Source organism: Scomber scombrus, chromosome 19 (genome assembly GCF_963691925.1).
Source record: "Scomber scombrus chromosome 19, fScoSco1.1, whole genome shotgun sequence".
Classification (NCBI taxonomy): Eukaryota; Metazoa; Chordata; class Actinopteri; order Scombriformes; family Scombridae; genus Scomber; species Scomber scombrus.
The window spans coordinates 9,516,754-9,577,701 of NC_084988.1; the positions used below are offsets into that span (position 1 = coordinate 9,516,754).

At 38.3% G+C, this 60,948-nt stretch overlaps 4 protein-coding genes across 16 annotated transcripts; all 4 read left to right on the forward strand.

Moving 5' to 3' along the window:
* The first annotated feature begins 22,237 nt into the window (after positions 1–22,237).
* On the forward strand, positions 22,238–30,554 carry senp2 (SUMO specific peptidase 2). 3 transcript variants are annotated; one of them, XM_062440223.1, is made up of 17 exons: positions 22,238–22,538; positions 24,189–24,250; positions 24,366–24,478; positions 24,830–24,896; positions 25,044–25,125; positions 25,216–25,378; positions 25,705–25,811; positions 25,916–25,998; positions 26,270–26,318; positions 26,403–26,475; positions 27,389–27,562; positions 27,667–27,798; positions 28,419–28,646; positions 28,859–28,938; positions 29,066–29,150; positions 29,245–29,340; positions 29,443–30,554. In XM_062440223.1, the coding sequence occupies exons 1-17, from the start codon at positions 22,366–22,368 to the stop codon at positions 29,503–29,505; spliced, it is 1,830 nt and encodes a 609-aa protein (XP_062296207.1). In that variant the 5' UTR covers positions 22,238–22,365; the 3' UTR covers positions 29,506–30,554. The 3 variants fall into 3 exon arrangements, with proteins under 3 accessions (XP_062296207.1, XP_062296209.1, XP_062296208.1); XM_062440225.1 differs by having other exon boundaries at positions 29,248–29,340; XM_062440224.1 differs by having other exon boundaries at positions 27,392–27,562.
* Positions 30,555–31,737: 1,183 nt separating this feature from the next.
* On the forward strand, positions 31,738–39,228 carry tra2b (transformer 2 beta homolog). Of its 6 annotated transcripts, none has more exons than XM_062440076.1 (8): positions 31,738–34,936; positions 35,292–35,465; positions 35,561–35,720; positions 36,335–36,523; positions 36,907–37,022; positions 37,119–37,238; positions 38,321–38,391; positions 38,546–39,228. In XM_062440076.1, the coding sequence occupies exons 2-8, from the start codon at positions 35,293–35,295 to the stop codon at positions 38,554–38,556; spliced, it is 840 nt and encodes a 279-aa protein (XP_062296060.1). In that variant the 5' UTR covers positions 31,738–34,936; position 35,292; the 3' UTR covers positions 38,557–39,228. The 6 variants fall into 6 exon arrangements, with proteins under 6 accessions (XP_062296060.1, XP_062296061.1, XP_062296059.1 ...); XM_062440077.1 differs by having other exon boundaries at positions 31,738–34,888; positions 35,326–35,465; XM_062440075.1 differs by having other exon boundaries at positions 31,738–31,876; positions 34,641–35,465.
* A 4,677-nt stretch (positions 39,229–43,905) lies between these two features.
* LOC134000999 (obg-like ATPase 1) lies at positions 43,906–50,785 on the forward strand. Its single transcript, XM_062440534.1, has 11 exons — positions 43,906–43,993; positions 44,311–44,408; positions 44,534–44,677; positions 45,615–45,742; positions 46,430–46,605; positions 46,711–46,791; positions 47,057–47,154; positions 47,268–47,408; positions 48,517–48,613; positions 48,990–49,112; positions 49,235–50,785. Exons 2-11 carry the CDS (start codon positions 44,311–44,313, stop codon positions 49,334–49,336), a joined length of 1,188 nt encoding a protein of 395 aa, XP_062296518.1. The 5' UTR covers positions 43,906–43,993; the 3' UTR covers positions 49,337–50,785.
* Positions 50,786–52,168: 1,383 nt separating this feature from the next.
* Positions 52,169–60,626, forward strand: LOC134000776 (transcription factor Sp3-like). Of its 6 annotated transcripts, none has more exons than XM_062440255.1 (9): positions 52,169–52,630; positions 52,934–53,033; positions 53,589–53,916; positions 54,008–54,604; positions 55,316–55,525; positions 55,639–55,843; positions 55,934–56,123; positions 56,511–56,707; positions 58,136–60,626. In XM_062440255.1, exons 3-9 carry the CDS (start codon positions 53,695–53,697, stop codon positions 58,387–58,389), a joined length of 1,875 nt encoding a protein of 624 aa, XP_062296239.1. In that variant the 5' UTR covers positions 52,169–52,630; positions 52,934–53,033; positions 53,589–53,694; the 3' UTR covers positions 58,390–60,626. The 6 variants fall into 6 exon arrangements, with proteins under 6 accessions (XP_062296239.1, XP_062296234.1, XP_062296238.1 ...); XM_062440250.1 differs by having other exon boundaries at positions 53,686–53,916; XM_062440254.1 differs by having other exon boundaries at positions 52,169–53,033.
* Positions 60,627–60,948: the final 322 nt, after the last annotated feature.

The following is a 60,948-nucleotide window of genomic DNA, read 5'->3' on the forward strand; positions in this document are numbered from 1 at the left end:
AATCATACTACAACAGTCATTTCATAAAAAAAATAAATCTTTTTGCATATTTTTGGGGAATATTATTGTGAAAAATCGTCAATAGCGTTAATATTATGCACTGTAGGATGACCAAAATCATGATACACAACAAGGGTCACCTGATAATCATACTACAACAGTCATTTCAGGAAAAAAAACTTTTTGCATATTTTTGGGAAATTTTATTGTGAAAAATCATCAATAGCGTTAATATTATACAATGTATACTCACCAAAATCATGCTACACAACAATGGTCACCTGATAATCATACTACAACAGTCATTTCATAAAAAAAATAAATCTTTTTGCATATTTTTGGGGAATATTATTGTGAAAAATCGTCAATAGCGTTAATATTATACACTGTATACTCACCAAAATCATGCTACACAACAATGGTCACCTGATAATCATACTACAACAGTGATTTCAGGGGGAAAAAAAGTTTGCATATTTTTGGGGAATTTTATTGTGAAAAATCGTCAATAGCGTAAATATTATACACTGTAGGATGACCAAAATCATGATACACAACAAGGGTCACCTGATAATCATACTACAACAGTCATTTCAGAAAAAAAACTTTTTGCATATTTTTGGGGAATTTTATTGTGAAAAATCGTCAATAGTGTTAATATTATACACTGTATACTCACCAAAATCATGCTACACAACAATGGTCACCTGATCATCATACTACAACAGTGATTTCAGGAAAAAAAATCTTTTTGCATATTTTTGGGGAATTTTATTGTGAAAAATCGTCAATAGCGTTAATATTATACACTGTATACTCACCAAAATCATGCTACACAACAATGGTCACCTGATAATCATACTACAACAGTCATTTCAGAAAAAAAATATCTTTTTGCATATTTTTGGGGAATTTTATTATGAAAAATCGTCAATAGCGTTAATATTATACACTGTATACTCACCAAAATCATGCTACACAACAATGGTGACCTGATAATCATACTACAACAGTGATTTCATAAAAAAAATAAATCTTTTTGCATATTTTTGGGGAATATTATTGTGAAAAATCGTCAATAGCGTTAATATTATACACTGTATACTCACCAAAATCATGCTACACAACAATGGTCACCTGATAATCATACTACAACAGTGATTTCAGGGGGAAAAAAAGTTTGCATATTTTTGGGGAATTTTATTGTGAAAAATCGTCAATAGCGTTAATATTATGCACTGTAGGATGACCAAAATCATGATACACAACAATGGTCACCTGATAATCATACTACAACAGTTATTTCAGGAAAAAAAAAAATTGGAAATATCGTCAATAGCGTTAATATTATACACTGTAGGATTACCAAAATCATGATACACAACAAGGGTCACCTGATAATCATACTACAACAGTCATTTCAGAAAAAAAACTTTTTGCATATTTTTGGGGAATTTTATTGTGAAAAATCGTCAATAGCGTTAATATTATGCACTGTAGGATGACCAAAATCATGATACACAACAAGGGTCACCTGATAATCATACTACAACAGTCATTTCAGAAAAAAAACGTTTTGCATATTTTATGGGAAATTTTATTGTGAAAAATCGTCAATAGCGTTAATATTATACAATGTATACTCACCAAAATCATGCTACACAACAATGGTCACCTGATAATCATACTACAACAGTCATTTCATTAAAAAAATAAATCTTTTTGCATATTTTTGGGGAATATTATTGTGAAAAATCGTCAATAGCGTTAATATTATACACTGTATACTCACCAAAATCATGCTACACAACAATGGTCACCTGATAATCATACTACAACAGTGATTTCAGGGGGAAAAAAATTTGCATATTTTTGGGGAATTTTATTGTAAAAAATCGTCAATAGCGTTAATATTATGCACTGTAGGATGAACAAAATCATGATACACAACAAGGGTCACCTGATAATCATACTACAACAGTCATTTCAGAAAAAAAACTTTTTGCATATTTTTGGGGAATTTTATTGTGAAAAATCGTCAATAGCGTTAATATTATACACTGTATACTCACCAAAATCATGCTACACAACAATGGTCACCTGATAATCATACTACAACAGTCATTTCATTAAAAGAATAAATCTTTTTGCATATTTTTGGGGAATATTATTGTGAAAAATCGTCAATAGCGTTAATATTATACACTGTATACTCACCAAAATCATGCTACACAACAATGGTCACCTGATAATCATACTACAACAGTGATTTCAGGGGGAAAAAAAGTTTGCATATTTTTGGGGAATTTTATTGTGAAAAATCGTCAATAGCGTTAATATTATGCACTGTAGGATGACCAAAATCATGATACACAACAAGGGTCACCTGATAATCATACTACAGCAGTCATTTCAGAAAAAAAAACTTTTTGCATATTTTTGGGGAATTTTATTGTGAAAAATCGTCAATAGCGTTAATATTATACACTGTATACTCACCAAAATCATGCTACACAACAATGGTCACCTGATCATCATACTACAACAGTCATTTCAGAAAAAAAACTTTTTGCATATTTTTGGGGAATTTTATTGTGAAAAATCGTCAATAGCGTTAATATTATGCACTGTAGGATGACCAAAATCATGATACACAACAAGGGTCACCTGATAATCATACTACAACAGTCATTTCAGAAAAAAAACTTTTTGCATATTTTATGGGAAATTTTATTGTGAAAAATCGTCAATAGCGTTAATATTATACAATGTATACTCACCAAAATCATGCTACACAACAATGGTCACCTGATAATCATACTACAACAGTCATTTCATAAAAAAAATAAATCTTTTTGCATATTTTTGGGGAATATTATTGTGAAAAATCGTCAATAGCGTTAATATTATACACTGTATACTCACCAAAATCATGCTACACAACAATGGTCACCTGATAATCATACTACAACAGTCATTTCAGGGGGAAAAAAATTTGCATATTTTTGGGGAATTTTATTGTGACAAATCGTCAATAGCGTTAATATTATGCACTGTAGGATGACCAAAATCATGATACACAACAAGGGTCACCTGATAATCATACTACAACAGTCATTTCAGAAAAAAAACTTTTTGCATATTTTTGGGGAATTTTATTGTGAAAAATCGTCAATAGCGTTAATATTATACACTGTATATTCACCAAAATCATGCTACACAACAATGGTCACCTGATCATCATACTACAACAGTCATTTCAGGAAAAAAAATCTTTTTGCATATTTTTGGGGAATTTTATTGTGAAAAATCGTCAATAGCGTTAATATTATACACTGTATACTCACCAAAATCATGCTACACAACAATGGTCACCTGATAATCATACTACAACAGTCATTTCATTAAAAAAATAAATCTTTTTGCATATTTTTGGGGAATATTATTGTGAAAAATCGTCAATAGCGTTAATATTATACACTGTATACTCACCAAAATCATGCTACACAACAATGGTCACCTGATAATCATACTACAACAGTGATTTCAGGGGGGAAAAAATTGGAAATATCGTCAATAGCGTTAATATTATACACTGTAGGATGACCAAAATCATGATACACAACAAGGGTCACCTGATAATCATACTACAACAGTCATTTCAGAAAAAAAAATCTTTTTGCATATTTTTGGGGAATTTTATTGTGAAAAATCGTCAATAGCGTCAATATTATACACTGTAGGATGACCAAAATCATGATACACAACAAGGGTCACCTGATAATCATACTACAACAGTCATTTCATAAAAAAAAATTTTTTGCATATCTTTGGGGAATTTTATTTTGAAAAATCGTCAATAGCGTTAATATTATAAACTGTAGGATGACCAAAATTATTATATACAACAAGGGTCACCTGATAATCATACTACAACAGTCATTTCAGGGGAAAAAATCTTTTTGCATATTTTTGGGGAATTTTATTGTGAAAAATCGTCAATAGCGTTAATATTATACACTGTATACTCACCAAAATCATGCTACACAACAATGGTCACCTGATAATCATATTACAACAGTCATTTCATTAAAAAAATAAATCTTTTTGCATATTTTTGGGGAATATTATTGTGAAAAATCGTCAATAGCGTTAATATTATACACTGTATACTCACCAAAATCATGCTACACAACAATGGTCACCTGATAATCATACTACAACAGTGATTTCAGGGGGGAAAAAATTGGAAATATCGTCAATAGCGTTAATATTATACACTGTAGGATGACCAAAATCATGATACACAACAAGGGTCACCTGATAATCATACTACAACAGTCATTTCAGAAAAAAAATTTTTTTGCATATCTTTGGGGAATTTTATTTTGAAAAATCGTCAATAGCGTTAATATTATACACTGTAGGATGACCAAAATTATGATATACAACAAGGGTCACCTGATAATCATACTACAACAGTCATTTCAGAAAAAAATCTTTTAGCATATTTTTGGGGAATTTTATTGTGAAAAATCATCAATAGCGTTAATATTATTCACTGTATACTCACCAAAATCATGCTACACAACAATGGTCACCTGATAATCATACTACAACAGTTATTTCAGGAAAAAAAAAATTTCATATTTTTGGGGAATTTTATTTTGAAATATCGTCAATAGCATTAATATTATACACTGTAGGATGACCAAAATCATGATACACAACAATGGTCACCTGATAATCATACTACAACAGTGATTTCAGGAAAAACATTTTTTTTATATTTTTAGGGAATTTTATTTTGAAATATCATCAATAGCGTTAATATTATAAACTGTAGGATGACCAAAATTATGATACACAACAAGGGTCACCTGATAATCATACTACAACAGTCATTTCAGGGGGAAAAAAATCTTTTTGCATATTTTTGGGGAATTTTATTGTGAAAAATCGTCAATAGCGTTAATATTATACACTGCAGGATGACCAAAATCATGATACACAACAAGGGTCACCTGATAATCATATTACAACAGTCATTTCAGAAAAACATATCTTTTTGCATATTTTTGGGGAATTTTATTGTGAAAAATCGTCAATAGCGTTAATATTATACACTGTATACTCACCAAAATCATGCTACACAACAATGGTCACCTGATAATCATACTACAACAGTGATTTCAGGGGGAAAAAAAGTTTGCATATTTTTGGGGAATTTTATTGTGAAAAATCGTCAATAGCGTTAATATTATACACTGTATACTCACCAAAATCATGCTACACAACAATGGTCACCTGATAATCATACTACAACAGTCATTTCATTAAAAAAATAAATCTTTTTGCATATTTTTGGGGAATATTATTGTGAAAAATCGTCAATAGCGTTAATATTATACACTGTATACTCACCAAAATCATGCTACACAACAATGGTCACCTGATAATCATACTACAACAGTGATTTCAGGGGGAAAAAAAGTTTGCATATTTTTGGGGAATTTTATTGTGAAAAATCGTCAATAGCGTTAATATTATGCACTGTAGGATGACCAAAATCATGATACACAACAAGGGTCACCTGATAATCATACTACAACAGTTATTTCAGAAAAAAAACTTTTTGCATATTTTTGGGGAATTTTATTGTGAAAAATCGTCAATAGCGTTAATATTATACACTGTATACTCACCAAAATCATGCTACACAACAATGGTCACCTGATCATCATACTACAACAGTCATTTCAGGGAAAAAAATCTTTTTGCATATTTTTGGGGAATTTTATTGTGAAAAATCGTCAATAGCGTTAATATTATGCACTGTAGGATGACCAAAATCATGATACACAACAATGGTCACCTGATAATCATACTACAACAGTTATTTCAGGAAAAAAAAAAATTGGAAATATCGTCAATAGCGTTAATATTATGCACTGTAGGATGACCAAAATCATGATACACAACAAGGGTCACCTGATAATCATACTACAACAGTCATTTCAGAAAAAAAACTTTTTGCATATTTTTGGGGAATTTTATTGTGAAAAATCATCAATAGCGTTAATATTATGCACTGTAGGATGACCAAAATGATGATACACAACAAGGGTCACCTGATAATCATACTACAACAGTCATTTCAGAAAAAAAACTTTTTGCATATTTTATGGGAAATTTTATTGTGAAAAATCGTCAATAGCGTTAATATTATACAATGTATACTCACCAAAATCATGCTACACAACAATGGTCACCTGATAATCATACTACAACAGTCATTTCATAAAAAAAATAAATCTTTTTGCATATTTTTGGGGAATATTATTGTGAAAAATCGTCAATAGCGTTAATATTATACACTGTATACTCACCAAAATCATGCTACACAACAATGGTCACCTGATAATCATACTACAACAGTGATTTCAGGGGGAAAAAAATTTGCATATTTTTGGGGAATTTTATTGTGAAAAATCGTCAATAGCGTTAATATTATGCACTGTAGGATGACCAAAATCATGATACACAACAAGGGTCACCTGATAATCATACTACAACAGTCATTTCAGAAAAAAAACTTTTTGCATATTTTTGGGGAATTTTATTGTGAAAAATCGTCAATAGCGTTAATATTATACACTGTATACTCACCAAAATCATGCTACACAACAATGGTCACCTGATCATCATACTACAACAGTCATTTCAGGGAAAAAAATCTTTTTGCATATTTTTGGGGAATTTTATTGTGAAAAATCGTCAATAGCGTTAATATTATACACTGTATACTCACCAAAATCATGCTACACAACAATGGTCACCTGATAATCATACTACAACAGTCATTTCATTAAAAAAATAAATCTTTTTGCATATTTTTGGGGAATATTATTGTGAAAAATCGTCAATAGCGTTAATATTATACACTGTAGGATGACCAAAATCATGATACACAACAAGGGTCACCTGATAATCATACTACAACAGTCATTTCAGAAAAAAAAATCTTTTTGCATATTTTTGGGGAATTTTATTGTGAAAAATCGTCAATAGCGTCAATATTATACACTGTAGGATGACCAAAATCATGATACACAACAAGGGTCACCTGATAATCATACTACAACAGTCATTTCATTAAAAAAATAAATCTTTTTGCATATTTTTGGGGAATATTATTGTGAAAAATCGTCAATAGCGTTAATATTATACACTGTATACTCACCAAAATCATGCTACACAACAATGGTCACCTGATAATCATACTACAACAGTGATTTCAGGGGGAAAAAAAGTTTGCATATTTTTGGGGAATTTTATTGTGAAAAATCGTCAATAGCGTTAATATTATGCACTGTAGGATGACCAAAATCATGATACACAACAAGGGTCACCTGATAATCATACTACAACAGTCATTTCAGAAAAAAAACTTTTTGCATATTTTTGGGGAATTTTATTGTGAAAAATCGTCAATAGCGTTAATATTATACACTGTATACTCACCAAAATCATGCTACACAACAATGGTCACCTGATCATCATACTACAACAGTCATTTCAGGGAAAAAAATCTTTTTGCATATTTTTGGGGAATTTTATTGTGAAAAATCGTCAATAGCGTTAATATTATACACTGTATACTCACCAAAATCATGATACACAACAATGGTCACCTGATAATCATACTACAACAGTCATTTCATTAAAAAAATAAATCTTTTTGCATATTTTTGGGGAATATTATTGTGAAAAATCGTCAATAGCGTTAATATTATACACTGTATACTCACCAAAATCATGCTACACAACAATGGTCACCTGATAATCATACTACAACAGTGATTTCAGGGGGAAAAAAATTGGAAATATCGTCAATAGCGTTAATATTATACACTGTAGGATGACCAAAATCATGATACACAACAAGGGTCACCTGATAATCATACTACAACAGTCATTTCAGAAAAAAAAATCTTTTTGCATATTTTTGGGGAATTTTATTGTGAAAAATCGTCAATAGCGTCAATATTATACACTGTAGGATGACCAAAATCATGATACACAACAAGGGTCACCTGATAATCATACTACAACAGTCATTTCAGAAAAAAAATTTTTTTGCATATCTTTGGGGAATTTTATTTTGAAAAATCGTCAATAGCGTTAATATTATACACTGTAGGATGACCAAAATTATGATATACAACAAGGGTCACCTGATAATCATACTACAACAGTCATTTCAGAAAAAAATCTTTTTGCATATTTTTGGGGAATTTTATTGTGAAAAATCATCAATAGCGTTAATATTATTCACTGTATACTCACCAAAATCATGCTACACAACAATGGTCACCTGATAATCATACTACAACAGTTATTTCAGGAAAAAAAAAATTTCATATTTTTGGGGAATTTTATTTTGAAATATCGTCAATAGCATTAATATTATACACTGTAGGTTGACCAAAATCATGATACACAACAATGGTCACCTGATAATCATACTACAACAGTGATTTCAGGAAAAACATTTTTTTTATATTTTTGGGGAATTTTATTTTGAAATATCATCAATAGCGTTAATATTATACACTGTAGGATGACCAAAATTATGATACACAACAAGGGTCACCTGATAATCATACTACAACAGTCATTTCAGAAAAAAAACTTTTTGCATATTTTTGGGGAATTCTATTGTGAAAAATCGTCAATAGCGTTAATATTATACACTGTATACTCACCAAAATCATGCTACACAACAATGGTCACCTGATAATCATACTACAACAGTGATTTCAGGGGGAAAAAAAGTTTGCATATTTTTGGGGAATTTTATTGTGAAAAATCGTCAATAGCGTTAATATTATACACTGCAGGATGACCAAAATCATGATACACAACAAGGGTCACCTGATAATCATATTACAACAGTCATTTCAGAAAAACATATCTTTTTGCATATTTTTGGGGAATTTTATTGTGAAATATCGTCAATAGCGTTAATATTATACACTGTAGGATGACCAAAATCATGATACACAACAAGGGTCACCTGATAATCATACTACAACAGTCATTTCAGAAAAAAACCTTTTTGCATATTTTTGGGGAATTTTATTGTGAAAAATCGTCAATAGCGTTAATATTATACACTGTATACTCACCAAAATCATGCTACACAACAATGGTCACCTGATCTTCATACTACAACAGTCATTTCAGGAAAAAAATAAATCTTTTTGCATATTTTTGGGGAATTTTATTGTGAAAAATCGTCAATAGCGTTAATATTATACACTGTATACTCACCAAAATCATGCTACACAACAATGGTCACCTGATAATCATACTACAACAGTCATTTCATTAAAAATATAAATCTTTTTGCATATTTTTGGGGAATATTATTGTGAAAAATCGTCAATAGCGTTAATATTATACACTGTATACTCACCAAAATCATGCTACACAACAATGGTCACCTGATAATCATACTACAACAGTGATTTCAGGGGGAAAAAAAGTTTGCATATTTTTGGGGAATTTTATTGTGAAAAATCGTCAATAGCGTTAATATTATGCACTGTAGGATGACCAAAATCATGATACACAACAAGGGTCACCTGATAATCATACTACAACAGTCATTTCAGAAAAAAAACTTTTTGCATATTTTTGGGGAATTTTATTGTGAAAAATCGTCAATAGCGTTAATATTATACACTGTATACTCACCAAAATCATGCTACACAACAATGGTCACCTGATCATCATACTACAACAGTCGTTTCAGGGAAAATTATTTTTTTGCATATTTTTGGGGAATTTTATTGTGAAAAATCGTCAATAGCGTTAATATTATACACTGTATACTCACCAAAATCATGATACACAACAATGGTCACCTGATAATCATACTACAACAGTTATTTCAGGAAAAAAAAAAATTGGAAATATCGTCAATAGCGTTAATATTATGCACTGTAGGATGACCAAAATCTTGATACACAACAAGGGTCACCTGATAATCATACTACAACAGTCATTTCAGAAAAAAAACTTTTTGCATATTTTTGGGGAATTTTATTGTGAAAAATCGTCAATAGCGTTAATATTATGCACTGTAGGATGACCAAAATCATGATACACAACAAGGGTCACCTGATAATCATACTACAACAGTCATTTCAGAAAAAAAACTTTTTGCATATTTTATGGGAAATTTTATTGTGAAAAATCGTCAATAGCGTTAATATTATACACTGTATACTCACCAAAATCATGCTACACATCAATGGTCACCTGATCATCATACTACAACAGTCATTTCAGGAAAAAAAATCTTTTTGCATATTTTTGGGGAATTTTATTGTGAAAAATCGTCAATAGCGTTAATATTATACACTGTATACTCACCAAAATCATGCTACACAACAATGGTCACCTGATAATCATACTACAACAGTCATTTCATTAAAAAAATAAATCTTTTTGCATATTTTTGGGGAATATTATTGTGAAAAATCGTCAATAGCGTTAATATTATACACTGTATACTCACCAAAATCATGCTACACGACAATGGTCACCTGATAATCATACTACAACAGTGATTTCAGGGGGAAAAAAAGTTTTCATATTTTTGGGGAATTTTATTGTGAAAAATCATCAATAGCGTTAATATTATGCACTGTAGGATGACCAAAATCATGATACACAACAAGGGTCACCTGATAATCATACTACAACAGTCATTTCAGAAAAAAAACTTTTTGCATATTTTTGGGGAATTTTATTGTGAAAAATCGTCAATAGCGTTAATATTATACACTGTATACTCACCAAAATCATGCTACACAATAATGGTCACCTGATCATCATACTACAACAGTCATTTCAGGGGAAAAAATCTTTTTGCATATTTTTGGGGAATTTTATTGTGAAAAATCGTCAATAGCGTTAATATTATACACTGTATACTCACCAAAATCATGCTACACAACAATGGTCACCTGATAATCATACTACAACAGTCATTTCATTAAAAAAATAAATCTTTTTTCATATTTTTGGGGAATATTATTGTGAAAAATCGTCAATAGCGTTAATATTATACACTGTATACTCACCAAAATCATGCTACACAACAATGGTCACCTGATAATCATACTACAACAGTAATTTCAGGGGGAAAAAAAGTTTTCATATTTTTGGGGAATTTTATTGTGAAGAATCGTCAATAGCGTTAATATTATGCACTGTAGGATGACTAAAATCATGATACACAACAAGGGTCACCTGATAATCATACTACAACAGTGATTTCAGGGGGGAAAAAAGTTTGTATATTTTTGGGTAATTTTATTTTGAAATATCGTCAATAGCGTTATTATTATACACTGTAGGATGACCAAAATCATGATACACAACAAGGGTCACCTGATAATCATACTACAACAGTCATTTCAGAAAAAAAACTTTTTGCATATTTTTGGGGAATTCTATTGTGAAAAATCGTCAATAGCGTTAATATTATACACTGTATACTCACCAAAATCATGCTACACAACAATGGTCACCTGATAATCATACTACAACAGTGATTTCAGGGGGGAAAAAAGTTTGCATATTTTTGGGGAATTTTATTGTGAAAAATCGTCAATAGCGTTAATATTATACACTGCAGGATGACCAAAATCATGATACACAACAATGGTCACCTGATAATCATACTACAACAGTCATTTCAGAAAAACATATCTTTTTGCATATTTTTGGGGAATTTTATTGTGAAAAAAATTGTCAATAGCGTTAATATTATACACTGTAGGATGACCAAAATCATGATACACAACAAGGGTCACCTGATAATCATACTACAACAGTCATTTCAGGAAAAAAAACTTTTTGCATATTTTAGGGGAATTTTATTGTGAAATATCGTCAATAGCGTTAATATTATACACTGTTCACTCACCAAAATCATGCTACACAACAATGGTCACCTGATAATCATACTACAACAGTTATTTCAGGGGAAAAAAAATTGCATATTTTTTAGGGAATTTTATTTTGAAATATCGTCAATAGCGTTAATAGACGGCTTGTGTGCACAATATCCACTTACTTTGAGTTTGGGAGAGCTGGTCTACGGGCCCCTCTCTGGATTGCTGCGACTGTCTTTGCTACCCGGGCTGGTGAAAGCGTGGTGGCTTGTGACACCGGTTTGCCGGTCACACAAGAGATGTCTGGTATGATGCGGCGGGGCCGGGACCAGCCCCACAGCCAAGACCACCTCAATTAGGTTCTGCTGCTTCCAGTGATCTACGGGTCCTTTTGGAGGCCAGCCATGTGTGCTCAATCGGAGGGGCAGTGCCGCAGAGATGTGGCTCGTCTCCAGCAGCACTTATACCCCTTTTCCACTGAGCTGGAGCTAGAGCTTGCTGGGAGCTAGAGCTTGACTAAGCACCTGCTCTTTGCTTTTCTACCGCCAAAGCTCCAGGCCCGAGCCTCAGAACGGGAGCCAGAGCGAGCACCAAGTCTTTGCTGGTCTAAAGCAAGACCCGATTACGTCAGCGGACTGGGGGCGTGGTTATGTGAGCACGACTCAAGAATGAGATAAAGTCATATTTAGGCAGAAATAACCTTTCAGTAACTGTATTTGGCCTCCAATCAATTTTTGGCAGGTGAAAATGCCTTATTTTGTGTTATAATGGTCCTTTAAAAGAGTTCCAAACTGTCCTGTGAGCTCTAGTGTTTATATTATGAAGCTTATGAATGAGATCAAGTCATATTTAGGCAGAAGTCAGCTTTCAGTAACTGTATTTGGCCTTTAATCAATTTTTGGCAGGTGAAAACTGTTCGTTATTTTATAGGCGTATGTAACCCTCCCATAAATCATGTCTTTTATAGTCTTGTCTCCAAATAGTAGGCATAAACAATAATATTAGATATAAAACACATCCCAACATGGGAATCAAATACTACGTAGGGCCCAGATCAGATAAAAAAACAACGCAGAGTCACGAGGATCATTGCAAAAGTGATAATTTCTTTACTGAACACACACCCATAAATCACATTCATTATAGTCTAATTTATAATTGCGGACATACAGTTGTATGTAAATGCATATTATGACCGTTTTAGCGCTACCGCTCAACGGACTGCTGTGCGTGCTCCCGCGGCCAGAAATCAGATTCTGGCAGACGATCACTTTTTGGCGCGACACCGTTCCTGTATTTCTATGTAGGCTTGCAAACACATGAACAGCACTTGCATCGCGGCCGCAATTTCCTCCATCTTCGTCGTTTGTTTTCTTCTTCTCCTTCTTTGTTTTCTTCTTCTTCTTCTTCGTTTCCGGCGGGCTAGATGCCTTGCGGCATGTTGCTGCCTCTCACTGGTGAATCATGGAAGTGCTTCAAAGGCACACGCTGGCTACGTTATACAGTGACGTAATCGCGTGGCTCCTTGCCAGCTCCTTGCCGGTAGAAACACAACAGGTTCGTAAGAGTTGCTCGGGTTAACACCAACTGAGCACTCGCTGTAGCACCAGCTCCCAGCAAGCTCTAGCTCCAGCTCAGTGGAAAAGGGGTATGAGAGTACCTAGGCCTGCACCTCAACAGGAAGAAGAGCAGGCTCCAGCCCTCACAGTCCACGGAGTTCCTACGCATGTGTTTGGATGCCAGGGCAGGGACTCTTTACTTGACTCCTGTGAGACAGGCCGCCCTCAGGGCTTGCTTGTCCCAGTTCCGGCTTGGGGCCAGGGTGACCTGGCTATGTCTCCGCCTCTTGGGGTTAATGGCAGCCACAGTGCATGTCATACCCCTGGCTCTTCTGAACATGCACCCAGTGCAGCGCTGCCTCCTAGACCTTGGATTTTGCCCACAGAGGAATCTGCAGGCCAGCGTATTGGTGATGCGCAGACTGTGTGTGGCTCTCCGTTGGTGGCGGCGGCCGACCAACTTGGCACGTGGGACGGTACTGGGGCTTGTGTTGCGTCGCCAGTGGTGTCATCAAATGCCTTGGTAGGCTGGGGGGCTGTCCACGAAGGCAAGGGCATCAGCGGCCTTTGGCACGGACCCTGGTTAGCGCAGCACATAAATGTTTTGGAGCTGCAGGCTATCCATTTGGCTCTTCTGCACTTCCTGCCAGAGCTACAGGACTGCCATGTGCTGGTGAGAACAGACAGTACAGTAGCGGCGGCATATATCAACAGGCAAGGGGGCCTAGGTTCCCCTCCCCTGTCCAGATTGGCTCGGGCAATATGGGAGTGGGCTCATCCCCAGTTCAAGTCCCTGAGAGCCACGTACGTGCCGGGTCGGGAGAACCTTGCTGTAGATCGGCTCTCCAGGGGGGGACCCCTTCCCGGAGAGTGGCAGCTGCATCCAGAGGTTGTGAGCGGAATATGGGATCGCTACGGCACAGCCGTGGCAGATCTTTTTGCATCCAGGGAGAACACTCTTTTTCTCCATGGGGAGGGACAATCCTCCCTTAGGGACGGATGCGATGGCACATCAGTGGCCACTGGGCCTCCTGTATGCCTTCCCTCCGTTCCTCCTCCTGCACCAACTCCTACAGAGAGTCCAGCCTCATCCTGGTGGCCCCCAATTGGCCCCAGATGATTTGGTTTGCCGAGATTCCGCCCCTTCTTCAGGGACAACCGTGGGAGCTACCCATTCGCCGGGACCTCCCGTCCCAGGCCGAGGGAATTCTTTTTCATCCTTTTCCCCAGGGCCTCAGGCTTTGGGCATGGCCCCTGAGAGGGCCGAATTTCTAGCCTTGGGATTCCCCCAGTCTGTAGTGGGTACTTTGCAGGGGGCCCGGGCTCCCTCGACCAGGGTTGCTTATTCCTATCGTTGGGGGGTGTTTCAATCATGGTGTGCCTCACGACACGTGGATCCCCTCTCCTGTATGGCCCCTGGTATCCTTCAGTTCCTTCAGGAGCTGTTAGAGGCAGGCAAGTCTCCCTCGACGTTGAGGGGGACGGTGGCAGCCATAAAGGCGGCCCATGTTGGGCCTCGTAAACTGGCACAGGGTTGTTGTGACCTTATTGCTCAGTTCTTTAGTGGGGCTTGTAGGGTTGCTCCCTCTCCCAGGAGGCCGGGTGTCCCCCCATGGGATTTGGAGATGGTTTTGTCAGCCTTGCGGCATGGGCCGTTCGAGCCTCTGGAAACGGTTGAGCTGAAATGGCTTTCGCTCAAGACTACATTCTTGTTGGCTATTGTGTCGACAAAAAGGGTGGGTGAGCTACATGCCCTTTCCGTGCATGAAGAGTGCTGCCGCTTCTTGCCTGGGAATGCTGGAGTGCTGCTGCGCCCTAATCCTGCATTCCATCCTAAGGTCTGGTCTGAGTCCCACGCCAACCAATCTCTTGAGCTGCGCCCTTTCCGCCCTCCTCAGGATGGGGTATACAGTGTATAATATTAACGCTATTGACGATTTTTCACAATAAAATTACCCAAAAATAAACAAAAACACAATTTTCTGAAATAACTGTTGTAGTATGATTATCAGGTGACCCTTGTTGTGTAGCATGATTTTGGTGAGTATACAGTGTATAATATTAACGCTATTGACGATTTTTCACAATAAAATTCCCCAAAAATATGCAAAAATATTTTTTTTCTGAAATAACTGTTGTAGTTTGATTATCAGGTGACCCTTGTTGTGTGGAGTGAATATAGTGAAGACTACTGTGTATAATATTGAAGCTATTGAAGGGAAATCAATGGAACGACAGCACATGACAGTGATGATATTGAAGTATTATACACAAGCACATTTTGTAAAAATAACTGTTGTAGTGTGATTATCAGGTGACCGTTGGTGTGTGGAGTGAATTTGGTGAGACTACAGTGAATAAAAGTGGAGATATTGAATATTTTTCGCTTTGGTACTGCACTTTGTAGACGGTCCCTAAGCGCTCGCCTCTCCGCCCCCAACGCATAGAGAGCAATATATTTCCTGCAGCCTGGAGGAAGACTCGTTTTGGCGAAAATTAGTTTGTAGTCAATAGTCTACCTTACTACGATAGGAAAGAGACATTTTTTATGTTTTAACAATTTTTCGTTTGTGAGCTATTGATAGCTGAAGTTCGAATCTGCCAATCTCTTTCTAACTTTACCCAAGTATTTCAGCGATCCTGCACTATGGCCCACTAAAATGACCGAGTCTGATAGAGTAGGAGTAGGAAGAGCAGAGGAGAGGCAGTGTTGGTTAGACTTAAATTACACGTAGTTGAACTACATAGCTTAACTACAATTTGCTGTAACTTGCTGGTAGTTAAACTACATTCATATGTTGTGCTGCGTCAAGTATTTCAACTACTTTTTGGGTCATTTTTTGTAGTTTAAAAATTTAAAAATTGTCAATTTACAAACTACAATTTTGGTCAATAACATGAAATATTTTTGTTGGCATGGACGCCTTTATTTAGCAGCGTATATGGCATGTGCTCTAACCACTCGACCACCTGCACATGAAATATTTTTTATAAAAAAAAGACCTATATAATATAAATGTTATTTTAAATAAAAAAAATTAAAAAAGGCATGAATCATGTCATGACATGCCAACATTGTTGTTCAAGACACACCGATCTAGAATATGTCTGCCTCTTTGGGTTTTTTATTACATTTTTTGTAGACTGATTTACATTTCTGATTTACATGTGGGTATTGGGGTAGGATTGGGTAAGCGTATTCCGTCACTTCCTGTTACCGTCTGTGTTACTGTTTACTGTTAGCGCATTAAGTGTAGTCTGTTTGCAGTTTTGGAGGCGAGGCTTAGTGAGTTAGAAACGCGGCTCCGCACCAAGGATAGCCAGTTAGCTCCAGTTATTAGCCAGGCCCCAGTAACCGGTGCGAGCCGTCCTGCAGCCAGTGTTAGCATAACTGCTAATCCCCCGGTAGTTCTCAAGCAGCTGGGAAACCAGGGCAGGTGGGTGACTACTCGAAGGAAGCATAGCCCCAAACAGAAGCCCACGGTTCACCACCAACCACTTCATGTTTCAAACAGATTCTCCCCACTCAGCAACACACCTGCTGAGAAACAGACTCTGATCATTGGTAGCTCCATAGTCAGAAACGTGAAATTAGCGACACCAGGGACCATAGTCAAATGTATTCCTGGGGCCAGAGCGGGCGACATAGAGTCAACTTTAAAACTGCTGGCTAAGGATAAACATAGATACAGTAAGATTATCATTCATGCCGGTGGAAATGACACCCGATTACGCCAATCGGAGGTCACTAAAATTAATGTTGAGTCGGTGTGTACATTTGCTAAAACAATGTCGGACTCCGTAGTTTTCTCTGGGCCCCTGCCTAATTTGATTAGAGATGACATGTATAGCCGCATGTCATCATTTAACCGCTGGTTGTCGAGGTGGTGTCCAGATAATGATGTGGGCTTCGTTGATAATTGGCAAACTTTTTGGGGAAGACCTGGTCTGATTAGGAGAGACGGCATACATCCCACTTTGGATGGAGCTGCTCTCATATCTAGAAATATGGCCGAATTCATTGACCCAAATCCATGACAACCCAGAGTCCAGACCAGGAGACAGAACTGCAGTCTTACACGCTTCTCTGTGCTTCCACTAGAGCAGTTACCCACCCAATTACATATAGAGACTTTGTCTGTCCCCCGACCTCCTAAACCAATTAAAACAGCTTTTAATAGAAGAGCGATACATAAAAACCTGACCAAAATTGACCTGACCACTCCAGTAATGGACCATCAAAATAAGAGAGTTAAATGTGGACTCTTAAACACTAGATCTCTCTCCTCTAAAGGTGTATTAATCAATGATATAATATCAGATCATCATATTGACTTATTCTGTCTTACTGAAACCTGGCTGCGTCAGGATGAATATGTCAGTCTAAATGAATCCACTCCCCCCAGTCATATCAATACCCATATCCCTCGAGACACTGGCCGAGGAGGTGGAGTTGCAGCCATTTTTAACTCAGACCTAACAATCAACCCTAGACCTAAACTTAATTATAAATCATTTGAAAGTCTTGTTCTCAGCCTTTCTCACCCAGCCTGGAAAACTTTACAGCCTGTCTTATTTGTTGTAATCTACCGTCCTCCTGGCCCGTACGCCCAATTTTTATCTGACTTCTCAGAGCTTTTATCAAATTTAGTCCTTAGCACTGATAAAATAATTATAGTAGGTGACTTTAACATTCATGTGGATGTTGAGAATGATAGCCTTAACACTGCATTTATTGCATTATTAGATTCAATTGGCTTCTCTCAAATGTGAATGAGCCAACTCACTGTTACAACCACACCCTCGACCTTGTTCTGACATATGGTATTGAACTTGAACATTTAATAGTTTTCCCTCATAACCCTTCTTTATCAGACCACTACTTAATAACATTTGAATTTTTATTACTGGACTATACACCATTGGACAGACATGTTCTGACTAGATGTCTGTCTGATGGTGCTGTCACTAAATTTAAAGAAAAAATTCCATCAATGTTGAGCTCAATGCCATGTATCAATACAACAGAGATGACTTATTCTGATTTCAGTTCCCCCGAGATTGACCGTATTGTTGATAGCGCTGCAGACTTACTGAGAACAACTCTGGACTCCATCGCTCCTTTAAAAAAGAAGGTAATTAAACAACAGAAAACAGCTCCTTGGTATAATTAAAACAAATTTTACGAAAACTAGAAAGAATATGGCGCTCCACTAAATCAGAAGAATCTCACCTAACCTGGCAAGACAGTCTTAAAACATATAAGAAGGCCCTCCGTAACACCAGAGCTGCCTACTACTCATCACTAATAGAGGAGAATAAAAATAGTCCAAGGTTTCTTTTCAGTACTTTGGCTAAACTGACAAAGAGTCATAACACTACTGATCCATGTATTCCTTTAACTCTCAGTAGTGATGACTTCATGAGTTTCTTTAATGATAAAATCTTAACTATTAAGGACACAATTAATCACCTCCTGCCCTCAATACACACTGATTCATCCTCTAACATAGGAAACTCAGAAACTGCTGTTAAACCTGATATTTATCTAGACTGTTTCTCTCCAGTCGACCTTATAGAATTAACCTCAATGATCACTTCCTCCAAACCATCAACCTGTCTCTTAGACCCGATTCCAACTAGGCTGCTTAAGGAAGTCTTTCCCTCTGTTAGTACTTCCTTATTAGATATGATCAATCTGTCTTTAGTGACAGGATATGTACCACTGTCCTTTAAAGTAGCTGTCATTAAACCACTTCTTAAGAAGCCAACTCTTGACTCAGAGGTTTTAGCCAACTATAGGCCCATATCTAACCTCCCCTTCCTCTCTAAGATCCTCGAGAAAGCAGTTGCTAATCAGCTGTGTAACTTTCTAAATAATAACAGCTTATTTGAGGATTTTCAGTCTGGATTTAGAGCTCATCATAGTACAGAAACTGCACTGGTAAAAGTTACAAATGACCTCTTAACTTCATCAGATAATGGACTTCTCTCTGTCCTCGTCCTGTTAGATCTTAGTGCTGCCTTCGATACTATTGATCATCAAATCCTGTTAAAGAGACTTGAACATTTAATTGGTATTAAAGGAACAGCATTAAATTGGTTTAAATCCTATTTGTCAGATAGATTTCAGTTTGTAAATGTTAATGATAAATCCTCCATTCAAACAAAAGTAAAACACAGTGTTCCTCAGGGTTCAGTGCTTGGACCAATACTATTCTCCTTATATATGCTTCCTTTAGGAAACATTATTCAGAAACACTCAATAAATTTTCATTGTTATGCAGATGACACTCAATTATATCTATCAATAAAGCCTAATGAAATCAACCAGTTAACTAAACTACAAACATGTATCAAGGACATAAAGGCCTGGATGACCTGTAACTTCCTGCTGTTAAACTCAGAAAAAACTGAAGTTATTGTGCTTGGCCCTAAACACCTCAGAAACACATTATCCAATGATATAACTACTCTGGATGGCATTACTTTGGCCTCCAGTACTACTGTAAGGAACCTAGGAGTTATATTTGACCAGGATCTGTCCTTTAATTCCCACATAAAACAAATTTCAAGGTCTGCCTATTTTCATCTGCGTAACATTTCAAAAATCAGACATATTCTGTCTCAAAATGATGCTGAAAAACTAATCCATGCATTTGTTACTTCAAGGCTGGATTATTGTAATTCGTTATTATCAGGCTGTCCTAATAAATCTTTAAAGACTCTCCAACTGGTCCAGAATGCAGCTGCACGCGTTCTGACAAAAACTAGAAAGAGAGATCACATTACTCCTATTTTAGCTTCATTGCATTGGCTTCCCATAAAATCAAGAATAGAATTTAAAATCCTTCTCCTCACTTTTAAAGCTCTTAATGGTCAGGCTCCATCATACCTTAAAGAGCTTATAGTACCTTAAGTACCTACTAGAACACTGCGCTCCCAGAACGCAGGCCTACTTGTGGTACCTAGTATCTCTAAAAGTAGAATGGGAGGCAGAGCCTTCAGTTATCAGGCTCCTCTCCCGTGGAACCATCTCCCAGATTCGGTCCGGAGGGCAGACACCCTCTCTACTTTTAAGAGTAGGCTTAAAACTTTCCTTTTTGATAAAGCTTATAGTTAGCCAGCTCCTAGTTTATGCTGCTATAGGCTTAGACTGCCGGGGGACTCCTACCTCCATGATGCACTGAGCTCCTCTCTCCTCCTCTCTCTCTCTCTATCCATCCATCTATATCCAATAACATTCATGTACTATTAATGCATTCAGTAACCTACACTTCTTCCCCGGAGTTGTCTGTGCTTTCTCGTCTCACAGGCAATCTGGGCCTGTAGACGTCCGGATGACAGATCCCAGTCCCGGACCTTCTAGCTTCAATGTTTATTTTCTATGTGCTTCTCTCTCTCTCCTATTCTTGCTCTCTCTCCCCTCTACCCCAACCGGTCGAGGCAGATGGCCGCCCACTTTGAGCCTGGTTCTGCCTGAGGTTTCTTCCTGTTAAAAGGGAGTTTTTTTTCTTGCCATTGTCGCTAAGTGCTTGCTCATGTGGGAATGTTGGGTCTCTTTAAAATTAAAACCTAAAGAGTTCGGTTTAGAACCTGCTCTATGTGTAAAGTGAGATAACTTTGTTGTGATTTGGCGCTATACAAATAAAGATTGATTGATTGATTGATAAGATTTTCATTTTCTCTTTATATTACCCAACATGTCTATGGTGAACCTACAGTATGTTGACCAACATGTCAGCTTTTTTTCTTTAAAAAAATAAAACTGAGTTGAGAGGCATATTTCTGCTGGCATGTGAATTTTTTGTAGGCTATTATATTTAGTTTCATATAGACCACATGTTGATTTATTTAACGCTGAGTTAAATGAGTATAATGAGTATAAGTAGTTGCTAAAGCTACTTTTTTTAGCTGTAGTTTTACAAACTACATTTCTCCAGGGGTAGTTTGTTCAAACTACTGTCAGGCTGAACTACATGTAGTTTTACAAGGTATGCTTGCAAAGTAGCTTCCCCAACACTGAGGAGAGGAGAGGAAGAGAAGAGGAGAGGAAGAGCAAGGGAAAATGAGAAATCCGGGTGCGTGGGGGCCCATCTAAGATTATCTCTTCCCGGGCCCAGGCAAGACTGTCAGCTGGCCTGGTTATGAATATTTATAATCCAGGTCTGTGTCCAGTGTTTCTGTCCTCTGTCTTCTTAAACTGGTCTCTGTAGTAAGTGACCTGTAGTAGGTGGGATATTGACCCCTGTTATGTAACACAGTTGTTATCTGAGCAGGTTCAGCCTAGCCAATGATATTCTGATCTGCCGCTGACGCTTTTTAGCTTCTTGCCAGGGTTGGTTCGTTTCTCATATGCTTACACACCGCTTGTGACATCTTAGTTCCATCCAGTTGTACTTTAGAACTCCGCCCGCTCCGCTTTACGCAGACGTACAAAACGTTCGTACATCGTGAAACATCAACACTGAATGACGCACATCCTAGAGATAGCAGCGCGCCACACTTTTCCCCCCTAGGATGGCAACGTCATGACACGCCCTATTCTGCTCCTGATTGGCTATCCTGACGTTCTTACCCTAATTCTAGCCAATCCCAAACCGCATTCCAAAACCTAACCAACCAATCAGAGACAGGGATGGGCGGGTCACGATTTCGCCATCCTAGGAAAAAAAAGAAAAGACTTGGCCAGCAACGCAATCAGTGGTGCTAACGCTAAGCTAAGATAGCGGCAGGCTGTGTGTCGTAGATCCGTCGTCTGACGCCGTATATGCGGTGAAATCGTCCTGGCCCGTGTAGAAGACCTCGTTACAATATTCTCGTATTTGTCTGGGATGTATGGATGGATAGTTGACGGAATATCCTCGCTGTTTGAGCCCGTGACGGGGCAAAAGCCCACCGAGTGGCCCGGGAAAGGTAACATTAGCGAGGACATACCCACGGTACCTGAAGCGAAGGTACTGCCGGAGGAGAGCAGCAGCAGACCGGCTAAAAGAAACTACCAGAGGTTAGTGGCTCAATATGACGGCTAGTTTCTGTAAAAATATACACGTATGTGTTTCCAATGATGCTTCGTGTCTTTACCATCATACTCGTCTGGTTTGGTCACCAGGAAATCAATGGTTGGAGATTAAAAGTATTTCTAATAAAGCCAAATAACATTAAAACTAGTTATCTGAAATAAAGACTGATCTTATTTTATCTTAAATATCCTCTATTGTTTATCTTAATATTGGTGCGAGCTTGCTTAAATGCTCATTTTGCCACACAAGGCTGCATTGCAATCAAATACTCAAATCTCCTGAGCTCACCTTAAAATTTAAAGTCCACACTTATCGTCTGTGTTTTAGATTAAAGGACAGGTTCACTGTTTTTTTGTTTTTTTTTATGAACTGTGTCTTAAAACAATAGTCAGGTGCCCATATGAACACAGAGGTTTTCTTTGCTGTAATCATTCCTCCTGTCCATGCTGGATATTAAAAGATCCCCTTCAAATGTGCCAAGTGATGGGGCCAAAATCCACAGTGTGTCCACACAGTAATTTTGTGCAAAAATGCATTAAAAAGTTCATGTGAAGTTTATATGAGGCTTCAGCAGTCTGACTTAGTCATATCAAGTGGTTATCTGCCACATTTACAGTATTTTTAGCATCAAATTCCCTCTGTGTTTCCCTTTGAGCTGCCGTGAAAGTATAGTAATTAAAAGAGGGACTATGACACTAAAAAGACTGTAACATTGAAAGATATCAACTTGATTTGAGTCATCTGGACAACTGATCATTCATATTAGCTTCAGATTAACTTTAAAATACATTTTTGCACAGAAGGAGGCTTGTGGATTTTGTCCCTTATCACTTACATTAAAAGTGCAAATAAAAAACCTATTTCACTGTTCATTCGGACACCTGACTGTTGTTTTAAGACAGACTTGAGAAGTTGTGAACCTGTCCTTTAACACCAGTTTGCTAATATTGTTAAGGCACTAATAGTCAGCTCAGATAAATTACATATATTATCATAATCTTTCAGGTTATTATGTACACCTAGTTGATACTAATGCCGTCTAATAGAACAGCTGTGTTGTATTTCTGCCTCCATGAAGAATATAATGTTCAGTTTTTGTTAAAACTGTTTCTGTTGATTATAATTATTGTATTTAATGCTGCTATCTGCATACACAAGACACAAATCCTCAACTTAATTACATTCTTTTGTGTTTTTTTTATTGCATCTTCTTTCTCTCCTCCTTGTGTGACTATGTTTGTTTCCTGTATACACTTCAATACTGTTTATTGACCGACCGAAATAAATCGATACCAAGTAGTATCGAAATGTTGATATCGAAACTGATACTGAGCAGTGTTTATAAAAGTGAGGTTAGACTAAATTTACAGACCACTAAAACACCTCACTCAGCAACATTAGAAACTATTGCCTCCAAAATGACTGAATCAGAAGTTTATGTACAACATCAACAAGAACTGGGTATTATTACCTTCATGTATTCGACTGTACTAGTTTTAGCCGGCTGTAAATTAACAGTAAACCAAACATATCGTCACATTGTTGTTTTTACAGCATTGAGTTAAGAATACTGACATTTAATACTGTTTGTATCACCTATCTCAAATCTTGTTTTGTTGTTTTTTCCGTCACAGTGTTGATGTTGCAGACAGCTTTGGTCAGAGTGAACAGGTGGCAGTGAAAAGACGGAGACGGGGTTTGTCAACCAAAGATAAAACCTTTTTTTTTAAAAGATTGATTTTTAATTCCAAAAATCTCCCACAAATGAATATAATGATGATGGTGTTTAAATGTGGTCTCCTGTGTGTCAGATGTAGTTATAAGTTTTGTGAAGAAGACTGTGGCCGGTGTAGCGCGTCTGCTCAGGTTGCGGAATCGACTGACGCCCAGCTGTGAGAAGCACAGACAATATGAAGAGACACAGGTTAGTGCTCCGACTCCATCAGACCCATAAATTATATACTAAAACTAACCTATGAAAACAGATGTGGAAATTGTCAATTAGCCAATGTAAAACAACCCTGACAATTTTAAAAGTTATTTGTGAGGCAAGACACCAAATATAGATTATTAGTTGATGATTAGATAATTAGTATTAGTTGTATTTTATTTGGTCAGACTCCCAAATGTAAAATTGAATGTGACTGGAGAGGCAAAACCTGATGCCACATACAGTGTTACTGTAAGTTCATCTTGATGTTCCGACTGTCTGATTTACCACTTCGGATTTTTATTTTTACCTCTCAAATTACTTGCACCTCCTCTGTTGATCCAGCCTGTCACTCTGATGGGAATAGATGAGCTCCACACCTCCTGGCAGAGCTGCACTGAGTGGAGAATGGGTCAGTAAGAGCCGCTATTATTCCACCAAATGATCTGCTGACTCATTTTATCGTCACTTTGTCTCATTCACACGCTCTACTTTGTATGTTGTTGGTGTTATCATGCTAATCCTTCCTCGTCATTGTGTTGATTTTATTCTTCCACAGATAAACCAGTGGGTGGAGTAAATGAAAGGGCGGGTAAGAATCCTTTTCAGAGCTCCTCACCTCCTCTAATGAGGAAATACAGGCAAGTAACCAGATATTTGAGTTTGACTTTATTCACTCAATTCTTTTGACAAAGCTCCCTTTGTAATTTTCATTATGTCTTTGAATACAGTGGGACGGCGCTTCCTGACAGGGGGAAAGACAGGGAGAGGAGAGGCTCCCTCCAGCTGATGCCCTCCAGGCCGGCTCTGAGGGTAGGAACCCCGAACCCTGACCCAAACTGCAATAGCTTTGGACACAACCGCTGCTACAAGCCCAGTCTTACTGTGGAAGAGGTAAAATATCGTTTGGCTTAAGGAATGTATTTATACAACTGCTCTTTATAATCCCATATCAGTAGTGCAATATGATTTAGAACATTTTCTTCCCAATGTATCAAGCTTAATTATGAAGTGTGCCTGCAACATACAGGAAAGCCATCTTCTCTCACTGAAATTACACATCAGCCTAAGCAGCAGAAACCTAGACTCACTGAAAATGTAGAAATCACAATAAAAGTAAAAAAAAAAAAAGACATTAGCTCATTTACTTCTTATTATTCTTTAAAGCTTTGCACCACGTAGTTGTGTCAGTCATCATGTGTTTGGGTTTTATCTTTTAGGCCATAAAACAGAACGATAAAGAACACTACAGGCGGCTGCTGGAGATGGTGACGGAGAAGTACAGCAAAAGCCAACCCCTCCCTTTTAACCAAACCAAACCACAAGAGTGAGTATAACCTGTTTTATACGTGAAGATATTTTTTGAAAATCAATTGAGCGACATTATTGAGCTGATCAGTCCTCTGCGATCCTTTCTCTTTTTGATTCCAGTGAGTCACTGTTGCAGAGTGAACACAAAGCAACTGCTTCAGGAAAAGCTTTGGAATCGTTGCCCAGGAAGACAGGATACACGGGTAAAATGCCTATAATCCTTACTTACCTCCAATAAAACTGATGGAATCTGTAAAAGTATATATATTTTAACACCTTTTGGCTGTTTTAAGTGATGGTTTAATTGATTTTAAACTATTTCTTGAAAAAACAGATCAATTTTCTCACAACACAGATTCAGTTTGTTCAAAGTTTATATATAAATACAAACAAGTATATTCAATATTGCAGCAAACAAGCCCCTACGAATCTGTCATTGAACATGTTGGACTGATATTTGTCTCTGTTGCACAGCTGCCCCGAGTGTGTTTACATGGAGAAATGCATCAGCACCTAAAGACAGGTTGGTATATTTGTGTGTGTATGCTGATGAATTCTAATTATTTGTGTTTTTATCTATTATAACACCTGAATGATTTTTCTGCAGGTGGGGTGGTTTGACTTTCAGCAAGACGTTCAATGGAGCCTTCGAAGACACACAGCATGTGAGATGTGCAAAGGTAGCTCTTTCTCTCGCTCTCTCCTGACATCTTGACTCATTACATAGAGCTGGGTACCAATTTGGCTTTCCCAAATCGATCTGACTCTGTTTCCCGATATCCCCATTCAGTTTGATTGCTGATTCGATATTTGAGATATTTTAGTCATAATATCAGTTTAGCTTGGATATGAAATAGATTCTCAGAGAACCAATGCAGTAAACTGTACAAGGAACTCTCTCCCTGGTTGTATTACTAAAAAATATTAATGTATGTAGGTATTGTATGTGTATGTTAAGAATTGACCTCAAAGGAGTTACAATAATGTACTTTTTATTTAACATGAACACACTACAGCTGTCAACACAATATATTGTGACTGTAGGAGCCATATATTTGATTTCATTGAGTGGTAGTGCTCCTCCCAAGCACTAGGGGGAGCACGGTAAAAGGCCGGCTGGGCACGGATAAAAAGGTCAAGCCAATCAAGCCAGGTGTGTGCTGATGGTGAGGAAAAAGTTTTTGACTGTGCTCAGGAGCAAAGGGCTGTTTTCTGTTTTTATTTATTATTTGTTTATGTAAATAAACCTGCGTACACATCAGACAAATCCGATCCATTAGCCTCCAGTAGTGCTAAAAGTACAGGGCATAGTCACTACAGTGACTCTACAGACTCTACAGTTAGGGTTAGGTTATTATTGAGTGAACAGGTAACTGCTTTCTCTGCTTTTCATCTAAACTACAATTTTAGATATCTGTATTCATTTCGGATTTAAAAGATTTTATGAATTCATATTAGGAAATTCGAATGAAGATCAATTAGAATTAAAAAAAAAAAAAAACCTACTTCTTTTTAAGCCCAGCCCTGTCATTACGCTATAATTATGGATAGAAAAGTAAATTAATAATTACAGTAATGTAACCTGTTTCGCAGCAGAAACCGACAGCAGACTTGGACCTTTCTACAGAAGTAGCTACTCGCCTAAATTTAGTGGACAGAGAGACTTCTGCTGTCAGCCTGCTGGACGCACACTCTGCACACCCTGCACACACCGCACACACCGCCCACGTCAGACACAGCGATGAGGACATACCTCGACTCACCAAGGTGAGATTCAAACTTGCAGCAATTACATGTAGTTTTATAATGTTAAAGGAGGCATGAATACAGTTTTTTTTCTTGAATGTATTTTTTGGTCTGTGTGTGTGTAGGAAATGGCCATGGAGGTGAGTGGCGCTCTGGCTCAGAGTGATCCCAACCTTGTTTTAAGTGCCGCTTTCAAACTACGCATTACACAGAGAGACCTGGGCACACTGCAGGAAGGCGGATGGCTCAATGATGAGGTATGGGTGTAGCAAGAGAAGACAGCTTGGAGAAATCAATATCTGTAATGTTGATTTGTGACATTATTTTTTTATTAGATAGATACATATTCAAGGACATACTGTAGTGTACTGTATGTAGCTCAACAACAAGATGAACTTCAAGAAAACAGCAAACCCTGATACTGATTATTAGATTGCATCTTTATCTGTACTTAATATTCCTGATAGATTTTTGCCAAAACCAGAGAAAATGCAGAAGTGTTGTTACCCTTTTGACGATCAAATAGTTTCTCTATGCGATGTGTGAGTGTTTGCCAATGGTAGAAGCTACTGCACCCGGTACTATGGAAACAAAAGTTTGTTGCATGACCTTTCTCAAATTATCGCAGCAAAATGTCGTCGATATAACTGTGATGTTGAGTTCATGTGAACTTTGTACAGAAAACTGAGGGGCCAGTATATAACCACATACAATATATCACTGCTATATGCAAAGTGTCAGTACTTTAAAGTCAAATTATTAAAGAATTTTCTATGTTTTCTCACTAAAAGACAAAGGCAACAAAACAATGTTCTTCTAGTGATGTTAACATCTTATTGTGAATGTGTGAACCATGTCTACTTTTTAACACCTCCAGGTGATGAACTTCTACCTTTCCCTGGTGATGGAGCGGTGCTCCAGCCAAGCAACAGGATTAAGAGTCTACTCGTTCAGCACCTTCTTCTTCCCCAAGCTGCGAGGTGGAGGAGGAGGTGGGCAGACTGGAGGACACGCTGCGGTGAAGCGCTGGACCAAGGCTGTCGATCTCTTCCTCTATGATCTTATTCTTGTTCCTCTGCATCTGGGCGTCCACTGGGCAATGGCTGTGAGTCAGAACACTGAGAACAGTGACTGTTTATGTTCCTCATTTCTTCCCGAGTCATATTCCTCCCTTAAGTTGGTCATTCTTGCAAATGTTTTGCTGTTGATTGATGTCAAAGAATCTTAATTACATCCAGTATGAGTCAGTGTAAATTTGAATATTCTATAAGGCGATTACATTTTAACTTTTTGTCTTCTCGCTCTGTCTTTTTCCAGGTTATAGATTTTAAATCAAAGACAGTAAAATCGTACGACTCGATGGGCCAGAGACATGATGACATCTGTAGTCTTTTACTGTGAGTCCTCACTGAGTTCTTCAGCTTCAGTTATCTAATCATTTTGAATGGTTTTCCATACAATGCCTTTTTTTTTCTTTTCTTTTTTTTCTTTAAATTAAAGTGACTTTATTATGCTCGTTTTTAGACTCTACCTTAAGGAGGAGCACAAAGCAAAGAAAGGCAGAGAGCTTGACAGTGCCAAATGGACTGTTAGTAGCATGTGGGCCACCGTAAGTCAAAGTGGGATGAGTGATGCACCATTTAATTAAATATTTTAATTTACACTTTGAGATTAATGTGCTATACACTGTGCATTTCTTACAGGAGATTCCACAGCAGAGAAATGGCAGCGACTGTGGTGTTTTTGCCTGTAAATACGCAGACTATATTGCAAAAGAAAGGCCTCTCACCTTCAAACAGGTATATACAGTATGTTCACTGAATGCTGTTTTTTTTCTACATAGGTTTTTTTTTAAAACACAAAAAAAAAACCTTAAAATAAACGTGCCTCTTCCTCTACAGTGCCACATGCCTCTCTTCCGGAAGTTAATGATTTGGGAAATCCTCAATCAGGAGCTGCTATAAAGAATCACAAACAATCTCCTGTCTGATACGCGTCTAACAACAGAGACTTTCTCAACGGGAGCAACGTCTGTGTACAATGACGACACAGTGAGGAAGAAGAAAAGGACGGGCCAAAGAAATGGACTTTACTGACTGAAACAAAACAGTCTGGAGAAATCAAACACCAGTCTTAAGATTTGATTATGTCCCTGTTGCTGACAGGGACGTATTAACATTTTGTAATCTCTGAATTGTAATTGAATTTACATTATTGGGATGTAAGAAGTGTATGTTTTACACAAGCTTTGGCACTACTGACTGAATGGCTTTTTGTTTTTTATTGACTTTGGATTGTTAGTTTGCAGTACTGCCTGAAGTGCCTTCAGCATTTGACACTGAGTTCAGCTTTTTGTCTAATTTGGCAAATTATTTAGCCACATATAAGTAAAAGTCAGTTCTGAGGAGCTTGTCTCAGAATTTGCTGACCCTTTGTTTCTTTTTCTTATTTAAATAATTTGGCTGCGCTGTGATCAACAGAGTGGACAACAACTAACTGCAACACTATTGAAACTCAATCTATCAATACAGACAATGAAAGATAAAATACCTCCTCTCCAGACCTCTTCCAGACAAAATAATGCACGGTTGAGCGCTTGTAATATGTTTGTCTTGCTATTATTTATGACTTGACTGAATGAGAAAGTGTTTTGGGAGTGCGTGTAGTGTATAGTGTTTGCCTCCATGAGTGGAGTACTAATAGTTGTTTCCCCGATATGTTACATAAGTTGCTGTTAGGTCTGTGAATCTTCTTCATGAACGTACTGAGGCTATTTAGGGCTATTACACTTACTTACAGTATAGCATACTGCATAGAAAACTACTGTACACACATGCATGTTTGAGTTCATGCTTTAAAATGTGATTTTTTTTTTTTCCTGTAATAAAGTATTCCTTTTCTAAATTTGAATTTTATACACATGAATGACTCGTGCAGAGCTGCTAGAGGGGTTTGTCTAGAGCTGGATGATTAGATTATTTTTACCTGCAAAAATGCTCAATGCAACTTTTTTCAAGATACATCAGTATGACACATTTTAAACAGCAATGATGTGACATTTTTCTTAAATGTTTGCTGCTACTTTAATTATTTAAACCCTCTTTGGTAGGAGGACATGGATCATCATGTGAACTAGGAAGCTATAACTATAAATCAATTTTGGTTTTGGTTAGGTCATTTGGTTATGTATATAGCCTGCACTGACTGTATATTACACTCAACAGTCTTTCATTCTTTTTCACTGATAAATTAAAGCACTCCTCAAGGCATGCATTGTAACAAAATGATTACATCTACCCAAGCTTAAAAAAGGATGTATATCCTTAAGGCTTGCCATAATGCAATACTGACATTTTGGCTCAAAATCTGGCTCTCATGTGCTTTCATAGCTCTACACAAAGTTGGTAAATGCAATTAATGAATCCATGAGAATCATGAAGAGTCATGAGGTGGAAGAAGTACACAGATCCTTTACTGAAGTCAAAGGACCAATACAGCTATGTAAAAAATCCCACTGAAGTAATGTTAATTAAGTTAATTAAGTAATGTTATATTGCACAATTCTCTTTTTAAGGTTTTGGACTTGGGCTTTTGAACTTTTTTGGACTTTTGATTTTTGGTGAAATATTGGATAATTTCAACATTTCTTGAAATGAAACCTTGTGAGAAATTTAGAGGGAAAAGTCACTATTTGGTGGAGCTGTTAACTCAAAGATATCTGAAATATGACCCCAACTACACACTGCTTTTTGTAAGACGGCAAAAGACAAAAAAGGTTGAAAACCACTGTTTCCAAAAGTTTGTTATATTATCCTTTGTGTCTAAAGTAAAGTATAAAGCTGTAAAATAAATGTAGTGGAGTAGAAAGGAGAATATCTCTCTGAAATGTAGTGGAAATATAAAGTAGCATTAAATGGAAATACTCAAGTACCTCAAAATTAAACTTAAGTATTATTGTTGAATAAAAGTAGTTATATGTACAGTTACTCAAATATTGCTGTATTTTCAATACATTGATTAATATTGTTATTTTTTCTTAAACATGTTACGCCATTTATTTGCTTTTCTGTCAAAATAAAAGTTTTAGTCGATGTTTATGAGTTATTTTGAGACCATGCTTTTATTGTGACAGATGAAACCGGAATAGGACAGCGTCTTCTTCTGTAGCTGCCAGACGTTTCCATCGGTAACAGCAGCCCAGAGCGGTCCGGTCTGCTCTGTGCTAAATCCCCGTCGTTTAAGTCAGTTTAAGGCGTTTTTTTTTTTTTAAACACACATTGGCTGACTAGTTAATTATTTAATATGAGCGACAACGAGAAAGATTTCAGGGAGCAGGTGAGTTGCGATTAGCTGTAGAATGAGAGAATAATATTTTTTTGTAAAAGACGATACGCTTGCTAACGTTAGCTCGCTTAGCTTAGCTGTTAGTCTCGTTTGCAGGTCTCGTAATGGCAGCAAGTTTGTCCTCACACATGATTTAAGACATTATCATATTATTATAAGGCTAACCGTAGAGTTTTGTGTGTGTTTGCGAGTAATAAATCTTATAAGATATTTAAAATGTTCATGCTGGTTGTAACATTAGTTGCGGCCTGCAGAGCACAGTAGTCTGTATGGTAACCCTAGATCTGTGAAGGATCTCGCGAGAGTCACTTTATTTTTATTTTAATGCTCTTTCCATAACTCTAACCAAATCTTTATGCTTAAAATCTAACCGGACCGCAACCATTACATTATCATATCAGTAGTCATATATATATAATTTTCGGTGTCAAACTATGCGCACATATCTCGCGGGTAATTCTCATATGTACGGTTACCGTTTAGATACAGCCCAGCAGCTGGGAGATGAGGCCGAGGCTGCACCACGCTACTTTAATTTTTACCACTAAATTTGTCCCAAAAAGCGTTAATGTTAGCCGTTGAAATATCGTCTAACTGGTTAATATTAATCTGTATTGACCGCTAGTCGATAGTCACCTTCAACTTTTGTATCGGTAGCGTTAAAGGACAGGTTCACACAGCTGTGTTTTTTTCTCAAGTGTGTCTTAAAACAACAATCACGTGTCCATGTGAGCAGTGAAAGAGGTTCTCATTGCTGTAATCATTCCCTCATGTTCATACTGGCTATTAAAAAGATCCCCTTTAAATGTGTTTCAGTTCAAAATCTGATGTAATTTTGGGCCAAAATGCTTTATCTGAACCTGTTATGAGGCATATCATATTCCCTCTGTGTTTCCATGTTGAGCTGCAGTGGAAGTATAGTAACAAAAAGAGGGGATTTGGCACTAATATTGAAAGATTTTGACTAATTTGGAGCTTCATATTTAGCTTCAGATAAACTTTTAAATACATTTTTACACATGAAGGAGGCCCTGTCACTCACATCTTCTCATGGCCTAATGGGATATTTAATAAGGCCTGACCCATACTGGATTTTTGGAATTGCCAATACTAATATTGGGGAGTAAAATAAATCTGATATCGATATAATGGCCGATAACACCTTTTACAAAGATTACATATCTTTGTCACACGCATTTTAAAACCACATTTGAGAGATTAAGACTTTTTTTTGGTAATGATCCCTCAAATGTGGTTTTAAAATGCTTACAAAGATATAAAATAGGGGCCATGATATTTTACATTATAAGTTGGCATATATGACATATCTTTGTCACAAGCGTTTGAAAACCACATTTGATGAGATAAAATGTCATCAAAACAATCACAAAACAATGTGAGTTTATATATAAATAAACTCACATTGTTTTGCAATGATCCTTCAAAAGTGGATTTAAAACGCTTGTGACAAAGATATGTAACGGAGGCCGTGATATTTTACACTTTAACAAACTTTAATGAACAAAATTGAATTAAAAAAAGCAGAATAAAAAAAAACATGCATATATTAAACTTATTTTTAAAAAATAAGGTCACATTTACATTAGGGATGCACCGAAAATTCGGCCACCGAAAATCTCAAAAGCGCATTTTCGTTTTTCGGCCGAAATACTTTTATCACCGAAACAACACGGCCGAAACAGCTAACTAAAGAGATCAGTTCCTCTGATGCATCTGTAGCAGACGTTATTCCTTTAATTGCAGCACTAAAGTGTAGTACACTCTTAGAGTCTGTGAGCACACGTTTCACTGAGATCTATTTGGATCCTCTGCACTTCATCGCGACTGTACTTGATCCGCGTTATGAAGATCATTACCAGGATGTGGGATTAAAGCAGCGTGCACGAGAAATGATCCGGGCCGCGATGGATGCGGAGAACCCGCTTAGAGACAGAGAAGCGCACAGCACAGTAGAAGGTGTGTGTGTTTGTGTGACTATAAATGCAGCGCGTGTGAGAGTAAAGCGTGCTTATAGCTCTGTGTTGCTGCTTATTAGACCGATTCCGATCACAACCCTCCATCAAGTGTAACACTAAGTGTTATTTTTAACTTAATTTTATATTGTGCATTGTTGTAATGTCATTGCTAAATAAATATTTTCATACTTTTGTAATTGATTTATTCTTTGAATTGCAATGCCTTGATTTTAGTGAGGTTAGTACACAGTCATAGCCATAAATGCAATGGTACTAATAATTGGCATAATAATTTCTTTCGGTTTTCGGCCTTGGTTTCCTCATTTTCGGTTTTCAGTTTCGGCCAAGAATTTTCATTTCGGTGCATCCCTAATTTACATAATATACTGCCTATATAAAGTTTAATATCGGCACATTGTACAATATATTCACTGATACATACGTGTCATAAGGTCAATATCTGTCAAGCTCTGATTTTAATGGTCAGTATAATCAGGAGGAGTGATTATAGAAAGAAGCTTATTTCAGTGTTCATTTGGGCAGTTGAGTATTATTTTAGGACAGACTTGGAAAAATTGTGAATGCATCCTTTAACCCTATATTTCTAGTTTAGGACCAAATCAAGACGTATAACATACATGCTATAATAACATGTTAACGTATGTTCTGCTAATGTTGTTTTTCCTGGTTTTTTGCTGTTGTTTTTTCTTTTTTTGTACCTTTTTTGGTTTTTCACAGAAACCAACATGCCTTATCACCCTTGTTTGTTCTTTGTTAAGGTTGAGGTTGGAAGAAAGAAAAAACGCGGGAAGACGTTTCAGATGTGAAGTTGTTAATGTTTGAAGCTGATGGTGTTGATGCATGCTAATGTATTGGAGATGCTGAAAAGAAGCGGTCAAGATCTGTCCCCACTACTACTACTACTAGAGTTGTAAATGGCAGATGATGATAAATTGGGGGAAGAGGAGGAGGAGAAAGAAGTCATAATGTCAAACAGAAGAAAGAAGAAATGAAGGGTTGTTTTGAAGTAATGAAGTTAAAGAAGTTATGAAGTTAAGATCAGAAGTTTACCAGGGTATGAGTAATTTCCTAACAGCCTGCTATGTTATCACTCTTTCATCCTGTTTCTTTCTCTAAAGCATGCTTGATTTTTTTTCCTCTCTGTATCAGATACATCAGGTCAATCCCTTTACACCTTTTTAGATTATTTATGTTTTTAATCTGCATTTCAGCTAAATTACTTAAATCCTTCTTTAATTGTTTGTTATGTATGACCTATTCTTTATAAGGAAAATTCCTAAATCTTTTCTTTCAAACCTGCTAAATGCCTAAAATGTGAATTCCTTCTGAAAGGGGAATGTAGAGGGTGAACGCAGTCACCCCCTGGCCCTTTTTTTTATTCTTGTTAATTGACGCACACTTGTCTGCAGAATGGGTTTGAACTCAGTGTCTTGGTCTGTCCAGGACTCGAGGCCTGGCTCGAGGAGCGCCTCCCCTCGGGGCTCGGTGAAATCCACCAGCCGCTCGCCAGCACGCTCCAAAGATGGCTCCCGCCGTTCCAGGTCCAGATCTCGTTCTCGATCCAGGTCCAAATCCAAATCCAGGTAAGATTAGTTGTTTTTTTAAAAAGCTGTAGCGCGACACCAGTAAATGACAGATTCAGAATTGGGTTCATGATGAGATCGCGTTGTCTCCGCAGGTCCCGTTCTCATCGAAGCTCGCGCAGGCACTATTCGCGCTCTCGCTCCCGCTCCCACCGACGCCGCTCCAGGAGCCGATCTCGTAGCTGGGAGTACCGCCGGCGTAGGAGCCACAGCCGGTCCCCTATGTCGAACCGCCGTAGACACATCGGCAACAGGGTATGTAGTGCTTCTAATATATGCTTAGTTTGGGTTTTCCAATAGACCTCAGGGTATGTGAATTTAGTAGTTTAGGAGTGGGTGTTTAATCTAAAAAAAAGTTTCCTGTTTAAGACTAACATATAGCAACATTTTATTATAACCTTGTAAAACACTGAAAAGTACTAAAGTGAATTTCATAATATTTGCTGCTGTCTCAGCTGTTACACCCCACCATATATACCCTGAAGCTTGAGTTATTCTTTAGAAGCACATGAATATTAGAAGCACTACATACCCTCTTGCCGATGTGTCTGCGGCGGTTCGACATGGGGGACCGGCCGTAGTTAGGATTTTTTGGAGGTGCACGTCAGGCTACCTCGTTCCGACGGAGAAGCATAAATCAAGCTTAAAAGCTGCACTGTTTTTACACTTGCATTTAATGATAAGGAAAAAAAAAAAACAATAGATAATATGTACATGTTTTCATGATTAACCTATTTTTTTTTTTAAATGTTCACAGATTTGCTACACTCCTCATGTCTGTTGCTTATTACCAAGAAAGATCTACAGCAGTGTTGTGGCAGATCACATGCTCTGCATTTTATACTCTTCCTCCTCTCTGACCCCCACAGGCCAACCCCGACCCCAACACCTGCCTCGGTGTGTTTGGGCTGAGTCTGTACACCACCGAGAGGGATCTGAGGGAGGTCTTCTCTAAATACGGCCCTTTGGCTGACGTCAACATTGTGTACGACCAGCAGTCGCGCCGCTCAAGAGGTTTCGCTTTCGTCTACTTTGAAAATTACGAGGACTCCAAGGAGGTAAGGAGGAAAAGAGGGTGACATGACATAAAAGGGACATTGGTTTGAAGTCTTTGTTATACATTAAAGGACAAAGCAAAGGATGAAGAAGTGCAGAATGCAAGAGAAATTTATTAGTGTAGCACATTTCAACAACAAGGCAATTCAAAGTGCTTTATTTAAACATAAAATGCATCAGGACAGAATATAAAAGCAAAGCATGGCAAAATAAAAATAAATGTAAACATTTTAAATTAAGCTAATAAAAAGAGTAAGACTGATTAAAAACAGGAGAAAGTTACTGTGCAGTGTAAACTCTAAAATTTCGATTTAATAAAAAGCTGAGCAAACAGAAAAGAAGTTCTGTCATCTTCTTCTTGGATAACAGTTTGTGTCTCCTTCAGGCCAAGGAGCGCGCTAACGGGATGGAGCTCGACGGACGCAGGATTCGAGTGGATTTCTCTATCACCAAACGGGCCCACACCCCGACTCCTGGGATCTACATGGGACGACCCACATAGTGAGTGTCTCTACACCAGGCAGATGTTTGTCATTAGCAGCAGGCTGTGGTTTCTTCTGAGGTGTCGCTTAACTTGAATCCTGCGTCTGTTTTTAGCGGCGGCGGTTCATCGCGGCGTGTCTCGAGGGACTACGACAGGGGCTACGAAAGAGGCTACGACAGAGGTTACGAACGTGACTATGATCGGTATGAAGACCGGGAGTACCGATCATACAGGTCATTTTTAGTCTATTTGACCGTCAATAGAACTGCAGATAATACTTTAATAATTACATTTTCTGCTGATTAGAATGAATCTAGTAAACATGTAAGAATATTTTACTTATTTTATACTTTTGAAATTCACTTTTTCAAAAGCGCAAAAGTAAATATGACTGAAATTAAATCCGTGTAAAGTCAATTCATTGATTTACTTCTAAACACATTATACATGTTGGAAAATGGTTACAGAAAACATGTGAAAAGGCGGATAACTATGCAGTAGTGAATTGTGGAGATATAGCTTTAAACTGTTTCTCACTCTCATTTTTCCTGATTTTCTGAGCCTGCAAACAACGGCTACACCGTGACTTAGTGGTATGCCCGCGTGACCTTGGCCCCTCCCCTACTATATAAGACCCCAAGTCCGCTCTCCTTAGTGGTTAACCTGCCTAGTGGCGAATTATTGTTACTACATCTAACACTACTACTACTATAGTCTACAGTTTGCCAGTTAGCTGAGTTAGCAGCAGAAAGCTCTCAGACGTAGCGTCCATGTTTCGGGTAGATGTGGTGATTTTAATTGACAGGTGACACTTTTTAGGGGGCGGGGTTTCAGCGAACTCGGCAAACACGCCCACAGCATTTGGGAGCAGAGACAGAGGCTGATTTTACACAACTTAGATAGATAGATAGATAGATAGATAGATAGATAGATGTAAACTTTATTGATCCCCTTGGGGATTAGGCTTTGAAGCCTAATTTCATATATTTGGCAGGTTTTTTTTAATGATTCAAATTTGGCAGGGTGGTTAACAACACACTTTTCTGTGGTATGTCAAACTCAGAACACATATTTATTCTTACTTTACACAGACTTTAAAGATGCATGTTCAATTGATAATCTGAGTCCTTACCGTGTGTAATTTTTTTTTTGAGTTTTATTTACACAGATTATTTACTGTTTAAGCATTTTATTTGATTTATTTTTATCACTTTATGCTGCTGCTTTTTGTCCCCCACTGTACTGCTTGTCAATTTGGATTTCTTCCAAGGTGGATCAATAAAGGTGCATCTCATTGTATCTTTTCACCCTACAGACGCAGATCCCCGTCTCCTTACTACAGCAGAGGATACCGCTCTCGATCCCGATCACGATCCTACTCACCACGTATGTTTAAACCATGTTTCTAACGTTCAGAAGCACAGAATACAATTTTGACTTGATTACAGTTTGAATTAGATGTATATTTTATCACTTAAACAGTTCAGATTATCCACAAATACGAACTTAATCTCTCATCCTGTCTTTTTTTTCTCCACAGGTCACTACTGAGCTGTAATAGAGTCAAAGAGAGAGATTCAGTGTTATTGTTTGGATGCTTGTTTCTTTTTATGTTTTTTTGCCCAGATAATTATACAATCAGAAAGCAGCCTAAGTGCATACCTCCTCCAAAGGCCTCACAGCGCTCTTAAATTTGCTTTAATGTAATAAAGATTGCTTACACAAATTTTTTGAAGCGGCATGATTAAAAACATTTTGTGGCGGGTTAAATCGTCACTACATTTGTAGGGAAGAATCATGATAATTGTTTCAGTGGAGATGGACAATATTCCTGATATGTGTCTACAACTGATCACTTCTTCATTGGCTCCAGCCCTAACTTTTCACCTCGCTTTAATTGAAATTTGTGAAGTAGTTTTTGCCTATTGTGACAAGCATGAATGGAAATACGACCAGTTTTGGCAGTGGTACTTAAACGGGGCTGGTTTGTGTATCCGTGGCTTGACCGACTGGTGTTTATATAAGCAGGTTTTTTTCTGTGACAGTCGTTTAAAACATTTCTCTTTTTCCTGTTTGTATGTAGCCGGTCGCTGTGTGAAGCCGGCAAGACCTTAGTTTGCTCTCGGATATGTTTTAAATACCATGTTTCTTTTTAATTTTGTCTTATCGGTGCAAAGTACTTTTTTCGGTTGTTGTATATAAGCAATAAAAAAATGACTTGTTCTTGGTTTATGCTGTCTTGTTTAGTAATGGTATTGGATGGTTACGGGATCGCCCATTAAACATTTGTTTTTCACATGATTTTTTTTTCCTTGACATAAATTTCAAAATATCAGGTTTCATGAAAGCATCTTTTTCAATATTAAAGTGATCTTTCATCCCTGTAGCCCTCTGAAGAACTTGTGTTGTCTCAGATTTGGCTTTGTTGATTAAGATCCTCTACAGAACTTAGCATTTTCAGAACTCCATGAGGTTTATAATAAAATTCATCAGACACTAAATTGATGTTGGGTGGCTTGTAAAATATTCTGGGAGTAAAAATCCTGGACAAGTTGGATATATAGTAAAATAATGTCCAAGATGCCCGTGAAGTATCTAATTCTGAATTTAATGTTCAATAGAATAGTTTATTTTCTCAAAACAGCAATATAAAAGTTGGTTGCAGCTGAAAGTGAAAGATAAGATATTCCTTTATTAGTCCCACACTAGGGGAAGTTTAACTTATTGCAGCAGCAAGTGGATTGCAAAAATAAAAGACCATCAATCGAAAGAACAATAAATAAATCCACAATAAATCAAACAATAGTAATGAAAAATAGTAATGTAAAAGTGAAATAAAGATATACATATATATATACATAAAGACCACCTCCATTTAAAAATGTGTTTTGCCCTTTACTCAGATGTTTAAGCTTCACTGTGCAGAATGATGCATGTGCAGAGGTTGACACTAAAAGGCTGTTTTCATATTAATCTGCTGAAAGGGGGGAACGTTTCTCTCCTCAATGAAAGTCTGAGGTTAACACAGGCATGATTTTTGACATCACAGCTAAATTGCAAGCCAATCATGGTCCGGTGTACAACTTGGACGAGTGTGATGTGGAAACTTAAAGCATTAACTGCATACACTGAGAATGTACTTTTAAGTCAAATAGTAGGCATCTTGTGTTAAAGGACATGTTCAGAATTTTTCCAAGTGTCAGTCAGGTATCCATATGAACACAGAAAGAGGTTTTCTTCTTGTTCATATTAGCTATTAAACAATCCCCTTCAAATGCACTTGCAATGAAAAAACAATGACACTGGTTGTGTTTGTGTTTTTTAACGAACCTTTATCAAAACCCTACGAAAAGACAGCAAAGTAAACTGTTACAAAATATAAATCAGTAGAGTCTCAAATATTAAAGCCTAAAAGACCAGAAACTACAATAAAAAAATCAAAATCAAATGAGTCTGTAAACACTTAAACTAAAAATGCTTTATTGAACAATTCATTTACTAATAAGTCAACTATGATATTAAAAACCTGGGCATGTATCTGAATAAGAGAAAACATACAAAAAAATACAATAGACATAAACTAAAAACATAGGAGAATAGTTTAAAAGACATTAACATAAATCGTTCTTCAATTGAAATTAAAGGTTAGTTGGATGGCATCGAGTGGATATTTACTTTTCTTACTGAACTCTTTAAGTGGCATTAACCGTCATATAATATTCATAAATCTTGTAATCTACAAGACTCACTAATAGTGTCTATTCATCGTGGTGTATGTTCCAGTTACATTAAGGCATATATTTTCAGTTAGTAAACTCATTATCTATATTCAAGTTTTGGCCTCAATCTGTTTCCAGTTGCTTTGTTTATATTTTACGTTGGTCAGCATAATATTCCTCTGATGCTCGTTCCTTTACTGTAAATTCCTGATAAATTATTCCCTAAATAATTGATTGGAAAAAAGGAAATACTTGTAAATTGTTTTTTATTTTATTTTACTGCAAATGTTTTTAATTTTTTTTTATTGAACACAGAATATACAAGCAACCAGTCATTCCAGTTCAAACAAAAATAAATACATAAAAAGTATAAAGAAAAGATAATAATTTCAATAGAAAGAAAGACAAATAAATAAATAAAAAGTACAAGTTTCTTTAAAAAAATTTTTTTTTTACAGTGTACACACTCAAAATAATACTTTATCAACCGTAAATACAGTAAATACATTTTTATTTTATTTCATTTAATTTTTAATTTTTTTTTTACCGTAAATACTTAATTAAAATACCAATGATACATTTTATTTTATTTTATTTTATTTTACCGTAAATAGCTCTTCTTTTTTTTCTCCAAAACTTTATTGAAGTTTGCAATATACAAAAAAAAAATCAGTCATTTCAGTTCACATTTTGTGCAATAGCAACAACATTGCTTACAGTCATGTGAAAGCATAACAAGGGTCATGAACAGTTATAATAAACGAGAGACAAAAGAAAGAAAAAGAAGAAAAAATTAAAACTGCAAGCAGTGTCGAAGGGCCCTCGCACCCCCCAGTTTTCCCCCCAACTGGAACGCGCGCCGTACGTGCACGTTGGTGCGTGCAACAGTGGCAGGGCTGTCAAAACTGGCATGTAGATGTCTTTGCTCCTGTGCCTTTAATTGAACATTGTGTGATGCGGTTAATGTCTCCACTAGATGGCAAACTAAGACCACAAATGAGTCTGGGTGACTTAGCACAAAGGAATGTGGGTGAAGGGCCAAAAAATCATCAAGATTGAGCATTTTTGCTTGGATGGCCGACTTCCTGTTGGACTTATGGTATGGGTCCAAGAGGCTTTTTTGTGCGTCTGGACATAATACATAGGCGTTGTCGATTTCATTTTTCTATGTCAATGTAGAAGGCAGGGCTTAAACTTTGAAATCTTCCAGGGGACGCTGTGGAGTCATCTTCTCACTTAAAAATCCCAAACTTTGTCAGTAGTCAATCTGTGTGACTTTTGAAGTATGTGTACAATTTGGTGAGTGTAGGAGTTTGGTAAAATGTACAAAATGGATAAAGGCATTAGGGAGCGCTATTGAGCTGTTGTGCCACGCCCAGGGGCAATTATGGTCTCAAATGAAAGTGCTCCTGCGTGTGAACCTATCTGGGCAATTTGGTGATTCTGTGAAGACGGGAAAGTCGTCTAAACTATGTGGGAAAAACGGATAATTGACGCAGGAAATGCACAAAAAAATTATTTGGGGGTTAACCCATGAGTGCTATGAGTCCTGTAAATTTCACTAAGATCAGACAAAGTTTGTGGTCACATGACCTGCTGTTAGGGGGCACTATGGAGACCCCTTGCCACACCCACCCCCAATGATGTTGAAATTGAAACGGTGTCACCAAGTGTGACATTTCACGCGCTGCATGTATAAACATCCGACAATGTATGGAGGAGTTATAAGGAGTTGTTTGTTTATACAAACAAACGACTGCCACGCCCACCTGGTATAACGTAGGTAAAAATCTGTCGTAAAGTTTACATCATCAAGGTCTGAGGATGATACAGTTCGAATCTGAAGTCTCTGGAGTCAAACCTGTAGGAAGAGTTTTTGAAAGTACGAGGCCTGAAAATGGGAATAATGGCGGAAAAAATGCACCTGTGATCCAACATGGCCGACTTCCTGTTGGAGTTACGGTATGAGTCCAAGAGGCTTTTTTGTGCGTCTGGTCATGATATATATGAATCCTAAATTTCACTCATGTACGTGTATGTAGAAGGCGGGGCTTCAACTTTTAATGTTCTAGGGGGCACTGTAGAGTCATCTTGGCACTGAAAAGGTTGCGCTTATACCAAAAAATAATATTCGTGAGTCTTGACGAGTGTGTCCAATTTGGTGAGTTTTAGAGTTTGTCAGTACATACTAAGTGGGAAAAGGCATTAGGGGGCGCTACTGAGCTGTTGGGGCAAAATGTTGGGCAAATGTGGTATCAGATGAAAGAATTCATGATTTTAAACCTACGTGGCAGGTTTCATGATTCTGTGAACATCGTAAAGTCCTCAAAACGGTGTTCGAAAAATGAAAATCGGTGCACGCCACGCAGCGTGGTCAACTTCCTGTTTGGTAAAAAAATTCCACAAAATTAATTTCCACATGATCCGATGAGACATATAGAAATTTCATGCCGATCCGAGAGGATTTGTGGTCACATGACCCGACGTGTGGGGGCGCTAGCGAGTCCCCATACCACGCTTGCGTCCAATCACGTTGAATTAAATAAATTTTCACCAGCTGTGACGTGTGTGCAGAATTTGATGAGTTTTCATGTATTCAGGCCGCCAAAAATGCGATTCATTTGGCGGCATAAGAACGTGAAAAATAATACTAAAGAATAATACTAAGAATCCTGGCAAAAGCAATAGGTCCCTCACTGACTTGTCAGTGCTCGGGCCCTAATAAGAATCTTGGCAAAAGCAATAGGTCCCTCACTGACTTGTCAGTCCTCGGGCCCTAACTAAACAAAAAACCCTGGTGTGACAGACTTCATAATCTTCCGTATAAAATGAAAATTGTATTTGTGACAGCTTATTGGTTGAAAACCTCTGAATGGATATCCATCATTGATATACATTTCGTATTTGTAATTAACTTAAGCGACTTAAAATAATAATCAACTTCAATCAAACAAAAACTTAAATAATGGAGATGAGTTTTGAAATTTACATTTATGGATGTGAAATGTTCCTAATAAAATATAAAGATTGACAATAGTACATAATTTATTTTCTTTGAATTCGAAATAAGTCAGTAAATAGCGAATTTAACGTCGCCTCGTACACCTGTGACGTAAATGCTCAGCTCTTCATCTGACCAATCAGAGACCACTCACGTCAAAACGCTTCCGCTATGCTCTCCAACTCTCCTTTCCACTGGAGCGGCCGGTGTGAGCAGATAGCACAGGAGTGCACACCACGTAGCCCAGAGCCGGAGAACAGAAATAAAGGTACTAAATGAGGAGGTTTCTCGGCTTAATTTGTGTCGGGCTCTTTTTAACGAGTGTAGAAAGCAGACAGTGGCGTTAACTGAGTCGTAAATTCAGGCTAACAGGTCGCTATGAGTAGTTTTAGTTAGCCACAAGCTAACGTTAGCATGCTGTGTTTGAATGAGCATATGACTGAAGCTGCCTAAACACGTTTTCATTGTAGCTGGGTCATCAGGATGGATCTCATAGTGCTGCTTGACCAGGGCTGAGGTGTTGGCGTCGGTGAAAAATGTTGACATGCATGTCACGGTGTGAACAACTTGTTGTAACTCTTGCAGATGCCCCCCAAAAAGGGAGAAGCCCCGAAACAAATCCCATTAATTGGACGATTTGGAACCTCTCTGAAAATTGGCATTGTGGGATTACCTAATGTTGGGTAGGTACATGTTATAAGTGTTTATTACATGAGTGAGTCAACTAATGTGTGGTTTCTGATCATTATTGTCATCATCATTTGAGGCTGCCCTCCTGCTGACCCTCACCTGACTCTCTTTATTGCAGTAAATCCACCTTTTTCAACGTGTTGACCAAAAGCCAGGCAGCAGCAGAGAACTTCCCATTCTGCACAATCGATCCAAATGAGAGTAGAGTACCTGTGCCTGACGAGCGGTATGATTTCCTCTGTCAGTACCATAAACCAGCCAGGTGAGTGTGTTTATAAACAACTTACAATTATTTTCAACTTCGATTAGGCTGTCGATTATTTTCTCATTTAATCAATTAAGATTTTTGTTTGTAAAATGCCAGGACCAACTGTGCAACTGTCCAAAACCCAAAGATATTTACTTTACTGTGATGTTTCATGTGAAAGAAAAGCATGAAATCCTGACATCTGATAAGTTGGAACCAACAGACACATCATATTTTTGCTTCATGTTATAATCTCAAGGATTTCAATTTCAATTTCAAACACTTTATTGTCATTGTACAACACAACGGAATTACTTTTGTGACAACCCCAGAGGTGCATTTTAAAATCCAGTATAAATAAATATATACAATATAAAGAATAAAGCTAAACAGAAAAATAATCATGCAAAAATTCACAATATGGCAATGCTGCCAGGCTCTGCAGCTCAGAGTGTTCAGCAGCATTATTATTGCGCACATAGTAACAAGCGAATTGCACATTACCAGCATAGCTTATTGTACAAATAATACACAGTGTAACACAATGGTGATCGAGCCTTTGACCAGCTGTTGAAAGCTCATTTGCTTTATAATAATTATCACGATCCGATTGTCTGTAACGACTTTCCTGCCATGCATTTAAATCACAAGTGGTTCAGTTAGTGTGTTGTGTTAACGTGACATCAGACAGCGACACTGTTTGGATCTCTGGGAGTGAGGTTGAATGAGGTACCAAACTGCTTAAAACGCCACATGGTGCCGCCAAAGAGAAAGAAATGGAGCTCTTTCTCTCCGCTTTAAACGATTATGCTATTATAAAAATAGTTGCTGTTCAATTATTTTGTAGACTGACTAAACAATTAATTGACTAATTGTTGCAGCTCTACCTGTGTTACATTTCTCCCTATCTCACTGATGACCCATCTCTGGTCTGGCTGTTTTGTATTTTTAGCAAGGTTCCTGCTTTCCTAAACGTTGTGGACATTGCTGGTCTGGTGAAGGGAGCTCACGCAGGACAGGGACTTGGGAACGCCTTCCTCTCCCACATCAGCGCCTGTGATGGCATCTTCCACATGACCCGTAAGTTGTGCATGCAGCTGCTGTGTAGTAACAACTGAGTGGAGCGAACAGGTGTCAAGAGGGCAAGTTAGTGCCACTACCACACATCTTAAAGGGGAACAACACTAAAGAATTTATGCTCATGGCCCAGACAGGACAACATTGTCATTTCCTGTGAATAAATTGCCCTAGAGCTAGTTATGATATCTAACCTCAATACTTTAATGGTGCTGACCAGTATATGTCTGTAGTACAGAGTATCTCATATATTTGTGTCAATTTTAGACTCTTTTAGTCTCAACGTTTGAGAATTTGAATGACAAATTAAGTTATTTACATTGTCAAAGGAAGACATAGAAGAGTAAGTTTAGTAATGGCACTGAAACTCTGCATTGTGTCACTTTAAAGTCTTAACATTTGTAACCAACCTTGCATGTAAAATGTTTAATACAAACATTTTCAGACCAATATTAAGTTTATAAAGTAACATTTCAGGAAGTCAAGTTTTTCTTGGATGCATAAACCTCACTCCAAAGTCCTGGAGGGTCAATAAAATGTATCACTGTTTTAACATTTAAAGATTTTACGTCCCGGTATTAGTAGTGTAGTTAGTAGTATTGATAAATAAAGGTTTGGTATTAATCTGTAATACCAAGCAAAGGCACTTGAAAGGCAGACTACATCTCTCAATTCTTGTATGTTTTGTAGGTGCGTTTGATGACGAGGACATTATTCACGTGGAGGGAAATGTTGACCCGGTGAGGGACATTGAGATCATCCATGAGGAGCTGCGACTAAAGGATGAGGAAATGATCGATCCGATCCTCGACAAACTGGAGAAAACGGCAGTCAGAGGAGGTGACAAGAAACTCAAACCTGAATATGTGAGTAAAACATCAGTTTTTACATAAGTGTCACTATTAGAGATAGAAGATCATGAAGTGTAAACAGTCTGTACACACCACCTAACCTGCTGCTTCTTGTTTCAGGATATCATGCTGAAGGTAAAGAACTGGATAGTGGACGAGAAGAAACACGTCAGATTTTGCAGTGACTGGAATGACAAAGAGGTATGATGTGTCTTTGTGTAATCTTATTGTGCTGTATTAATGCGTCTGTAAGCTCTTGGTCAAATATTTGTACAGTTATTCATTTCTGGGCTACTGTGTGGATTGTAGGAAAGTGGGGATGTATTCTCAGTGTTGTGGAATAATAATTTGTTGTAACTCTTGGTGACTTGCTTTGTTTTTGAACAGACTAGCCTGATGTTTCGTGACTCTTTAGAACAAGATGCACATTATCTGATCAGATTTATTTTTTAAATTCCCTTTACAGATTGAGGTGTTGAACAAATACCTGTTTCTGACATCTAAGCCCATGATCTACCTGGTCAACCTCTCAGAGAAGGATTACATCAGAAAAAAGAACAAGTGGTATGTTCATCAACATGATCCCTGTCTGTGTGTGTGTGTGTTCATGTCCCATCATTTATTTATTTATATATTTTAGCCGTCTTTGAGCATTCAGAACAACTTGTTCTACACAGGTTGGCCAAAATCAAGGAGTGGGTCGATGCCCACGACCCCGGTGCTCTGGTCATTCCCCTGAGTGGAGCAGTTGAGGCCAAACTGCAGGACATGGAGGAAGAGGAGATGAAGAAGTATTGTGAGGAACAGAAGACACAGAGGTGAACAGAAACAGTACACACAGTCTGGCAAGAAGCTGTTTAAATGCCAAGTAGAGCTGCAAATAATAATTATTGTAGTAGTTGACTAATCTTTTAATTATTTCTATGATTAAACATTCAGTCAATATACAATGTCACAATGGTGAAAAAAATGCCCTTTCATAATTTCCCACAGCCCTGAGATGAAGTATTCACATTATTTTGTCTGGTGGTCTTTTCAAAATTCCAAAATACAAAGATATCTAAATTACGATTACATAAAAGCAGGAAATCCTTACATTAAAGAATGAAACTGAAGAAGAGATCAACATTTTCTGATGATTGTCTATTGATTAATTAATGATTTTATTAATTACAAAATTAATCAGTTCTAAAGCCAAGTACTTTAAATTATCTTGATCATACAGGATTGGAGGTACTTGACCTCAGTCAATATAAAGAGATAATTGTAGTTTGCTGACTGGTAATATTACTGTGAGTTATATTGTTTTGATTCAACTGAACAAGTCATAACGTGACGCGTCAGGTAGGCGGGGCAGAGCGGAGGTTAAACAGACTCTGTCTTTGTAGTGTGTTGTTGTGTGCCAGGAAGTTAGTTTTGCCAAGTGATAATGCCATTGTAATTACAGGATGGATACACATTGATTTGATTGATTTTAATGCGCACTATGAAAAAACTCTACACAGTTGCACTGCTGCATCACATTGCCTCTGGTACACTGAGGTATTTTTTTTATCATTTAGATTCAGATTTTACTCATGTATCACACAGTTCCATGTAGTTTTTACCTGTTGGAGGGCTACGTAGCTGCGCGTAGAGGAAAAAAATAGACCAGTCACATAAAAACAAAGATGAGTTGTGATATGCCCCCACGGGTGCACATGACTTCTGTGGTAAGTGAAGCAGCTTCAGTTGAATATAATGGATGTGCTCTGCTGCGAGCCTGGTGTGTTTTGGCAGAGAGGAAAGAACAAATCCTCCTGTGTTATTAAAATAAAATAATTCAACTGTATTTGGTCTAATAAATTACAGTTTTGGGGCTTCGGCCATTGAATGCTTGACGTCTCCATCACAGCTAATCAAATTAACGTTTCTGTGTGTTTTTAGTGTTTTAACCAAAATGATAAAGACCGGCTACGCAGCACTACAGCTGGAATACTTCTTCACGGCAGGACCAGACGAGGTGCGAGCGTGGACCATGAGGGTGAGTGACGTGACCTCAAAATTCATCAGTAACTCCTGACAGGATGCTGAACTAATGACTTGATTGCAAAGTCCTAAACATTGTTGTTTCAAAACTGTAATATAAAGGTAATTTGACATCTATTAACAAATAACAAATGATCATCTCTTTGTGTCATGAAATGTTTTAACTCCTTCTGCCAATTTGCTAATCTGGTTTATAGGCCAGTTTTCTGACACTATTATTATCCAGGACAACATATTATTATATTATTATGAAATAATTAATATTCACTTTCTTTGACAAAAGAATTCTTCAAGGGGTCAGTTTGTTAATTCATTTGCAGCATTATTTAGCGTTTTTAAATGTTCACATTTCTTTTGTTGTGCTCTAACAGAAAGGTACCAGGGCTCCACAAGCTGCAGGAAAGATCCACACTGACTTTGAGAAAGGCTTCATCATGGCCGAGGTGATGAAGTTCAATGACTTCAAAGAGGAGGGCAATGAAAACGCAGTCAAGGTGTGTGTTTGTTTAGAGCTTAATTATAAGCTCAGGTTAGCACATTGTTGAGTTTCCATAAATAGCTTAAAAGACACTTTTAAAAAACGTCAATTAATACAATAAAACATCTTCTTTCACAGGCTGCTGGGAAATACAGACAACAGGGCAGGAACTACGTCGTGGAGGATGGGGACATTATCTTTTTCAAATTCAACACACCCAATGCACCCAAAAAGAAATAATGAGACCATGCAGTTGCCAGAGGGAGAAGTCAGAGTACATTTTTTGTCAGGCCCCTGAGAGCTACATGTCTGCTGGTTTTTGTACTTCTCTCTTGAATTCAGAGGAACAATCTGCTGCCTGTTTGGCTGGAAGTATTTATGTCAACTGGCCTCCCAGGCTTGGACCAGAATCTATTAAAATAATTACATTTCTATACATTTCAATTTGTAATATTTTGAGCAAAATTTCAAATGGCACCAACTTACACTGCAAGTCAGATGTTTTTGAACACACTATATTCAAGCAGTCATTGCCTCCAGAAAGAATAGGCATCATTTTTATTTTATTGGGAACGATCTAATCAGGAGACTGTTACAGACAACAAATTGTATATTTCTTTTGTAATTGATGTGAGCAGTCTTACTCAGGCCTATTGTGATCAGAGCTTGTATTCTTTTCAGGATGCTTTTTGATAATTAAAGCCACAAATGTACAAAAATGCTTTACCTCAGACAATCTGTTAGATTTCTCTGAGAAATTAGAGCTTGCCTTTTCAGTCATGAGTTGAAAATTACCGCTGTGATGACTGCTGATTAATTTGCAAGCGCTCTGATCATACCAAGACTGGTAATTAAGGCTTTATTGAAGGCAGGTGTGCTGGATCGTTAACCAGCCTTTGTAGCTGAAACAGTGATAACATTAGCGTGAGTAATTACAGGTGCCTAATTAATCAATAAATTCGAGTTCATGTTGAGTTACTTTTTTGAAATTTAAAAGTGCATTTACACATTTTCCTCAATGAAGTTTAATTTTTATGGTATCTAAAGTAATGTTATAATGACATTACTTACGATTTTACCAAAAAAATTAAAAATATAGGTTGTCCAAAAACTTTTTGACTTGTCAGTGTATGAACATTTTAAGAGAGAATGAAAGCCGTCACTCATTGTTGCGCCTCGGGGTAGGACAGCTGTACTCTGAGCAGGGGGGATGTTGTTATTTCTAGAAAGAGCAGAAAAAGGCAGGCCTCCTCAACAGTGCCTGATCAGACACCTGAACAGAGAATGTTATACACGCTGCTTTTATTGACTTTGTTTGGGCTGGTTAAAAGAAAACAAGAAGACTTATTCACGTTATGAGCTCCACCCTACGTAATAAGAGAACGCTTCATTGTGAATCTGAAAAGCTAATGTTTGCTCGGGATCATCTGGACTGCACAGCTTCATCTTCACCTCTCCTCACCACCTCCACAGTGTGAACATCTTTCTTTTCGAGACCGCTTACCATCCTGTACCCAGACATTTTGCCAAATTGCGGATATAAAAATCTTGCCCACTTAACGAACCAGAAAGAGTTTTTAAGGAATGAGGTACAATATGTTAAATATGCTACTATAAGGGAGCCAGAAGCTAATAAATGTCACCCTCACCAATATGCATGTGTCAATAAAAGGAGACAAACCTCTGCAATCTCTGTGTATTTCTAATTTTCCCTTATTTCAAACACTAGGGGATAGAAATGTATACACTGTATTTATATTAATAATAATTATTATTATTATTGTGTAAAGTTAGTGCATTGATACATTTAAAAATATATATTTTATTGAATAATTCATTTGCAATTTTGGCTTTAAATTATGTATGAATAAACTCAAAGAAAATGAAAACTAAATGTACAAGCAGGAAACATGAAAATTGTATTCATCAAATGTTTTTCTGTTATATTTTTACATTTTGACAAATGAATTTCCTTATTCTCTAAAACTTAATTCAAAATTAATTTAAAAAAAGCTTTCTGATATATGTTTATGTCAGATTAAAAGTTGTTTTTGGTTTCTTTTCATTTCCAATTGATTTTTAAGTCTTTATGGGTGAGGGATAATTAACCATATCAGATCATTAATCATTCATTTGTTTTGAAACCATGAATGAGTCTCTTTTTCTTTTAACAAAGGAAACAGTTAATTCTGGCATTAAAACAGCAGCTGATAAAGAATGTTCCACTCATAGCACACATGGCACCTTTCAAACATCTCATATTGTCTTCATCAGCAGACACCCTGTGGTCATATAACTGTAGATGTTCATACTTTGCATTATTGCAATTACTTTTATCTGAGCAAACTACACATGTTGATATAAACATGTAATAGGGTCAAAACATCCACAATAAGTGTAAACTAAATCATAAATGGAAATGGATGATAATATGAATACAAATGATGGGGGACAAAATCCACAGCCCTCCTGTGCAAAAACGTATTTATAAGTTTATCTACAACTAATATGAAGCTTCAGCTGTCCAAATGACTCAAATCAAGTCGATATAACTAACTCAGTCTGATGAAGCCTCATATTAAGTTAAGATAAACTTTTAAATGCATCTTGTGTGGACACTAGGGATTTTTGACCCCCCCATTACTGAGAGGCATATTTGAAAGGGATCTTTTAACAGTATGAACAGGAGTAATGATCTTTGGGCACCTGACTCTTGTTTTAAGACAGATTTGGGAAAATTGTGAGCCTATCCTACAATATATGTTGTTGTTGCATTCATTATATTCTATAAGAGGGCGACATTTGGGTTGTTTATCTTCTGTAAAGATGATTTTCAGACAAAAATGTTGTGGTGAAGCAAAGTTTTGGCTGATCATGTGTCCCCATGGGCATTAAATGCTGTATTATTCACTGAAAACTGCCTGGTTGTGATAATGGAGGCCAGATGACGATTTTACACAAACTTTTACCCCCGTTGCTCGTCTACAACAGTGTTATAAAGGGGGTGAGGGGGGGGAGAAAACGCACTGTGTTAAAGCAAAACACAAAAAGGTGAAGGATAAAAAACTTTATTTTACATTAAAGGAGAGAATAAAGTGTTACATTTCGACACAAACTCCTCGTTTTTTTCTGATTTGCTCTGCTGAGAATTCAACAAACTGCATTCCAACAACAAACAGGAAACACACGTCCTATTTTAAAAAAAAAAAGAGAGAAAACAACTGACACCCGGCTCAGCCAATCACGTCTTACTAGAACACCCGCCTAGCCAATCGCGTAAGAGAAGAAAGGCGGGACGTCCTGTAATGTGATGCAAATTGGACGGTCCAGCCTGTTAGTCCCACCTTTTTGTGTTTCCCGCACCGTCAATCAAAATAGAAAAAAATCGACCCGAATTCACCGATCAACACTAGCCCGCCTTTGATAAAATAATCATGTTCGGAGTTTAGTTGATCAGATAATCCTCCCGGTTACTACCACTCACGCTATGACTGCTACGTAAACACGCAGCGCATCGAAGCGTGCAACTAATCGGTGAGTTTGTGCAGCCCGCAGCGAGGCGAAGCTGCGTCTTTTTTTTTTTTATCTTTTTGCTCCGCTGCTAACTAGCTAACACGGTTAGCCGACCGAGCTAGCTGGCTAGCCGCGGAGTTGACAAAGTAAACAGTCGATCTGGGCCCAAATAGCCTCAGATTCCCCGCTGCAAAGTTGAATTTCGCAGCTGGCTCCTTTCGGAATGCAGAGTGGGGATGATTTGCAGGGGTTTTCAGGCAGGCAGGAGTTGTAGATTTACAGAGTTTTTGCTGAGTTTCGCCCCTTGTCTCTCCCCCTTGCTAGCGCCAGAGCAAGCCCTCTGAAACAAGGAGAAATGGCGTCCGCGGACGTGGACAGCAGTCAAAGCGAGTTTCTGCAGCCCGGCGGCGCAGCGGAAACACAGGTATCCGACATTTTCTAGCTCGTCTTTTTCTCGGTGGCTTTCCGATTTGCTGCCGGTTGTGTTTTTTTTTTAAAGAGAGCATGAAGTTCACACGTTTTAAAATTTTGATGGCATGGGGTGAAAGCCGTACACTTCCTGTGTTCCCCTCAATAACGGCCACCCACTTTACCCCTGTAAAACCCGCCCATAGTGGGTAGGACACTGAAGGCAGTCACTTGGGTCGGCTCGCTGGAAGATAGCCGGTGTACCTTGGGCTGGGAGGATGCAGGGGGTGTGATAATATGGCAGGGAAAAGCGTCCATAATCAAAACAGTAGCGTTCAATTGTGCTGTAATAGCCACCCATCCCCCACTCCCTGCTCTGGAGCCTCTGTTATCTTCAGTCTCTGTGTGTTGGTGGTTGCATCTAGCTTGTGGCTTGTTGTATCAGCCTCTCTTTGCATCAGTACAAAGCCTGCTTGATGATATATGATTTACTCTGTTTGATATGCCAGTGTCTCACTTGATAACTGATTGTAACACAAAAGGCCCAGTCTGATCCCTTCTTCCATTTTAGATCTCATCATAAGAAAAAAGAAAAAGCTGAGATGAAAGTCAAGAAGTGTGTGATCCATCCTCGCTAATCTGATATCTGATCTGCTAACTCCCCAAAGACAACAGACATGTCAGCCATACAGCTGACGGGCTCAGACCGATGGGAGGTGCTAACTCCTGTCTCCACCGGGAAGGAGGATCAAGGAGTCGTTCACATTCCAAACTCGGGGATCGTCACGTCCAACGGGCAGTACGTGCTTCCTATTGGGAATCTTCAAAGCCAGCCCATCTACGTTACAGCGTCTGGGAATGACGGCTCGGCTAACGGCGTGTCAGGCATTCAGTATCAGGTAAAAAGGAGACAAAAACACGTTTAAGGAGCTGTTTCTGTTTTGCATGGGTGGTGATTTTTTACCAAAAGTGTCGCCCCTCGTCTTCCAGGTTATCCCCCAAATCCAAAACGCAGATGGGACACTCACAGGATTCTCGACACAGGGTTTGGATGACGGCACAGGGCAGATCCAGCTCCTACAAGACAACGGCCATGGCAGCATTGGCATCAGCTGCGCCACGACAACGACCACAGACCTCATGACGCAGGTGGGGCAAGTGCAGTCGATTCAAGGAGTCATGGGTGGGGGTTCGGCGTACACCAGCACGGTACCCGTAGGGCTGCCCGGCAACATAACATTCGTCCCCATTAACAGTGTGGATCTAGAGTCGCTCGGGTTGACGGGAGCGCAGACAGTCCCCATTGCAACGGGGGTGACAGCGGAAGGTCAGCTGATCATGAGCAGTCAGACACTGGAGAGTCAGAACCAGGACGCCAGCAAACAGCAGCTGGTGACAGTGAGCGACGCCAGCAACAACCAAGAGCTTTACGTGCCAACCACCTCTTCTTCCTCCAACAACTCCCAGCTTCCCGAGACCATAGACGGCACGGGGGTTCTGACCCAAGCCACAGCAGTGTCTGCAGGCGTGTCCGACCCTTCCTCCTCGGAGAACTACAACTCCCACAACCACCTGCAGCAAATCCAGGTCAGTATGCACACCTGTAACACTGTAATGTCAAGCCTGTTGGCTTTAAGGCAGCTCGGTTTCCAGCTGGGAGGCCAGGAAGAGGTTTCAAGATAGATCTGATCTCACCAGACAAACAAAATCATTTTTTTCTTCGCTTTTCTTCTTGTGAGATGCTGGTTGTTTTCACCTCTTTTAGCCTTGACAATCCTTTGAATTAAATAATCTGAGAAGGAAAAAATATCCATCCATAGTCTACATTAAGCTCATAACTAGTGACAAGTCAGGTCTGAGTATCAGACCTTTTTTAGGGCGGGTTGAAATGTCAGAATTGAAAATGGTTAAGTAACAACAGCTGGCATCAAATGTCTGGTCACATCTGTAGTCTTGTTTGCGTGTTCTTTGATCAGATATCCATAATTTAAACATTATTTTTGTCTGATTTTAGGCATTTAGTTTAAGCAAGTTATGGCATAACTGCTTGTGTTTAACATTTAAGAAGTTTTGCTTCTTTAGATACATTATTAAAAAGGGAAACATGATTATATCCCTGAAAGTAATGTAACAAGCCTGTTATTGGTTTGATATAAGCATTGTATCTAACATTTTTGAACAATACTGAGCCCATGTTGGAGAACCACTGCTTTAAAGTCACAATGGAGTCTATTATGTGAGTTTAATATGACGTGACTGCTACTTTCTTTCTTATTTTGTTGTTCACCTCCTCTTCAGGTGTCGTCCTCTAACGCTACCACTATCTCGCAGCCCATCCTGCATCTGTCTGGGGACAGTCAGGCCCAGGTAGCCCAGGTGGCTCAGGGCCAGGACATGAACGCAGCAGGTCAGACTCTACAGAGCGTACAGCTGGTCAACCCGGGTACCTTCCTCATCCAGGCCCAAACCGTCACCGCTACGGGGCAGATCCAGTGGCAGACTTTCCAGGTGAGCTAAAAGGAGCGTGTGGGGAGCTATGCTTTTCTCTGATATACACAATTCAAAACAGCAAAGTGTCGGAGCATTTTTTAAGTTTTCGTGTTGTGTATTTCTCTCTCCAGGTTCAGGGTGTCCAGTCACTCCAGGGCCTCCAGTTGCCCCAAGGGCAAGGCCAGGCCCAGCAGCTGACCTTAGCACCGGTTCAGACCCTCCCTCTGGGTCAGACGGGTCAGGTCAGCCTACCCAACCTCCAGACGGTAACGGTGAACTCTGTGTCACAATCCGGAGTTCAGTACACGCACGGGGACGACGCGAGCAGTCCAGCTGGTACGGGGCAAATGAACATACTGTACATCCACACACATTATTCCGCATCGTTAAATACAACTCTTTAATAAATCCTCTTCCCCGATTCAGGTATCCAGATAAAGGAGGAGCCGGACACTGAGGAGTGGCAGTTGAGTGGAGACTCAACGCTGAACACCAGCGACCTGAACAACCTGCGGGTTCAGATGGGAGACGATGACATGGAGACGCCGAGCGGTGAAGGCAAGAGGCTCCGCAGAGTAGCCTGCACCTGCCCCAATTGCAAAGAGTCTGGAGGAAGGTGAGCCACGTAAAATTCACACACAGGCCATACAGATGACAAGAAATGTGGTTGACGAGCTCTTTAAGTCATCAAGCTGAATTATGTTCTAAGACTTGATTATATAGCTCAATTACAGTAATATTAAATTATATTTCCACCATACTGTGCAGGATTTTTTAGCTCCATCCAGTTTAGATGTAACCATAAAATCTATTTTAGAGATAACACCTGCTGCTCTTATTACTTGATGTCTCAGGTTTGAGCGTCTTTTACCGCTCTTTTTTTTAGTTTCTACGGCTCCGTTTAACTGGGGATCTTCCACTTCTGTTCAAATGTGAAGCAAGAAAATCATCCTCTGTATCTGTGTCTGCTTCTCATCCCTCCTTTTTCTCCTGCGCTTCACAGAGGGTCGGGCATGGGGAAGAAGAAGCAGCATATCTGCCACATCGCCGGCTGCGGGAAGGTCTACGGGAAGACGTCCCACCTCCGAGCTCACCTGCGCTGGCACAGCGGAGAGAGACCTTTCGTCTGCAACTGGATGTTCTGCGGCAAGAGGTTCACCAGGAGTGACGAGCTGCAGAGACACCGGAGAACACACACAGGTGAGAGAACGCTTTGTTGTTTTGTGGTTGGAAAATATGGAAATCAAGCGAGTAAATGTAGTCTGTGTAGTTATTAGCGGTAAATAAGAGTTGGAAGAGTGTCAACAAAAAGTTATTTGTCTCTGATAGTACAAATATTAAAGAAACGCCTGTTTTTAGAAGAGTATCCAGCTGTTCATGCCTGTACTGTTAATAAGACGGTGTTGACTGATTAGCATCATCTTGAAAGCAAAGAGAAGAGAAACAGCTGCAGTAAAGCTCAGTTTAACTTTCGATTTGACATGTTGATGGATAAACAGTGAAGTCTGGATGTTGTTTGCAAGCAGTAAGAATGAGGGACTGATGATTTCCTGTTGGAGTTCAATATTTTGGGTGATGGGAGACTGTGTACAGCTATCAGAGTTACCAGAATCATGTTTATTGTATATTTTCATGTATTTTTTTTATCATGTTTTGTTTTTTCAAGTGGCTGCAAGACAAAGTCCCCCTTAGGGACAGTAGGGCTGCAGAAATGGAATTGTTTTGGCTTTTATAGTTGTTCCTCAGATTTAATAAGCAGTTTCTAAGACATTGTTTTTAAGCTCAGGAAAAACACGATTAGTATTTGTCTGGATCTTTGACTGGACTAAATGATTTATCAATGCAGCTTTAGTTAGAATCTCTTTTTAAATGTAGACTCAATGTCAATATGAAAAAGCACTAATGAGCTGATTTTACAAAGAGTCAGATCCTAGTTTAGTGCTGTATCATCATCACTTTACATGCTGTTAAGCTGTGAATTACTAAATGGGAGGGATAGCAGGGGGGGGAATATGAAATGCAACAGTGGACTTCAATTCAGAAAATGAGCAGAAACATGTGGGGATCGTGCTGATGGCGCAATCTGTGTTTCAGCGTGTTTTTCAGTCTTTCAACATTCTCCAGAGTTGAAAACATGCAGCCGTACTCACACATTTCTAGAGTTGGTTCACATAAATGACAAAAAAAACCCCAAAACAAAACACACACTGTATTGTTTTCCTTTTTACACATAGTTGCATTTAGCTTTAGATTTTAGATAATTTGTTGAAGTTGTTCCAGTGAAAACTGAACGGAGCGCTGTGTGTCCTGTGGATTAATCAAGAGTAACAGCAGCTCTGTTTCTTTAAAGAAGTTGGTGTTAAATTTTGCAATGTTATATTTCAAAGCTGTGAAACACCCACAGCAGAAATCTTACAGTTAGACTTTTATATCCTGGCACATTAAACTTAAACTATGTGCATGACGAGAAAATGACCAGAGGTAAACAGACCCTTGAATGTCACGTCAGATGAACGGATATTTATTATATAAGAATTCAGATACCAGAATGTGATCAAAGAACAAAACATGAGCAATGAGACAAACAAACCGTTGCCCTCTCTGACGTTTCTATCCTCGGTCTCGCAGGAGAGAAGAAGTTCGTGTGCACAGAGTGCTCCAAGAGGTTCATGCGGAGCGACCACCTGGCCAAGCACATAAAGACTCACCAGAATAAAAAAGGCGGCGTTCCCTCCTCCACGTCTCCGCCCACCACCGACACCGTCATCACCGCAGACGGTACCACACTCATTCTCCAGAGTGCCACCACCCACGACCTCGTAGCCAATCAGGAGATACCGTTGCAGCTGGTCACCGTGGCGCCCAGTGAGGTCATGGAATGAGCGCGGGCACGGGGTGGAGGGGGGGAGACAGGGTGAGGTGGCGTTCTGAGAACTGGCCTATCACAGGGACCTCTTGGGCTTTTTCTCTTCCCCTCTTCCCTTCTTTTTTTGTTTTGTTTTTTACATATGAATATATACGTAAATATATATGACAAATATATATATTTTAAGTAAGAATTATCATGACTTTATGTTTGTTTTTTGCAGTCTTTTTATAGGCGGGCAAAAAGAATAACATTTTAAAAAAAAGGTGGTTGCTATGTACACACGCGTTAACACATTCTCACACACATGCACACACACACACACACATACACACACACACACACACACACACACACACACACACACACACACACACAGACAGAAAAAAACATGCATTAACACTCAAAACACGACATGAATACTCAACACAATGAAATGCCTTATTTTGTATCATACTCTTGTATAAAATGCTGGAGGTGCATGTGTTTTTTAAAGGTTCTATATGTAAGAATTATGACGCAATTTACATTTATTCATCGTTTTTAATGCCAATGAGCGGACTGGTTGTAACTTGACTGATTTGGGAGCGAGAGACGCTTTGCAGAAAACACAACGTCACCGATTCTTCTTCTGTCATCACAAGAAGCGTAAACGAGGAAAAACGGCATCGCCTGCGATAGTCTCGGCTTTGCTCTGAGCAGCGTCGTCACTAAAAGAGAAGGAATTCCCCGATTCCTACATATAGAACCTTTAAGCTTTGCAGATGATGTAACTGTAATGGAGATAAATGTGTTTGTGAAACTGAGAAGATGATGATGATGATGAGAAGGAGGAGAAGGAAGAGTTGTGTTTGAAAGTGAAAAAGGAAGTAGTGAACCTCTCTGGGATGTTTGACGTTAAATCATTTGTCTTTGGAGAGTTCTGACAAAAAACTGAGCGCTCTGTTTGAAGCGGCGCCGCATCCACGCCGACCTGTTGCTACGCTGTCACTGTAAACACTTTAAAAAGGGCCAGTTTAACATTTTAACATTTTCCGTGTCTGTAGAGTAAATGTGAAGCTACCATAGCGTAGCACAGAGACCAGAAACGGCTGGCTCAGCAAAATCCACCTTCATGTATCGTCTTTAAAGCTCACTAATTAACACATATCTAATTTATTCAATCTGTGCAAAACCTGAAGTGTAAAAATGACAATTTTAAAGGTTATGTACCAGACTATTTCCTGGCTGGGACAAGTAACTAAATTAAATTGTTGTTTCAAAAAAGGAAGTTCTCATAGATAACTTCTCTAAACACCTGGTACAGCTTCGTATTTCACTCATGGACACAGTCAATAACAGAATTTCCTAAAATGTCAAACTTTTTCTTTAATAAACGAGCAGCAGCTGTCAACCAATGTCCGACAGCCAACGGGGAGGTGTCTATGATGTCATGCCGTGTTGCTTCAAACAGCCGGTGGTCAGAGTAGGACGACAGTGCCACTGTAAACTGATCTGAAGTTTGTGTTTTCCACCTTGAGGGGGGGAAAAAATAGATGCAAGCAGCCCTGTAAAGGGGCAACTTCTTCCAGCATCTGGTGAGTCTGAACAGATGTTTCATCTGTCCTCACGAGCACGCCGTCCGCTGTGCTTGTCCACGTCTAAACACGTCTTTTTTTCCTTTTTTTTTTGTTCCTTTTGCATATTTTTGTTGTAAATTCACATTTTGTTTTAATGTCTCTTTGCTGATCTGGGTGTTCGGGTGGGCGCCTCCTGAATTCCTGCAGGGCTCTTTTTCATTGGCGGCAGGATCACTCAACACGCACCAGTGTTGACATGTGAAGAAAACCAAGAAACGGATGCAACCAATCAGTGAGCCCACGACGGGCGCTTCTGTCATCAAACATTCCAGTTGGACACCAGATGATGTGGGATAAGTTTTGCAATAAAGGTCTCTGCTGCGGAAATTTTGGCCAGATGTCAAAAAGAAAACAATCACGCCATTGTTTTGTTCGTTGTTTTTTTTAATGTTAATTAATATAATCCCTTCCTCCGTTTGTCCTCATGTCTGTAGCGTTCATTTAAATGTATATTATCTTATTTTCACATTGTTTATAGAAGCCATTACTTAGTTAACTGAATTCGTTTCCATGTATCAAAACCTTATTTTAAGTGATTTTTTTTAAAGAATTGGTGTAAAAATTGAATGTTACCTTTTGTAAAACCTTTTTTCAAATGGATCACAATAAAAGTCTGAAACAGTCAGTGATGAGCTCAATGCGTGTTGAAGCAGTGAGAGGTTTGTTTGAACTGTCAGCCGGGTGAATTCATCCTGAAGGAAATGAAATCTGTCTGAAAACACTCATGCTCGTATGTTCACCGTTTTTAGTTTTTGGCTGTGAAGAAATCATTCCTTACTCAATTCCACTGCAGACTGTTCATATCAAGGGGGTTTCTTCAAAATCTGCAATCTGTTTAGTGCAAAGTTGGCCATACTGCAGCACAGCAAGGAAACAGTTTGCTCAAACATGGAGGCAATTTTGTATTTAAAAAGATTTTGCAAGATTTTCAACCTTTCACACGGCTCCAAACGAAC

Excerpts from the sequence above, each read along its gene's own strand:
- tra2b (XM_062440076.1), top strand. The coding sequence starts at position 35,293 with ATGGGTTTGAACTCAGTGTCTTGGTCTGTCCAGGACTCGAGGCCTGGC. Across the intron at positions 35,721-36,334 it reads GTAGACACATCGGCAACAGG|GCCAACCCCGACCCCAACAC; the intron begins GTATGTAGTGCT and ends TGACCCCCACAG. Across the intron at positions 37,023-37,118 it reads TACATGGGACGACCCACATA|CGGCGGCGGTTCATCGCGGC; the intron begins GTGAGTGTCTCT and ends GTCTGTTTTTAG.
- LOC134000999 (XM_062440534.1), top strand. The coding sequence starts at position 44,311 with ATGCCCCCCAAAAAGGGAGAAGCCCCGAAACAAATCCCATTAATTGGA. Across the intron at positions 46,792-47,056 it reads GTGACTGGAATGACAAAGAG|ATTGAGGTGTTGAACAAATA; the intron begins GTATGATGTGTC and ends TTCCCTTTACAG. Across the intron at positions 49,113-49,234 it reads GCAATGAAAACGCAGTCAAG|GCTGCTGGGAAATACAGACA; the intron begins GTGTGTGTTTGT and ends CTTCTTTCACAG.
- senp2 (XM_062440223.1), top strand. The coding sequence starts at position 22,366 with ATGTATGGATGGATAGTTGACGGAATATCCTCGCTGTTTGAGCCCGTG. Across the intron at positions 24,479-24,829 it reads GACAATATGAAGAGACACAG|CCTGTCACTCTGATGGGAAT; the intron begins GTTAGTGCTCCG and ends CTGTTGATCCAG. Across the intron at positions 26,319-26,402 it reads GCATCAGCACCTAAAGACAG|GTGGGGTGGTTTGACTTTCA; the intron begins GTTGGTATATTT and ends ATTTTTCTGCAG.
- LOC134000776 (XM_062440249.1), top strand. The coding sequence starts at position 52,965 with ATGGCGTCCGCGGACGTGGACAGCAGTCAAAGCGAGTTTCTGCAGCCC. Across the intron at positions 53,034-53,685 it reads GCGGCGCAGCGGAAACACAG|ACAACAGACATGTCAGCCAT; the intron begins GTATCCGACATT and ends AACTCCCCAAAG. Across the intron at positions 56,124-56,510 it reads TGCAAAGAGTCTGGAGGAAG|AGGGTCGGGCATGGGGAAGA; the intron begins GTGAGCCACGTA and ends TGCGCTTCACAG.